The sequence below is a fragment of the Eulemur rufifrons genome, chromosome 18 (genome assembly GCF_041146395.1).
Source record: "Eulemur rufifrons isolate Redbay chromosome 18, OSU_ERuf_1, whole genome shotgun sequence".
NCBI classification, from domain to species: domain Eukaryota; kingdom Metazoa; phylum Chordata; class Mammalia; order Primates; family Lemuridae; genus Eulemur; species Eulemur rufifrons.
The window spans coordinates 46,913,472-46,969,254 of record NC_091000.1 but is presented as its reverse complement, the minus strand read 5'-3'; the positions used below and the strand labels follow the sequence as shown (position 1 = coordinate 46,969,254).

Genomic DNA, 55,783 nt, shown 5'->3' with positions numbered 1-55,783 from the left:
TGGGAGCAAATCCTGAAAATTCATTATAGTCTTTATTTAACTCACTTAAGGTGACTAATCAAACATTTCACTGCAGAAATATTAAGGTATTTTATGTGCTCTAAAACTCTGCTGGAAGTTACATAATATATAGTTGAGGCACATTATCTTTCTAAAATTAACAAAAACACACACACCCTGAATTTGGAAACACACCTGCTCCCAAAGTTTTATATATAATATAATATGTATACAATACATAATGAACACTAATATATTCATCACCTAGATTTTACAATTTTTTCACATTTTTCCATATTTGCTTCCCTGCCTTTCTCTCTCTGCTAAGGTATTTTAAGTAGATTATAGCCATCATAACATACTATCCTTGAATACTTCAGCACCCATCTCTAAAAAATAAGAACATTTTCCTATAGAACTACAATGTCATTATCATGCCCAACAAAATTTTAAATATAAGAAAGAGATTTTTCAATGTATGCCCTATTGCACCTCTTGTGTTTTAAATCTGTGGCTATATAACTTATTCAGTAGATAATAAAATTTAAAATTAAAAATAAACTGGAGGAGATTTTTAATACTTACAATTGCCAGAAAGCTATGGGATCTGTTCAAGGTACCATTGAGGGATAGGAAAGAAGAATCCACAAGAACCAGTTCAAAGTAGGGATTGGAAAAAACAAATCATTTCATTTTAACGCCCAACTAAGTTAGGGCTGGTGTAAGTAGGGCTCTCAGTAAGTTGGACTGACAGAGCATGGTAGGCAGAGAAAGCCAATAAAAATTTAAAAGAGGTATCCATTGCTTTGAAGAAAAATTTTGTTTGTTCCATCATGGAAAGAGTCAAATGTAATCAATTTGCCATCAGGTGGCTGAATGTTCCCACTGTGATATTACACCATATCTGGGGATTAGGATTGGTTGTGGCTCTTGCAAGTTGGATCCTCAACAATGGTGGCAGCAAGATAGTCTTTGCAAAAGAAAGGCTTTTATGTTTTGTTTTTTGAGCCTCCATCATGGCAGCAATGGTCACTGTGTTCAAGAGTTCCTTGAGATAGCAGAAAAAAAGAGTTGCTGACATCCCTAGAACAGATCATCTTGCCCACCTGTTTACTGAAATCCTCTTATACAAAGGGTTAGTGAAAATATTTGTACGCTTGGCACCCATTCTAAGAGATCTATTCCCATACCAGCCAGTTCCCTCAGTATCTTTGTCACCTATCTCCCAAACACTTTTCTTTCTTTCTTTTTTTTTTTTATATTTTCTTCTTATTTTTTCTTTTTTGAGCTTATGGCATAACCCACAACAGTGTCAGTATCCCAATCTGCCTGCTTCTAGATTCAGATAATCCTCAATCTTTTTATTAATAGTTTGTCTTATAGTCAATATTTCTTCTTGTCTCTGGGCTGGTGTGGCATTTTTAATATTTTCAGTAAGGATTCTCAATTCTAAATTTAAAATAATTTCTCTGTCCCAGGACACTTATCAAAGTACTGCTGTAGGGGAATCTTCCCTTAAACAAACAGGTGGAAACCAATCTCTCTCAGAGCTGTTTAACTACAAGTTAACTGCAAGTGCTGTCCACTTGACTGTAGGTTGGAACCTCCCTGAGGCCTACGTCGACCTACTCAACAAGTATATGTGAACTAGTTAGAGAGCCTAACCAACCAGCAGTGAGAAATTTGAGAAGTTTCATACAAATATGAAAACTGTGTTTGTCGCAGATGGGCATCCAAAATGTAAGAGAATAATATATTTAAACAGTCTATTCAAGTCCAAGACAAGTGGAACATTTACTATCTTTTTTTTTTTTTGTTGAGACAGAGTCTCACTTTGTTGCCCAGGCTAGAGTGAGTGCCATGGCGTCAGCTTAGCTCACAGCAACCTCAGACTCCTCGGCTTAAGCGATCCTACTGCCTCAGCCTCCCGAGTAGCTGGGACTACAGGCATGCGCCACTATGCCCGGCTAATTTTTTCTATATAGATTTTTAGTTGTCCATATAATGTCTTTCTATTTTTTCAGTAGAGACGGCGTCTCGCTCAGGCTGGTCTCGAACTCCTGACCTTGAGCAATCCACCCGCCTCGGCCTCCCAGAGTGCTAGGATTACAGGCGTGAGCCACCGCGCCCGGCCAACATTTACTATCATTTCATAGTTTGGAAAGTTTGTAATGAGGCCTTTGCAAGTGAACATGGTATGTTGGAGAAAGTGATAAGGATTTTGAGCAAATTTTCTTCATGCTGGTGCTCTTAATGATTGCATACGTATTTGGAAGAAATTAAGGTAAAGCATGAAGCTTGGATTTATTTAAGGCCCTTGGAAGGCTGGGCTGAGGAAAACAACTATACATACATCATGGAACCTCCATTAACACATAAGATACTTTCTTACTGTTAAAATAAAGATTCTGTTGAAACAAAACAAAACATAGTTTAAGCTATGCAATATGATCATTCTGGTTGGCATAACAAAATTGGTGAATGACTAACAGTACTTACGCTCTTTTGTAATAAAGCTTATTTAATTGGTTTTGGATTGATTTTGTGTTATTGCAAAAAATCGAGACAGCTTTTATAGCAAAAAATAGGAAGGGAGGAGGGAAGACGGAGGGGAGGAAGGAAGGTAGCGAGGAAGACGTCTATATAAAGGATATGTAGGGGCCTGGACAAATAAATTGTGGTACATGTACTTTATAGGCTGTTATGCAGCCACTTAGACTAACATGACCGGTAACAATGTCTAAGATACATGAAACGAAAACGTTAAAATAAGTGGGGGAGATAAAGCTAAACGTAAAATAGCTTAATGCAGTGTGTGTATCTGAGAGAGAGAGAGAGAGAGGGAGAGAGAGAGAGATCTCAGAATGATAAATACGAATTCCAAGCTAACGGTGATAGTGGCTGCTTCAGGGTGTGGAACTAAAGAGAGACAGGTGGGGTTTCACATTTTACTTTATTAATTTTGGCATTGTCTGAGGTTTTCCTTTTTAACCATGAATAATATATTAATTTTAAAAATGTTTTTAAAATCAGCATTTTCAATAGTTAACGGTCCATGCTTTATCAATGTTTTCCGTTTAAAACCTGCGTGTGGCCGACCCCCACCACGTTATTCTGTGATTCGCTGCTTAAAAAGAACCGGATGCCAGGGTATTGGGGGGCGAACCCCAGGTGAGGGGGGCGCAGGACAGGACACCGAGACACGGAATCCTAGACCGGCCCGGAAGTGCCTCTGCGCTGTCCGCCCGCGGAGGGGCTGGCATCTCTCCACCCTGCCATTGTTCCCGCCGCGCGCTCCTTGCACCGTTGGGGCGGTAGCCCCCTCTCCCTCCTCGTCTGTTCCAGGTCTTGTGAGTCGGCCCCTGAGACCCGGGGTGGTGGTGGAGAGGATGAGGTTGAGAAAAGAGTGTGGAAAGTGAACCTTAGGGGCAGGGAGGTGGGAGCAAGGGCAGGGGGTCGTGGTCTGTGCGGGGACATTGCACGGGAGAGGGTTGTGAGAGGACTTCGAGGCTAAAGGGCCATCACGGTAATAACAAGAGTATTAGGACTCTGGGAAGGAAACCCCCGGGAGAGGAAGTTAAGCACAAATAAGAAGAGACTTTGCAGCCTTCGTCATGGAGAGCCCACATACTCTTCTCACCTTTAGATTCTAAAAGCAAATTAAGCGGCATTGAATGGTTTTCAAGTGCAGAATGTGACAGTTCCCGATTCCCTGTCCTTTAGAAAAGGATTCTCAAACTTTACAATGCATACAGATCACTGAGGAGGAGCATGTTCAAGATGCATATTTTGGGCTTCCTATCTGTCCCTTCCCACCCCTCACCCCCGGATTCACATTCCCTGAAGGTCTACCACAGGGCCTGGAATTCAAGCTGGAATTCAGCTGCTGGGCTGTCCTCCCTGACATTTTGGAGACACACAGGCCTCCTGGGTCTCAGGCACTGCCTGAGTCTGTGCAGAAAACATCTCCCTTGGTCTTTTTTGGATTCTTAGGATTGTCCTCACAAAGAATTTGACTCTGGACAAATTAACTTTCCCTTGTCTCCATTTCTTACCGATTGAAGTAATAATGATTGTAATAAAATCTCAGAAGGTAACTGTGAGGATTAAGTATGGTTTTGTATCTGAAAGCATATTGGAGACAGTTGTGCAGTGTTTACTATTACTCTTAGGAAGTAACAGAGCAAAGAGTCCACCTAAGCTTTCCTATCTGCAAATTTAGTGAAAATAATACCAACCTTAAATGGTTTTTTTTTTTTTTTAAGATTAAGAAAACTCAAGTAACGTCTTGCATAAGTGTTGGTTCATTCATTTAGTTGACAGGAACGTATTTCCATTTATTCTTTCTCTAATTTGACCTTTATTCAGTAAGTCCGAATTTTTTAGCCAGACTTCCCGAGTCGTCTTTGTGGTCTTTAATTCATGGGCTGTTTCCTCTATGAGCTCTTAAGGAATTACTGCTATTTCTTCTCACATAGAGAAACTGAGATTGAAAGAAGATAGAAAATTGACACAAGGTCGTACAATTCGTAAATGTTAGAGCCAGAATAAAACGCAGGTCTGGGTTTTATTGAAAACCTATGCTCTTTGCACATGATGAGCATATATTTTTCCATTATTTCCATCCTTTGGTCACTAAGTCACTTTACTTTCAGTGAAGAGCTTTAGAGTATATGATAGTTTCTTACATTATCAGTTTCTGTCATCAGCTATTACCATTTTTCTTTATAAATAATTATTTTTACTGCTTAGGCAGGAGCCTCGAAGTGTGTGTCTTGAAACATAGCTCCAACTAGAGGGTACCTTTAAAGCTATTCAAGATCAAGATGAATACAGACTTAAAGGAGGTTTTATCCCTGGATGTTCATGTTCCCGAAGTATGAGAAGAGTGTCTGACAACGAAAGTGGAGGCGGAAAGTCACCTTCAAAAGCAGGAATACAGACTAAAACGCAATAATCCACTGGCAAGGGAAATCTTCCGAAGGCACTTTCGGCAACTCTGCTACCAGGAGACCCCTGGACCAAGAGAGGCTCTTACCCGACTCCAGGAACTTTGCTACCACTGGTTGAGGCCACATGTGAGCACAAAGGAGCAGATTTTGGATCTGCTGGTACTGGAGCAGTTCCTGTCCATCCTGCCCAAGGAGCTCCAGGGCTGGGTGAGGGAACATTGTCCAGAGAGTGGGGAAGAAGCTGTGATTTTGCTGGAGGATCTGGAGAGAGAGCTCGATGAACCACAACCTGAGGTAGGAAGCAAGATTTGTTAGGGAAAGATGTATATGGGTACACCAAGGACCCTTGTTTACTCTGCTTTGCATCCCCTTGATGTTGTAATAAAATACCCTCCTTGCTTCCTTCTTTCTGGGAATTGTTTCTTCAGACAGTTAATTTTTCAGAAGTCAAATCTTGTCTCTTTGTCCCCAGATGGTAGCTCACAGACACAGACAAGAAGTCCTCTCTAAAGACATAGTGCCACTAGGAGAACAGACATCACTGAGCCTTCAGTCCCAGCCTAAGGAACCCCAGCTCACATGTGACCCTGCTCAGGAAGCCCATCCTACTGGAGAGACAGGTGAGGGACAGGTTTTATATGATGTTGAACATATCTCACCTAGTCAAGCAAAAACAAACAAAAAACCCAGAGCTGGGGCAACAGGGGATCCAAAGACTCCTCACCAGATAGTAGCAATGCTTAGTGCTTTTGAATGCCTGGTGTGCCCCTTTTTGTCCCCTCCCCCTGCATGCGGTATTCCCTCGAATACCATCCCGGAAGCCCTCAGGACTTCTGGCACATGGTACATTGTGAAGGCTTTCAGGAATCACTGTAGAGAGTACAGTTTTAGAGAATGGGCTTCAAGGTTTATAGGTTCAGATCATGGCCTCACCTTGTGGAAGCTGCTTGTATTGGGCAGGTTACTTAACCACTTGACCTCAGTTCCCTCATCTGCAGAATGGGATTGATAATAGTATTGTCTTTGTCTACTTGAGCTATCATAACAGAATACCACAGACGGGGTGGCTTTAAGAACAGAAATTTATTTTCTCACATTTCTGAAGGCTGGAAGTCCAAGATTAAGGTGTCATCAAGTTTGGTTTTTGGTGAGGCCTCTATTCCTGTCTTCCTCTGTCCTCACCTGGCCTTTCCTCTGTGTGTGTACAGAGAGAGAGAGAGAGAGCATTCTAGTGTCTGTTCCTCTTCTTATATAAGGACACTAGTCCTATCAGATTGAGACTTCACCTTATGACCTCATTTAACCTTTGTTACCTCCCTACAGGCCCTATCTCCAAATATTTTCACATTGAGAGTGAAACATATAAACTGTGTTCCCTCAACATATAAATTCTGAGGGAACACAATTTAGTCCATAACAAGTATGTACCTCAAAACTTGTGGGGATCAAATATAATTTATGAAAAAAGCACTTGGCATGCATTTTGATTAATACATGGGAGCTGTTCGTGTCACAAATCATGCCAGTTTGGGTTCATACTTAGAAAGATATGAGATATGCTTAATAGGCAGCAGATTATATGGGAGAATCCAGTGGAATCAGACCTTGCCATTTCCTTGTTTGTAATCTCAGTTGTGGCAGTGACCACCCATGTGGATATAGTACTGGGCACTTCGGGCTGAGTCAACTGACTTCCCATTCTAGCTGTCCCTGCAAGAATTGGCTCCAGCTCCTAATTTCCCACACATAACATCACGGCCTCTTACTGCCTTTTCGTTAACCTTCTGACAATCAGTCTACAGCAGCGTTCTGCTCTGCTGTTTTCAATTTCACATCACGCCCCATATGTGAAGGAAGTGAGAGAGTGAGCTATGTTATTATTTGAGGTCGGAGCTTTCCAGGAAGAGAGAAGTTCTAGAGCAAAGGCCTTGTTGTAGGAACGCCCCTTGGATAGTTGTGGATTTGAAAGTCAGTACAGTAGTCCCCACTTTATCTGCAGTAGATACGTTCTAAGAACGCCAGTGGATGCCTGAAACCTAGGATAATACCAAACCCTATATACTGTGTTTTTTCTTATACATACATACTTGTGATAAAATTCAATTTATAAATTAGGCATAGTAAGAGATTAATAACAATAATAAAGTTGAACAATTATAACAATATGCCAACATCACTGGTCTTGTGCTTTGGGCCATTATTAAGTAAAATAATAGGTACTTCAAGACAAGCACTGTGATACCATGACAGTCAATCTGATAACCGGTATGGCTGCTAAGCAACTAACAGGCAGGCAGCATATACAGTATAGATATGCTGGACAAAAGGGAGGATTCACATTTTGGGTGGGATGGAGCTGGATGGCATGAGATTTTATCACGCTACTCAGAGTGGTGCACAATTTAAAACTGAGGAATTATTTATTTCTGGAATCATCCACTTAATTTTTTTTTCTATTTCAAAATATTAAGGGGGTACAAGTGTTTTTGTTACATGGATGAATTGTATAATGCTGAAGTCAGGGTTTTTAGTGTGCCCATCACCAGAGTAGTGTACATTGTACCTGATAGGTAAGTTTTTAATCTTTCACTCCCTTCTCCCCTCCCCCTTCTTAGTGCAATGTCCTTTACACTGCTATATGACCTTGTATACTCATTGTTTAGCTCCCACTTATTAGTGAGAACATGTAGTGTTTGGCTTTCCATTCCTGAAACACTTCACTTAGAATAGTGTTCTCTAGTTTCATTCAAGTTGCTACAAAAGACATTATTTCATTCCTTTTTAACTTTTTTATCATTTAATATTTTGGATGATGGTTGACTGTGGGTAACTGAAACTGCAGAAAACCACAGATAAGGGGAAACTACTGTATTGCCTGAAGTACCTAAAAGAGAAGCTTAATACTTGTTTCAGAAATGAATGAATGAATAAATATGTGAAGTGACTTTTTGGAAAGGGTTACTTTGAGGCTCCTCACCTCAAAAGAGAGACAGTTCTGAGGGTAAACTCCAGAGAAGGCATCCTGATCTTTTACCCTTTCCTCCCTATGAAGAAGTATAAAAAATTCTCCCAGCCCAAGTCTACATAGGGACAGACTGAGCTATATTTTGTCAAAGGGGGCAAACTTCCCTCATTACTTAGGGAAGGTGTTACCACACTAGCCCTTTTGTTTCTAACCCTCTTTCTATTCTATGATAAATTTTTGTAGACACAGTCACCTTCCCATAGGCCCAGGGAACAAGTGACATTTACCTAGTCTTTTTTTGTTTCAGATGAAATGACCAAGACTGAGCACAGAGAGTTGGTGCTAAGGAAAGACTGTCCTAAGATAGTAGAACCACATGGGAAAATATTTCATGAACAGACCTGGGAGGTATCACACCAGGATCCCCAACATGGAGAAGCTGGTGAATGTAAGGGTCTGATAGAGAGACAGTGGGGAAACCCCTTAGGAGAGGGGCAGCACAGATGTGGTGAATGTGGGAAGATCTTTGCTCAGAGCTCAGGTCTCATTCGACATCAAAGAATTCACACAGGAGAAAGACCCTATGAATGTAATGAGTGTGGGAAAACCTTCAGTCGGAGTTCTGGTCTTTTTAATCACCGAGGAATTCACAACATACAGAAACGGTACCGCTGTAAGGAGTGTGGAAAGGCCTTCAGTCAGAGTGCAGGTCTTATCCAGCATCAGAGAATCCACAAGGGAGAAAAGCCCTATCAATGCAGCCAGTGCAATAAGAGCTATAGTCGGCGTTCATTTCTTACTGAGCATCAGAGAAGCCACACAGGGGAGCGACCTCACCAGTGCATTAAATGTGGGAAAAGCTTTAATCGCCACTGCAACCTCATCCGCCATCAGAAGATTCATACAGTGACTGAGCTAGTCTAGTCTTTGCTATACCAAGTTTTCCAAATCACTGGCCAGGTCATGTTGGGTAGGGTAAAGCTAGAAAATGCCTCTTCCTGTCTCCATTAAACGTGTTTGAAACATTACTGGCTATGGTCCAGGGACTTCCTAAGAGAAAAGTTTGGGTTTTTGAAGCTGCTGCATTCCCTTTTGTTTGTTTACCCCTTTCCTATTCTTACGAGCCCTGTCCCTCATATTTATTCTCTTTGAGATGGCTGCCAAGCCCTCCTAATAATGTAATAAATGGTGCTGCTAGAACCAACATGCCTGAAAGATCTGAGTTTTAATTCCTAAAGATAACATAGAGCTCCACTGATGTCTTATACTAAATGGGTCTTTGGTGTTGCCTGTTAACCAGTGTCTACACTATAAACACCTTTTCTGCCTTATTGCTTCCCTCTGACACCTATGAGACTCTCCCTTTGAATAGCGACCAGCATCGGCTGGGTGCTTCACTGTTTGCTGAGTGTGTCCGTTACTTAACCATGATTGATCCTCCCCACAACTACACAGGGAAATGGTCATTATCATTACCCCATTTTACAAATGAGGAGTCTAAGGCTTAGAAAATCCAAGCATCAGAGCCAAGGCTTAAACTTAGAATTTTATTTTTAGTAATCTTTTTATTTTGGAATAATTTTAGACTTATAAAATACAAGTTGCAAAGACATAGTTCTTGTACACCCTTCACCCAGCTTCCCCTAATGTTAATGTCTAACATTACATCTCTTTAGTTAAACCCTTAGCTTTTGACCCCAAATCCCAATCTTTTTTCTTTCTTTCTTTCTTTTTTTAAGACAGGGTCTTGCTCTGTTGCCCAGCTAGAGTACGGTGGTGTCATAGCTCACTGCAACTTCAAACTCCTGGGCTCAAGCGACCCTCCTGGGACTACAGGCTCTTGCCCTGCTAAGGTTTGCTGAAAAATCACTGACATGAGCAGATTGATTAGAGAAAAAGACATACAAATTTATTTCATTTAATGCATATACATGAGAGCTTCAGGATGAAAACTCCCCAGATTTTTTTTTTTTAATGGAGAAAATTTGGTGCTAAGCAAATACACCTCACAAGAAATACTAAAGGAAGTTCTTTGGGCTAAAGGCAAATGATCCCAGATAGTAATTCAAATCCACATAAAAAAACAAAGAACATGGTAAAGGTAATTATACAATTATAGAAGTATAAATGCACATTTATTCTCCTTTTTTCTTTTAACTAGTTTAAGAAGAAGTTGTATAAAACAATATGTGTATAAATGCATTGTTGGGCCAATAATATTAATTATGTAGAAATGCAATATATTTCCTAGTAACAACACAAAGGAAATGGGTGGGAACAAAGCTGTACTAGGCTAAAGACTTAACACCAGATGGTAACTCAAAGCCACAGAAACAAATGAAGAGAACCAGAAATAGTAAAAAAGAAAAAAAAAGTTTAATATCACAAACATTATAAATATGTATGTTTTCTCTTTTTTTTTTCTTGTGTATACTCAGTATCCACAGGGGATTGGTTCCAGAACTTCCTGTGGAGACCAAAATCTGTAGATGCTCAAGTCCTTTACTTAAAATAGTGTAGTATTTGTAATTAACTTACACGATCTTCCCATACTTCGGTCAACCCTTTATATCTGTGGTTTTCACATCCATGAATTCAACCAATTGCAGATCAATAATATTAAAAAAAAAAAAGATGGATGGTTGCATTTGTGCTGAATATGAATACAGGCTTTTTTCTTGTCATTATTCCCTAAAAAATATGGTATGACAACTACTTCCATGGAATTTACATTGTATTAAGTATTATAAGTAATTTAGAGATGATTTTAAAGTAGAGTCATGCACTGAGTAATGATGTTTCAGTCAACAAAGGACTACAGGCCGGGCGCGGTGGCTCACGCCTGTAATCCTAGCACTCTGGGAGGCCGAGGCGGGTGGATTGCTCAAGGTCAGGAGTTCGAGACCAGCCTGAGCGAGACCCCGTCTCTACTAAAAATAGAAAGACATTATATGGACACCTAAAAATCTATATAGAAAAAATTAGCCGGGCATAGTGGCGCATGCCTGTAGTCCCAGCTACTCGGGAGGCTGAGGCAGTAGGATCGCTTAAGCCCAGGAGTTTGAGGTTGCTGTGAGCTAAGCTGACGCCACGGCACTCACTCTAGCCTGGGCAACAAAGTGAGACTCTGTCTCAACAAAAAAAAAAAAAAAAAAAAAACAAAGGACTACATATACAATAATGGTCACATAAGATTATAATGGAGCTAAAAAAATTCCTATTACACAATTACCATTGTGTTTTCTTACATTGTTCGAGACAGTAACATGATGTATAGGTTGTAGCCTAGGAGCAATAGGCTATACCATCTAGGTTTGTGTAAGTGTATTCTATGATGTTCACACAACTACAAAATTGCCTAACAATACATTTCTCAGTTGTTAAGCAATACAAGACTGTATATGGGAGGATGTGTGTAGATTATATGCAAATACTACATCATCTTATGTAAGGGATTTGAGCATTCATGGATTTTGGCATCTGCAAGGGGTGTTGAAACCAATTCCGTATAGATACTGAGGAATGACTATACTTTAAATCATCTCTAGATTACTTACAATACCTAATATAATGTAAATGCCATGTACATAGTTGTTATACTGTATTTCTAAATCTTGTATTTTTTTATTATTTTTATTGTTTTAAAAATATTTTTGATCTGTGGTTGGTTGAATTTGAGGAGGTGGAACTCCAGAATAAGGAGGGCTCACTATATAATATTTAATAGTACAATCGAGGAGAAGAGGGACTAGAACTAGATAGTAGTAACATTTCTATATCTCAGTAGAATTAAGTTAGTGTAACTCTAAAGTTGATTCTTATAAATTAAGCTACATGTGGTAAGCCCTAGAGTGATTACTAAGAAAATAAGAAACTCAAAAAAATATAATAAAAAAATCACTAAAGGAATTAAAATGTTATACCAGAAAATATTCACTTAATGCCCCAAACAAAACAAACAGCAAGGCTGGGCATGGTGGCTCACACCTGTAATCCTAGCACTCTGGGAGGCCGAGGCGGGAGGATCACTTGAGGTCGGGAGTTTGAGATCAGCCTGATCAAGAGCGAGACTCAGTCTCTACTAAAAATAGAAAAATTAGCCAGGCGTGGTGGCATGCACCTATAGTCCCAGCTACTCAGGAGGCTGAGGCAGGAGAATCACTTGAGCCCAGAAGTTTGAGGTTGCTGTGAGCTAGGCTGATGCCATGGCACTCTAGCCCAGGTGACAGAGTGAGACTCTGTCTCAAAAAAAAAAAAAACCAGGCCAGGCTCGGTGGCTAACGCCTGTAATCCTAACACTCTGGAAGGCCGAGGCGGGAGGATCGTCTGAGCTCAGGAGTTCAAGACCAGCCTGAGCAACAGTGAGACCCCATCTCTACTAAAAATAAAAAGAAATTATCTGGACAACTAAAAATACATAGAAAAAATTAGCTGGGCATGGTGGTGCATGCCTGTAGTCCCAGCCACTTGGGAGGCTAAGGCAGAAGGATTGCTTGAGCCCAGGAATTTGAGGTTGCTGTGAGCTAGGCTGACGCCACGGCACTCTAACCCAGGCAACAGAGTAAGACTCTGTCTCGAAAAAAAAAAAAAATAAATAAAATAAAGGTGGTTTCACAACTATTTATTTAACACCTACTATGTGGTAGGAGATTTTTTAAATGCTTTGGATACTTCAATTAACAAGACACACAAATGCCCCTGCCTTTCTGGAGTTTGCCTTTCTAGCTGGGGTCATCAAACAATGAACCTAATAAATAAGTAAATCATAAAGTATGTTTTGTGCATTTTGTTTTGCCATGTGTATATAATGTATATAATGAACAAATGTGTCCTAATTTTGCAATATCTAATCTCTAGATGTTAAAGAGGTTGCCAGTGTATGATGAAGTACTTAGTAAAATTAGCACATTTTGTACAAAAAAAAATAAAAAAAACTAAAGCTTCCTAGATAATATTTTGATCATGAAAAGTCAGTGGTGACATGCATGCGTGTCCCCATGTGCGTGCACTTCAGGCTGACTCCCAGTATGGAACCGCTGGGAAAGAAGATCTTTAAAGGCGTTTTAGTAGCTGCACTTGTGGGCCTTTTTGGAGCATACTTTTTGTTTAATAAGATAAACGCAAGCCAAGATTTCAGGCAAACAATGAGCAAGAAATTTCCCTTCATCTTGGAAGTTTACCACAGATCCACTGAACAGTCTAGAATATATGGAATCAGAGAGCAAGATCAAGAAAAATGTTGAACAGCAAAAATTAGAACCATTCATCAGGTACAGCGTTCCATCTAAGCTTGTCTGAGACCTTTGGGAGGAGAACAAAGATGAGCCTACTACTACACTGAAGACTCTTGGCAGTCACACAGACCATCCTACTAACAGGAACTTCTGGCCTGCCATGGCCGGCAGTTTCCCACCCATTATGCAATTCCACTGCTTTTTTTGTTGCTTTCCTTCTATATTTATTGTCAAAGACTAATGTTTTACAAATAAATGACTAAGGAAGGAAAAGGAAAAAAAAAAGTCAATGGCTTCCTGGTGCTTACTGAATAAAGTTTAAACTCCTGTTCTGGCACTGAAGGACCCTGCAATGTACCTATCTCATCAAACTTGCCTTATTTGCTAAATCTGACAAAGTTGCTGTGAGTCTTTTCAGCTCTCTTACATAGACATGATACCTTGTCTATGTAGTAGTAACAGCTCACACAGCTGGAAGTTACCTTTTCCTTTTCTGAAATTCTATGGCCCTCAGTTTACCACTTACAAGGCAGTTATTGTACTGCCATATTGGTATGCAAGTCCTATCAACCTTATTATACTAAAGGCCTAAGCCCAAATATATACGTATGTGTACATATGTGTATATATGTACATACATACACACACACACAAAGATAATTAGAGGCTTTATCCCTTTCCCTGTCTAACATAGTAGGCACTCAAAAGTACTTTTCTACAATATTTCCCTCTTTCACAGAGCAGTCTTATAGACTTGGAAGAAGCAGAAGAAGCGAAAGGAGGCACTGTCGTCCTTTGTGAATCTCAGTAAGTTATATTTGTGTAATGATTTCTGGTTTGTAAAAGGTTTCACATGCATCTCCATGTAACATCAGAAACAATTAAATACCAAAGAAAAATGAACAAAGTTGTTTGTAATGAGTTTGAGTGTTTAAGATTAGGGCTATTAGCAAATATTTAGGAAAAGCAAAGATTAAAAGAGAGAAATGGAAATGGCTAGCTTTGTGGAGATAACAAAAATAAGGTTAATTTTAAAGGAAATTTTAAAAAGGCTAGAAGAGATTGAGTGGAGAAAGTCTACAGAACTTTGGAAAGAAGTTTTAAATTGGACTGAAATGAGGGGATAATGAAGGTAATAAAAGATTGTAGGGAATTTATAAAGGGAGAGCCCTACGGTTTTGAAAGTCCCTAGTCAGCCTGTGGTACTTCAGAGCAGGAATCCAGAAAGGGTACTTGAGAACAGACAAGAACATCATATTGGTGATGGAAAACATGGTCAGGGAATTCATCAGAAGCAGAATCCATTCACGACACAGTCTGGCAATGCTGGAAGCTGGTAATATGCATTCAAGCACCTGGGAAGAAGATACCAGTCTTTGAAGAATGCAGGTGATTTGGGTGAAAACAAGACATCAAAATATGATTTCTTGTGATTAACTCACAGCTTTGAATCTTGACTTCAAATGTTGATACTTTCGATACTGTGAAATTCTTTTCATCAGATACTCAGGGTTCCCAATGTGCTTCTGAACAGACACATTTTCTCCTACCCCCACATTTGGGCTGCTATCTTCATTGGCTGCCTCTAACTTGATCTTCATATCCCCAACCAACAGGGCAGTTTTGAAACCGTGAATAATAATTATAAATATTTGGTGTGCATCCTCTGACCTGGAGGAAGTTTAAGTTTAGCCGGCATAAACCTAGATGCACAGTTGACTATAAGTTGGGGAGAGGAATACAGATGGTGTCTTAGCACTTGGTTAGGCCCAAGATAATTAAAAGGTGAGAAGCAAGATGTTAAGCATTACAGAATTTATTAAAAACTTCATAATCATTTTGATCTGAGTTGATAAATTGATTTTTATTTACCTGAATGTGAAAGACTTCCCCCAAAAGAAAGCAAAATTAATGTGAACATAATTAACATTGACTAGAGAATGGAGTTCTATGGATGAAGCAGTCTCATAATATCTTAATGATAAAGAAGCTGTTTAAGGCATTCTTACTATACGTACTATCCTGGTGAAGAAATAAGGAATCCCCCACCCCAACTCTGACAATATTATGTAGTTGGCAACAAATACACTAGATTGACATAGAATCTAGGACCTTAGAGAATTAGACGTAAACACAAATGGCAAAAGTTAGAAATCCCTCAGAAATCTAGAAAACATTAGATTATCAGAGATATGAAGGTGATTTTACTGGTATCTAATAAATGTTTCTTAGAACCTATATGCAAGGCACAGAGGGGACAGGGTAAAAGACCTCATCAATCTGACCAACTCATGAAGGACTCAGTATAGGCAAAATGAATGGTCAGAGCAGCAGCCCCCCAAATCAGAGCCATCCAACCAAGAGACATCACAAAGTGTTGGCTGAGGGCAATTAGCCATTCTGGAAGGCCACTTAAGCCCAATGGGTGAGAACAAACCATTTCAGGTCTTACCTCTTCCAGACAATTTTCCCATGACCTTCTATCAAATAACTTATTTCCTAATCACTTTCTAGAATGTAGAAGATAATTCATCTCAGCCAGACTATATTTTCTAAAACCTGATGATGTGGAGTGGTAAATAAAGCCCCAGCCCACAACTTCTATAGTCAGTAAGGGCTCCAGGGTGGCTTCGGTTCAATGAAGCCTGAGCACCAAATTTGCCAGGTACGGCATGGGTCATTGTGACAGAATTTTTTTCCCTACATGGCTTCTCTGATGTTGAACAAGGTATGAAGTTCGGGTGAAGCCTTTTCCACATGCGTCACACTGATAGGGTTTCTCACCAGTGTGGATTTTTTGATGTTCAATAAGGCTTCTGTTCCGAGTGAAACTTCTCTCACACTCATTACATTTATAGGACACGGGAGCTTCGACATTCTCCCACTGGCTTTCCATCCTACCCTGACTTTCCCAGGCCTCCCCACACTCAGGATTCTCAACACTTTTATTGCCGTGGATCCTCTGATGTCTCAGGAGATGTGAATTCCGCCTAAAGGCTTTGCCGCACATGTTGCACTGGTATGGCTTCTCCCCAGTGTGAATTTTATGATGTTCAAGGAGGCTGCAGCTCTGGCTGAAAGTCTTCCCACAGTCATCACACTCGTAGGGCTTCTCCCCAGTGTGGGTTCTCTGGTGTTTGATAAGGTTTGAGCTGTGACTGAAGACCTTACCACATTCTTCACACTCATATGGCTTCTCACCAGTGTGGACTCTCTGATGAATGACAAGGGCAGAGCTCCCGATGAAGGTCTTCCCACAGTCTTCACATTCGTAGGGTTTCTCTCCAGTGTGAATTCGCAAGTGTTTTGTCAGGCCTGAACTCTGAGCAAAACTCTTTCCACATTCATGGCAATAATGCCGCCTCCCCACTGTGGCATTTTTCTGCTTTCTTTGTAACCTGCCCTCCAGGTCACCAGCTTCTGCACATGTAGGAATCTGGGCAGTGTCTTCACCCAGGTGGCACGGTATCTGCCCAGGCTCTTTTTCTGGAAGCTCCTCAGCTGGAGGCAAGTCCCTGATCTTAGCCTGTATTTCACCACCTGAAACAATAAATGGCCGGCAACTGTCAGTTCTGCCCTGCCACAGGGGGAGAACTCTGTCATGAGGACCGTGGAGGCAAGAATCAGAGTCTACAGATGCCCAGGATGAGGATTTGTACAAGAAGAAGGATGGGAATAAAGGGGGAGAACGGGAGTGGTGGGAGGAGGGAGCCCTGAGACTGGGAATGGGGCCATTGGAAGGGTACAAACTGGGAATGGAGGGAGTGGAAGGAAGATGGTGAGGGCCAAGGACTGTGCTGGGGACCCATGTGGCAGCTCTAAGCTCTAAGAACAGTGAGGCAGGGCCATACACCTGGGATGAGATGCTGAAAGGGCCAAGCAGAAGGCGACAGTAAACAGGGCAAATAGAGGACTTCTGAAGCATTCTGCAAGAGACAGCAAAAGTAGAAACTCAGAAACTGGTCCCTGATCAATGACATGGGGAGTTACCTCTAACTGTGCCCCAGGCAGAGCCAGGGTCCCCAAAGAGAACTGGCTTCAGTGCTGGGGGTTCTGAGCTAGAGCCCCCACTGTGCTGCCAACGAGCTATGTGCCCTCAGACAAGCCAGGCAGTCCTCTGCACCCTCAGCTCTGAGGGCAGGGTCTGTAGTTGACGTCTAAGGTCACTTCTAGCTCCCACATTCTGACTCCATGGCCCATTTCCTGAAGAGGCCCCTCAGCTTTCCTCCTCTGTCAGAGCCAGGAACAGGAGGGGACAGGAGGAAATCAACATTTACTGAGCATCTATTATGACCCAGACCTGTACTAGGGCTGTATCTGCTTCATCGCACTTAACCTGACCAGCACACCGGCAGGGCAGAGAAGCAAGCAAGGCCAGAAGGGGTAAGGAGCCGGTCAGGAACAGGCTTTCAGAAATGGTGATTCTGAATCCAAATATAATGGGGCTCAACAGCTCCTAACATCCCACAAGGTTCTAATACACAAAGAATGCCAAGAAACCTTAAGAGAAATTAGTGCCCGTCAGTCTTACCCAGGGAGGCCAGGCTGCCACAGTTCTCCTGCCTTTCATCTCTGTACAGGTTCAGCTGAGATGAATCCTGCTGTGTCCACCCAGGAGAGAGGGTCAGGGCCACATCTTCCATTTTCAGCAACCCCTATAACAATAAGTAAATCCATTGTCTTACCCCAAATCACCCCCAAATCTGGGTACATGCAAAGAATGTACATCACTTGTAAAGGGGCTCTTTAAAAAAGAGCAAGTGTGGCACACCTACACCTACTCAACCCTATCTCTAATAACATCTTTATATACATAAAAAAACCTGTGAAAGGAGAGAAATATACATTAGGACAAGTACTTTCATATAAATGTCCAAATAGTCCAGAAAATGAAAAGGTTTGGAAAACAGGGGCCCATGCAGCAAAGGGAATGAAACTATATCCAAACTTTTCAAAAGATTTGTGGTGTGCTTTGGCAAAGTTGGATAGGGGCTCATTTACATTAATAATTCTTAAAATACAGTGATATCTAGGACTGAGGTGAGAAAAATAAGAAAAAAGTTGATACTACAGAGCCTCAAACAGAGATCTTCAAGCAGGACATGAAAGACTAAGTAAGAAATTAAAATCTAGGTTAAATAAAGATTGTTCAGATTGCAATACAAATGACTTTAGACTAAAAGGACATTCTTTATCTGTCCCTTCAAGTGTAAGTTCTTTGAAGGTAGGGGGCAGGTCTTTATATCCCACACCAATAGCATGGTTTATTATACTGTTAAAAAAAAAAACAAAACACAACATGAACACAAACCACCATCCCAACAAAACCTTCAGTTTGCATTTCCTGAATTGCCCTTGTTGAAGAAAAACACATTGATGAGCGGGCTGGCCAAAGAGATGGGATACAAAAGATCTGAGAAGCACAGAGAACTCTCCAAGGTGGTAGTGAAACAGGAAAACCCTCTTAAGTGGGCACCAAAATGAAGGCAATGATAAGCAACCTTGGGATAGATGAGCAAACTCAGATCCAAGGTGAATCTAGGATGGCAGTGAAGTAGAACTGGGGAGGGAGGGACCCAGTGGACAGCCCAACAGTAGAGAATGAAGAGTGTGGGGTGTTGGGGGAGGGAGAGGGGATCCAGCTCACCTGGGACTCTGGACTAAGCCTGGAAGCCACCACTGCTTCTTCTCTGTAGCGACCTCTCTGGGCAAGCCCAGAAACCTGGAAAACTAAGAAGGAAAGAAGCTCTGGATGAAATCCACCCTGGCATTCAGCCTCCTTGCCTTGTAGAATCCAAGGTCAAAAACTAGGTTAGTAAATTCTTGCCAGGAAGTTTATATAGAATGTATTCCTTTCCAAAATGCCTGATTCCTAACAGCTACAATCCTAAGGCCTAAAGAAATCTGGTGTGCTCTGTAGATATACAAAAACCATGCACAGAATCCTTGGTAGGAGTAGTGAAATGAAAGCAACATAAAAATAAAACTAAGCTTTCCATTTGAAGATCTTTCAGTCTTGAATTTTTACAGGGCTATGGGGAGTAAAGGGGGTTTTTTTGTTTGTTTAAAATGTCTTTAGTAGATCTTAGGGTGCTTTCCACTCTGGGTTTGAAAAACTAAGGGGAGTCAGGTAAGGCTGGGTCCATAAAGGAGGAAATAGGAGTCTGTTTATATGGAACTTGCTCAGATTCAAGAGAGAGGTAGAGGGGAATCTCAGTTTTCCCTATAAGAAGTCAACTTTTCAAGGGGCAAAAAATAAATTGTTTTGGGCTGTAACTCTTTGGATAACATGTCCAAGTATTGTATGTCTTGGGAATTTGCCCATATGTCCACAGCAAATGAGGAACAACCTGGAATACAAAGTAGTTTCCTATCGAGTAATTTTCACCTTATTCTAGTTATAGGTTTTAGAGGGCTTAGAAGATTTATACTCTTCAATGTGCAGCAGTTCTACTATCTCTGGAATGTCTGGGCTGGCTTTACAAATTCTGCCTTATTTTATTCGTAGCACTTAGCAATATCTAAAATTGTATTATTAATTCATTTGCCATCTTCCCTGTTAGAACAGAAGCTCCATCAGAGCAATAATTCTGTCTTACTGATGGCTCTATCCTCAGTGCCTATACCATTGGTTACCATAGATGAGGCCTCCATAAATACATATTAAATGAATGGAAATCACTGTGTTGTTAAAATATCAATAGTTTCCAGACACCAATTTTAATAAAGTCTGATTTACTATGTTCTAGTTTGGTTAGGAAGTTTTCCACCATTGTTTGAAATTTCCCTTTCAGTCTCAGTTTTAAACTAGAATTGATCAATGATGAGCATATAAAGTAACTATAGATGGATCTTTTAGGTAGTCCTTAAATGAAATTAAATGAAGTCCATAGAATTCAAACAGCCCAGAAGATAATACTCACCTCTGTCTTGTAAGAGCTGAGATCCCAGAGATTCATGCTTTAGCAGAGCCTTTATTGGCTGGAATTGGCTACTTTGAGACCCCTGAGCTGGTGTCAACAGTGCGACTTTGCAACACAGCAGTTCCTGGCCCTGGTCACCACCTGGGATCTAGAAGTCATTCATTTATTTTTATTTATCTACCAAACATTTCTATCATGTTTTCTATGTGTGAGTACTTTCCATTTTCCAGGCATTGTTTCCCCAAGAGATTTAAGAAAATTAACTCAATTAACACAGACAACAACCCTATGAGCTATTAATTTGGATTTTTGTTATGGAGAGACTGAGGCACAAAGTTTAAGCAGCTTGCCCACAACACTCAGTTAATAAGTGGCAATGCTGGGATGACAGCTTGAGGCAGAATGACTCCAGGGCCCATGTTCTTAACCATTACCCTATGTTTCCTCATATATACATTTGTGCTTTTATGATAACCCTTTGGAAAATGGTGCTAAGTGCTCAAAGAACACTAATACCTTTTGTTATCTGAAAAAGGAGGATAATAATTTCTAGTTTATGGGGTTTGGGAGATCAGCAAATAAGATCACAGTATGTGAAATTACCTAACACAAGACCTGGCACATAGTATGTCCTCATTACATGCAGGTTTCCTTCAAGACATTTATAGTGAAATTACAGTTTTTCAAGTTACTTTCTCACGTGAGGCTCAGAATTTCCTACATCCTTTATAAAGAATGAAGCCAAGAGACTTGCAATGACCTTTCACTGTTACATGGCTCAGGTTCAATAGATCCAAGGCAAGAACCTTGGTTGCTGGTTTGAAGGCATTGGCCACACGTCTTCTAAGGGTATGTGGACAACGACACAGGATGATGCAAGAAGGAAACAGTTTCATACAACAGGGAAGAAGATGGAGGTGAAAATCAACCCATTTCCTACCTGAAGTTCATAACCAGTGGTCCATGGACTCGAATAGGAAAAAACTACTCTTATTTTGGCTAGCCTCCAAGAGAAATTTAGCATTTCCTTCAGTTATGAATGAAAGCAACAAACCAATGTGGCATAAGCAGCACCCAGGACTTTGTCACCAATAGAAACTGCAGATGCTCATCACATTACAACCAGGCAAATATAGTCAAAGTCATTCACATTTATCACCACTTTGAAATGGCCAGTTATTAGCCCTGTCCCTAGGTCTTATTATTTAGTGCACTGATAAAAAAAAAAAAAAAAAAAAGCACATATATAACTTTCTCGCAAATTCAATACTTTGCTAATTGTACTCAATAATTGAGTTATTTTGTAATCCTGTGTATTTTTCTTTATGTATTTAAAAATACTATAATGAGAAGGGGTCCAGGGACTTCACCTTGCTACCAAAGAGGTTTACGGTACAAAAAGAGATGGAGAACTCCTGGATCTTAAAAGAATGCCCCTCACTTCGATCTTGAGATTTCAGTAAGAAACAGACCACAGCTCTCAGATACTAAACCTGTTCTTTCTACCTGCGGCGTCCGCTCATCCAGCTGCCTCTCCAAATACTCCAACAGCACCACCACCTCCTCCCCGCTCTCTGGATGCTGCTCCCGCACCCAGCCCTGCAGGTTCCCCGGCAGGATGGTCAGTAACTGCTCCAGCACCAGCAGCTCCAGGATCTGCTCCTTGCTGTGCATCTCAGGCCGCAGCCACTGTCGGCAGAGCTCTCGGAGCCGGCTCAGCGCCTCGCGGGGGCCCGGAGCCTCCAGGTATCGGAAGCCTCGGAAGCGTTGGCGGGAGCGTTCGGGGCCCCGAGCGGGGCTACAGGGTGAGCTCGGCTCAGCCGCCGAGGCGGAGGCTTCTTCCTTCTCCACCTTTACGGTCAGGAGCCCCGTCTGCTCTTCTGCGGACTGGGCATCCAGGGCTGCGTTTTTTCTCAGTTCTCTAGCCATCCTGACCCAAGGCCGTACCCGGGCCTCACTCTAGCTGCGACTTATATATCTCCAAAGGATTCTTGAAAGGTGAGAAATCACTATTAGCCAGAAAAACTGCAAGTGGTCCCCTCCTCTCATGCCCAGGGGTCCAGGATACCCGTGAGGCGCAGCTGTAGAGATCTCTTCCACCGTCCGTGCCTTTGCAGCGAGCGTCCTCCTCTGCACTCACCCTCAGTCCCACAATGAATATCCCCAAAGGACGTCCTCGGAGTGAAAGTGATCACGCTCCAGACACAGGAGAAAAGTTGAGGCTGGAGCACAGGAAGCCTCGGTGGGAACCAAAGTCACTTCCTGGGCTCTCTAGGAATCTTCTCTCGGTGGTTGTCCCCGAATTAACCCATTAGCTACCCTATGCTTACCTCCACTCAAGGGAAGGCAGTTATGGGTAGGAGAAAAAAAGGACCACAGACACTGTCTGGATCCTAAGAAATAGGACTAAATCTTTATATTTTGGAAGGATGCTGCTATGGCCCCCACCTCTTTCTGATGTAAAGCTTGCCTAAGCAGCTGGCATAAAATTGACACTAAAATTCAGCTGGAAAGCAGGGGTTCCCCAGGGCCCTCAGAAGGAGGACCTCTAATCTCTCTGAAACATCAAAGAAGCCAAACACATAACTAGGCACTTGCCTGGAGAGAGTAGTGGTCGTCCTCCCCCCATCTGCCACTTTCTTTTCTCCCCTTCACTGGCCAAACTATTTGAAAGGAAGCCCTCCCCATCTTGACTCTAGTCCTCTCCTCCCACCAATCCTTAACACCTTGTAGACAGTAAACTGCCAGCATAGCCAATGCCATTGATTCCTCCCCGACCCCGTAAGTTACCACTTTCTACTTTCCATGGCCTCTTCTCAGGCAAGCAGGCTTATGCTGCTCTCCATTTCCAGAAACTCTCTAGCTCCTGGTTTCAGGGACCCCATTCTCTACTAATTTCTTCCTTCCTGTTTCTTTGAAGCTCCCATTTCCAGTCTAGCACAGTGGTTAGACACAGAGTAATCCTGGCTTTACCACTAACTAGCTGGGTGATCTTGATAAATTACTTAACCTCCCTGTGCCTAACTTTCCCAATCTATAAATGGGGAAATAGATATGGATGTTGTGGGCATTGGTAGTGATTAGATAATAATTGTGAGCACTATTGTGTAAGGTGCTTGGAACAATGCCTAGCATGTAATAAACTGGGCCTACCCAATAATAGAAGAAAGCTCTGAGATTTCTTTGAGCCAGATGGTACCAGATGTCAGGCCATAGTGACTGCAAGTTACGTAGCTGGACTGAAGTGTCAGTAAGCCCTTTCTACCCAGTGGAATGGAGAAGCTTCAAAATGCAAGTTCTGTAGGTTATTAGAGGGGGAAAAAATACCATGTCAGTACTTTCCAGAGTTTTTATTCTTCACTGCATTCCCTCTACAGTTCAAGGGATGACAAAGAAGGGAGAGAACTTAAGAAAATGAGTGGTCCAAAAGGGTACTGTAAATGAAAACCACTACAAAGTATTTTCACAGGAGGTACAAGACACTGTCCATAAAGTATTGTTAGCAAAATAAGTGAACCTGAATCTAATTAAGTTTCTAGATCCCAATAGTTGCGTAAACGTGAGATACAGAAGCAAGTTAAGTTGGCAGTTTTCAAACCCTCTGTCACATTAGAATCACTGGGGAACTTTTGAAACATCCTGATACCTAGGCTGCAACCAAGATCAATTAAATCACAATGTCACAGGATGTGACTGAGGCATAAATAAATTTTAAAATTTCCTAGATGATTCCAATATGCAGGTAAGTTTGAGAATTAAGGAATTAAACGATATTTTTAAAAAAGCAATCCATCAAATTCACAATGTGCGACACTTTATAGGACAGAAGACCAAGGTTCTTCAACACATAAATGGCATTTAAAAAATGCAGGGGAGAAAGGAAAACTGTCATAGATTAAAAGAGATTGAATAGACATATCAACCAAGGGCAATGGTAAACCTTGTTTGGACCCTGATCAGAACAAAACAACTGTAAAAAGACCTATTTGAAACAACTGGGAAAACTGAAACACAATGATATTAAGGAATTATTGTCAAGTTAGCTGTCCTAATGATACTATGGTTATGTTTTTTAAAAATTTTTATTTGTTAGAAATTCGTAACTGAAGTATTTGTCCTTGTTGGTGAACTGATAAAATGTCTGGGGTTTGCTTTAAAATACTCAGAAAGTAAGAGAGAAAGTAACGAAGAAAATGTCCCAAACATGATAATTGCTGAAGTTGGGTGAGAAGCATATGGGGGTTCACTGTAATATTCTTTCTACACTTACATATGTTTGAAGTTTTCCACAGTAATTTTCATTTTAATTAAACAAAATCCTATCTTCCTTCATTCCCATATTATTCATTAGGCGGGGCCAAAGGAGGTAGGGGAGGAGGTGGCAGTCCAGCCCAGGGTGAGTGTGGAGCCCAAGCAGAGTGACGAGAGTGTCCACAGGGGTGGAGGAGGGTGGAGGGTGGAGGAAGGATCTATGGTAGGAAAATTGACACATACATTACTATCATCTATTTCACTGGCCCCATTCCAATTTCACCAACCACAACATTTGAGGCCAACTAAGAGGAGTGAGAAAGCATGGGGAAATTGATTATATGGAGGAAGGATTGATCAAATAAGCAAATACAGTCATTTCTTGGTATTCTTGGGGGATTGGTTGTAGATCCCTCAAGGATACCAAAATCTGAGGATGCACACATCCCTAATATAATGGCAGAGTATAGTACTAAATATTTGCATATAAACTATACCCCATATACTTTAAATCAGCTCTAGATGTACTTATAATACCTAATACAATGTAAATGTTATATATATATTTGTTATGTTGTACTGTTTTTTGTTTGTAATATTTTTTATTGTTGTATTATTATTTTTTATATTTTTTAAAAATATGTTTGATCCATGGTGGTTGAACCCATGGATATGGCAGGCCCACTGTATACTGAAAATATTAGGAGCCAAGTTTCTCACTGTCAGAGAGCTACAAACACGAGAAAGAAAAAAAGCCAAAATGAATTCTGTAGTATTTACTGGATTGGAATTAAAAGTGTTGGCCAGGCTTATATCTGTAATCCTAGCAGAGGCTGAGGCAGGAGAATGGTTTGAGGCCAGGAGTTCAAGACCAACTGGGCAACAGAGTAATACCCCATCTCTACTAAAAATAAAAAAATTTTCTGGGTACAGTGGCATGGGCCTATAATCCCAGCTACTTGGGAGGCTGAGGCAGGAGGATAGCTTGTGCCCAAGAGTATGAGGCTATGCTGAGCTATGATTGTGCCATTGCACTTCAGTCTGGGCAACAGAGCCAAACCACATCTCAAAAAAAAAAAAAAGTGTTAGAGTGAACTCAAGGTTCCACTATCTATAGTTACTTATAGAAATAAATATAGACATAGGTATGCAAGTGTATAGGTGTGTGTATAAACATACACACAAACAACTCACATGATCCCCACATGAACCATGTGTCTCTTGGAGACAATACTCTGAAAAGCTGACAGATTTCCCGTACTGATCAGGGTCCTTCTCCACTGTTAAAAATCTCTCTAGGCCGGGCGCGGTGGCTCACGCCTGTAATCCTAGCTCTCTGGGAGGCCGAGGTGGGCGGATTGTTTGAGCTCAGGAGTTCGAGACCAGCCTGAGCAAGAGCGAGACCCCATCTCTACTAAAAATAGAAAGAAATTATATGGACAGCTAAAAATATATATATAGAAAAAATTAGCCGGGCATGGTGGTGCATGCCTGTAGTCCCAACTACTCGGGAGGCTGAGACAGGAGGATCCCTTGAGCTCAGGAGTTTGAGGTTGCTGTGAGCTAGGCAGATGCCACGGCACTCACTCTAGCCTGGGCAACAAAGTGAGACTCTGTCTCAAAAAAAAAAAAAAAAAAAAAAAATCTCTCTTGCTCCTCCTAAATCAAAGGAGCCAAGGAAAGGGCATCTCCAATTCTTGCAGCAACTGTGAGTTTGAGCATCACAACAAACAACACAATTTGGGAGATGCTCTTCCTTCTTAAGAATATCTTATCTCCCCACCCCTCCCACTCCGATATAGGAAAATACCATTACAAAGAGAACTGACCAAAGACATTAACATCTAAAGAAATGGTAACAAAACCCAGTCAAGACACTAAAGATAATGTGCCCAGTATAAGACTAAATAATAATAGTAATAATTAATAACAGCAAATCTTTACATCATATTACTATATGGCAGGTACTATTTTAGGCACTTTACATATATTAATTCATTTAATCCTCAAGAACATAATCCTCACAACCTCATCTAGTGAGTTAGGTGATATCATTATCTCCATTTACAAAGGAGTAAAATGCAGCACAGAGAGGTTAGCCATTGGCCGAAAGTCACACAAATAGTAACTGGCAGGACCGGAACCAGACAGGCTGCCTCCAAAATCCGGGCTCTTAACCAGTAACACAACAGTAATTTAAAGAGCTTGATACTGATCTTGTCTCCAAGGGAAGCAAAGATTTAAAGGATCCCATATTTTAAGGCCTACATGATCCAAGAATCCCCAGTCTCCTAACAACTTAAGGCACCAACCTCAAGAAGGGAACCTTGATGACAAGGCGCTGATGGCTCATGCCCATAATCCTAGCACTCAGGGAGGCCAAGGCGGGAGGATGGCTTGAGGTCAGGAGTTCAAGACCAGTATGAGCAAGAGTGAGATCCCATCTCTACTAAAAATAGAAAAATTAGCCAGGTGTGGTGGAGCCTGCCTGTAATCCCAGCTACTCAGTAGGCTGAAGCAAAAGGATCGCTTTCGCCCAGTTGTTTGAGGTTGCTATGAGCTAGGCTAACAACATAGTCCTCTAGCCCAGGTGACAGAGTCAGACTGTCTCAAAAAAAAAAAAAAAAAAGAAGGGAACCTTGATGACAACACTGCCCCAGACAAAGGGATACCTCTCCTGAGTCTTTTGCAGAGACCATGGCCTAAAGGCTTCCTGAGAAGAGAGACTTGAGAAAGCTGGTGAGGGAGCCTCCCTCACAGCCAGAGACCCTAAGAACTGTACAACTGGCTAGAGAAGAACAATTGAAGGAGGCACAACCCCACACCTGGAAGCAAGTGCCTAACTGGCATCTCCCATTTACTACATACTGACAAAATGTCTGAAACTAGCAAACCACCTGCTGAGCGGGGCACAGAGGCCACTTCCAGGCCTCTCTAGTCACCTCCCGGACAGATCTGTCATTTGCTGGCTCCCCACCCACCTCTACCTCCCTCCTGTGTTGCTATTTTTTTTTTTTTTTTTTTTTTTTTTGAGGCAGAGTTTCACTCTGTCACCCCAGGTAGAGAGCAATGGTGTCATCATAGCTCACTGCAACCTCGAACTCCTGGGCTCAAGCTATCCTTCTGCCTCAGTGTCCCAAGTAGCTAGGACTACAGGCGCATGCCACCATGCCTGGCTAATCTTTCTATTTTTAGTAGAGACAGAGTCTCACTCTTGCTCAGGCTGGTCTCGAACTCCTAATGGCTTCATGGTTATGAAGAAAAATGTCCTTTTTTTTAGGCATTCATTATTGAATTATTTAGAGGTGAAGAATCATAATGTCTGCAATTTTCTTTCAATTGAGTACAAAACAAAATCTTAAAAATTAGTACTCTAGGTAAAGGCAATATGGATATTTACTCAACTTTTCTGTAGATTTGAAAGTTTTTAAAATAAAAATTTGGGGAAAAATGGAAAACAATTTTAAAAAATTTTGAGAAAGATAGTAAAACATTACCTATGAAAGCAATTTCCTTTTTAGCATTCAATATCTAGTGCTTTTCTTAATGACTAAAATACATTGTTATTTCAAAAATTTACCTATACTCAAAGTTCTTCAAATATATTTCTGTGTTCTATACTAATGAATATTTGCTCATCTATAAATAAAATTTAGAAAATGAAAGGCCATCCCCCCATAAAAAGGTATGGTTAGGCATTTATTTTTATTCCTATAAGCACATGCTTTGCACCACTGTTTTTCTGCTAAGTCAGGGTTCAGCACACTACTGCCTACAGACCAAAATTGGCTGGCTTCCTGTTTTTGTATGGCCTGAGGGAGGAATGGTTTTTATATTTTTAAATGGCTGGGCAAAAAAAAAAAAAAAATTAAAAGAATAATAAAATTTAGTGATATGAAAATTATATGAAATTCAATTTAGTGTCTATAAATAAAGTTTTATTGGAATACTGCCATATTTGTTCATTTACATATTGCCTATGGCTGCTTTTGCCCTAGAAGGGTAGATCCCCTGTTTAGCAAAATGTTATTTACCCAGAAAAGAATTTCATTCTTCTCATTAGATCTGTATTACAAAATATTGTACTCATTTATTATAATTTGAATAAGATGATTATATTCAATTAAAAAGTATGGAAATCTTTTTTCTTTTGTTATTAGTACATACATAGTATTCTCAATTTTGCCTCTTTGCCCACAAAGCCTGAAATATTTACTATTGGCCTTTTACAGAAAACGTTTGCCAACCCCTGTTCTAAATCATAGCTTTCCTAAAGATCAAAAATATATTCTAAACTTCATTTTCTGTGTACCTCTGAAAAAGGTATTCCATCAATCAATTTGTTAATATTTGAAATCTCCATCAGGTACTTACTGGCTTAATTTTAAGTTATATCAAGTAACACATATCCATTTCATTGACCTATCAAGTAGCTTATAACTCCAAAATAAAATTTACTTACAGAGAATCTATAGTACTTACCTATCTGTTGTGATATTTTCACTATACATGTGACCATTCATGTATAATACTCCTCCCTGTTTGCCAGTTCCTAAATTAGTATGGTTTATGGTATGGCACTGTTAATGGAAAAAAAACCCAAACTCTGTAAAATAATTTACAGGAGTTTATTCAGAGCCAGATGTGTGTGACTGGCCTGGAGCATCTGACCTCAAGAGGTCTTGAGAAAATGTGCTGGCAGTGGCCAATGTTCAAGGCATATATTGGTTTGGCCTGAAAAGGTGGGACATCTCAAGTGGGGGAGAGTGGTTGCAGGTTATAGGTGGATTTAAAGAGTCATTGATTTGTAATTGGTTAAAGAAATAAAGCTTTGTCTAAAAGTTTGGAATGTTTTAACTTAAGATAAGGATGTCTGTTAATCAGAGATAAGTCACAGGGATATTTATCAAAACTCAAGTGGCCTGTTAAATAAACTGATGGCCTGTAGAGGTGTTTTAAGCTTTGTCTTGCATAGCCTTAGGCCTGTTAATTAGTATCTTACTGTTATAGAGACTATCTCCAAAAAAGGATTGGGGAGGTGGGCATGATGAGGGGTGTCTGACCCCCCCCCCTTTCTCATGGCCAGCAACTCAGCTTTAGGGTTTTTGGGGGGTCCTCTTGGCCAAGAGGGTATCACCAAAAGCTCAGCACTTGTCCCCATGGCCACATCAGAAGAATGAGGAAAAGTGGTTTGAAGAGAAGGAAAGAGAAGTTTATTAATTTGCTGGCAAATTAGACTGGCAGACTCCCATCTTAAAATAGCAATGTCCTGTAGAATACAGAGCTTTTAAAGCAGAAGTTTTCACCTCCAGGCTATAGCTGTTCAACTATAGTTGATGGTTCTGATTCATCACATCTTTTGCTAAAATAATCTCCTGACCTCCACCCTGCACCCAGGAAATTCCCTTGAGCCATCTCCTCTGGTAGGAAGAACAGAGGATACTCCCCTGCCGCTCCCAACCACTGGCCTGAGGTAGGGATGCAGGTTTTAATTCCCAAAAGGAGTGGGGGAGGTTTTAGAGAGACAGAAAACATTTTTACCCCTTTTCAGGCCATTCCCCCTGTTACAAGGGGGGGTCCATTCAGTTGGCTAGGAGGGGTTAAGATTTTATTTTAGTTCAGAGCACCAATCCTTCTCTCTTTCATCATATTACTAAAATTCCATTTAGAGCAAATGATACAATTTGGTCTTACTCAATTTAATTTCCCCATTTTATTGGTCAGAGTCCTAACATCAGGAAGGCATCATTCTTAAGTTTTGACTTGGCTGTCCACTAACTGAGCAGGTCAACTTACCTAGAGAGAACCAAGATGATGGTAATGCCAATGTACATATTACGATCAGGGTGAAGTGATCTTCCCAAAATGTTTGCCACTTCAGAGAGTGAGATCTAAAGTGTGTTCAGAAGTTCCCAAACTACAAAGTTTCTTAAGAAATGTCCCTATAGTAGGGAGGCATCAACAAGACTGAGTTGGATACTTCCATGTGTTTCTGGAGTAGAAAAGCCTGTGAATTTAAGAATTAAAATCATGATTCTGTCCTCACTTGGCTCACAGGCTGAGCTCAAACTGATTCCAAAATAAGTTCTGGTTCTTGCTTCCAGCAGGAACAAGCAGGGTTGGGAAGTCATTAATTAAACGTATTTCGGCCATAAAGATGGCAGACAAGTTCCCTTTAAAGGGGTAAAAGGAAGAGCGTTGGTAGTAAGGCTCCTCCACCAAGGTGTAAAGAGGGCGTAAGTGAGAATGGGAGAAAAGACGGGTGAGTAGCAAGGCCGTAAAAGGTGAAAATCTAAGCACGAGAAAGGGAATGTTTCAACAGTAAAGGCAATCGTTGCTGCGAATTCCTCTTTTCATGTTCCGACACGGCTCAAGCTGCGTAATGATAAGTCCTAAAATCAAGCGCGCCCACATCCCTTATCCCCTTCTGACAAGACCTCTCCATGCAGCCTCCGCCGGCGCGGCCGCCTCACAACCCACGCGCGAATTTGTTCTCGCGCTGGCAACCAGCAGGAAGCGGAAGCTGTGCGTTTCCAGTGCGCCTGCGTAAGCGGGAACCGCTGACCTGTTTCGGTGTCTGTGGTAACCGCCCTGCGTTGACGGTTTGAAGCGCCGCTCATGGCTCCAGTATCCCGGCCCCGCTATGCCGAGGACACCCTGGGCTCTCGGAGACGACGACGGAGCTCGTCTGGGAGCCCGCCATCCACTCAGTCCACACGCTCGCCCTGGGGCGGCCGTTCCCGCTCTCACTCCCGCTGCCTTGAGGGCTTCAGGCCTCCGTGGAGTGAGTCGGGCGTGGGCACTTCCTGCCCTGTTAGCCTCTCTGGGTCTCGAGAGCCGCCCCCAGGGCTCCGCAACTATGCCTTCTCGTCCTCTTCCATCTCCTATGGCGAATATCGCTACCATCACCACAGCTGTCCGGGTAACCGGCAGCGGGTAGAAGACTATGAGAAGGAGAAGGAGGAGAGCTACCGCCAGAGGAGGCTGAAGGAGAGAGAGAGGATTGGGGAGTTGGGAGCGCCTGAGGTGTGGGGGTTGTCTCCAAAGTTTCCTGAGCCAGATTCTGATGAACATACCCCAGTTGAGGATGAAGAGGTAAAGAATGAGAAGAGCAGTTCAGATTCTAGCTTTGAAGAAAAAAGGAAAAAGAAGACCAGTCGTTCAAAAAACAAGAAAAAAAGAAAGAATAAGTCATCTAAGAGAAAACATAGGAAGTATTCTGAAAATAGTGACAGTGATTCAGACTCTGACATGAATTCTAACTCTGATGATGATAAAAAGAGAGTAAAAAAAGCCAAGAAGAAAGAGAAGAAAAAGAAACGCAGAGCAAAAAAACTCAAGAAAAAGAATAGGAAGACTAAAAAAGAATCCAGTGACTCAAGCTGTAAATACTCAGAAGAGGAGTTTCCAGAAGATAACTGGATTGAGCAGTCAAAGATTGCAGATACCATGGATTTAATAGGTCCAGAAGCACCTATAATACATACCTCTCAAGATCAGAAACCTTTGAACTATGGTCATGCTCTGCTCCCAGGTGAAGGTGCAGCAATGGCTGAGTATGTAAAGGCTGGAAAACGTATCCCACGAAGAGGTGAAATTGGATTGACAAGTGAAGAGATTGCGTCATTTGAATGCTCAGGTTATGTCATGAGTGGCAGCAGGCATCGGAGAATGGAGGCTGTACGGCTGCGTAAGGAGAACCAGATCTACAGTGCCGATGAGAAGAGAGCCCTTGCATCCTTTAACCAAGAAGAGAGACGAAAGAGAGAAAATAAGATTTTAGCCAGTTTCCGAGAAATGGTGTACAGAAAGACAAAAGGGAAAGATGACAAGTAAGGATTTGTTTGTTACCAGCAGGACTTTTAACAACAAAAGTCTTGTATGACCAAAAGTATCAAAAGGCTTTCCAGTGCTACTATACCTACAATGTTAATAAGTCCCTCAGGAAAAAAGCTGCATTTTGAGATATCTTTAGCAATTTATGTTTTCTTTTAACTTTAAAAAGTAGTATGTGCACATGGTTTAAAAAAATTCAAACATTACAGAAGGAGAGTTAGTAACAAGTGAATCTTTCACCCCATTCCCTGACTCTTCTCCCCAAAGAAATCCCTTTTTTCATGCCTTCTATGTCTGTCCATAAGTTATGAGTGTATACAAGAGTATATGTTGCAGGATAACTTTAGAGCTATTAAAGTTTTTTTCTCTTGCTCTGACATTTTTGTCTCTTGGAGGGCTTCATTGCCTCGTAGAATGGAGCCATTCATTTGCCCCAGGGAGTACCAAAAGAACCCCACAAAGAAGAAAGGATTCAATTGAGTGTATACTTCTGGTTGCAGTTAGCTGACTGGGTTAGAAAATAGAGGAGATAGGCTGGACATGGTGGCTCATGCCTTTAATCCTAGCACTCTGGGAGGCCAAGACGGGAAAATTGCTTGATCTCAGGAGTTTGAGACCAGCCTGAGCAAGAGCAAAACCCTCTGTCTACTAAAAATAGAAAAGTTAGCTTGGCGTCCTAGTGCACACCTGTAGTCCCAGCTACTTGGGAGGCTGAGGCAGGAGGATTGCTTGAACCCAGGAGTTTGAGGTTGCAGTGAGCTATGGTGACGCCACTGTACTCTACCTGGGACAACGGAGCAAGACTCTGTCCCCCCAGCCCCCGAAAAAGGAGAAAGAAAATAGAGGAAATATACTAGCTCTTATAACTGAAAAGTCTAGAAGGAGGATGAGTTTTCTGCATGGCTTTAATTGGACTTTGGCTTCTTTCTCCACCTTCCTTTTGCATGGATCATTTTCCTCAGGCTGGTTCCCTTATATAACAAAAGGGCTGCTAAAACTCCTAAGTTTGGTTACGTTTTTCCTGGTCCAAATCAGAAAGAACATTTCTGATTTGGCATTCTAAATGAGAATCAAGATTCACCTCAACTGGATAAGTTTAGATCACCTACTCATTCAAAACAAGTGCTGTTGCCTGGGAAATAGAATGGCCTATTCCTGGAGCTGTAGGTATGGTCAGTTTATGGGCTATATGGGGAAGGAATGGATATGTGAATGAAAATCAGGGTAATGTTGAGCAGGGGGGATAGACAACCAGCAAATGCCAGCTGGGCAAGGTGGCTCTTGCTTGTAATCCCAGCTACTTGGGAAGCTTGAGTCCAGGAGTTGAAGACAGCCAACATACACACTACAGTTTGCAATGATTTTTGTATTTTTTAAGCTACAGCTCCTAGAATGAAAGTTTGAATGATTTTTTTTTTAAATGGAATAGAGAGTACCTGTGCTGAAAGTAAAATTTTTTTTGAAGAAAAGTTTGGCTTTGACTTACTAGAAGCCAAATCCTGATTGAAGAGAACATAGAGTTTATTCATAAAAAGAGATAAAAAAGAAAAGATGAAGATCCAGGATGCATGAGTGGATTAGGGCCACCTGCACAGGAGAGTTAGCATTGAGAAACTGGCTAGCACCAGTCTTGGGGAGTGTCATTGGTGTTGAACTAAGGTTAACCCTCTTTTCAAAATTCAAAACACTGGTAAGTCCCACAGCGCTGAAGGTGAGAGGGTGGGGTTCTAGAATCTGGCAGGGCAGTGGGATGTGGAAGGGCACTGTTACCCCCCAGTATGTGGCATGGTTGACACTGGACCACACCAGCTTGGTATTTTCTCCAAAGGGGTTTGGGGAAGATTGGTGATAGCCATGCTGTTACATATGCATATTTCCATTTTTAGAAACCATGCCATACTGTACACATGAATCGACACCTTGCTTTTTTCACTTGACAGAAATGTTTTATATCAACACATATAAATTTACCTCATTCTTTGTTGTAATCTCTATAGTATTCTATTATATGGAAGGACCATATTTTGTTGAATGTTTAAGATGTTTTCCCATATTTTGCTATCATCAACACAGTACCGTAGTTTAAATCTTTGTGGATTTGTGACAGTATATCCGTAGCATATACATCTAAAATTAGCATTATTGGGTCAAAAAGAATCCTTGGAGTCATCTAGAAATGCTAACCTCTAAGTAAAATTATTGTATCAAAGGGAAAATATTTATTAGGTGCTTTCTATGTGCTAGGTACTATGGCAGTTAATGTGGATAAACAAGAAACAAGTTAGGCTTGATCCCTGCCATTATAGAATTTTACATTTTATTGGAGGAGACAGACTTACAAAAGTTAACAGATAAATAGTTACAAACTGCAGTATGATATGAAGAAAATGAGCAACTAGAGATAGTAATGAGGGGACTTTTTTGATAGGGTGGTCAAGGAAAGTCTAAGAATGTCACATTTAAGCTCTATGTACTTTTAAGTTTTAATAGATATTGCAACACTGCCTTCTATGTTTACATACTCACTGACATCATCATCAATATTGTACTTTCAAACTTTTGGTCTTTGCCAATCTAATAGGTGAAAAATGGCATTTCATTTTTCGATTTTATTTTCATATATTTAATTAAGAGTAAAACAGAGCATCTGGGCCAGCCTTAGTGGATCACGCCTATAGTCCTAGCTACTCAGGAGGCTGAGGTGGGAGGATTGCCTGAGCCCAGGAGTTCAGGGTTACATTGAACTATGATGGTGCCACCACATTCCAGCCTGGGTGACACAGCAAGACCTTGTCTCTTAAAAATAAATAAAAATAAATTTTAAAAATGTCTTTAAAAGCATCTTTTAATGTATGTATTTATGAGTCTTTTGTAATTCTTTTGTTTGGGTGTGAACTATCCACATTATAACCTTTGTCCATTCCCCTATAGAGTTATTGGTCTTTTTCTTACTGATAATAAAAACTCTTTAAATAATAAATAAATTAGGTTTCTATCTCATATTTTGCAAATATTTCTCCCTGTTATTTGCCTTTTGATTGTTTTTCTTTTGGGGAGACACTTGATCATATCACCCTTAAGGCCTAAAAAGATTCCCTAACTCTAGCCAAACAAATATCTTTGTCTTTCTCACTTGGGAAAAAAAAGCAGCTGAGAAACTATGACTTCTAAGTAAGCCAAGGCAAGACTGGTGAACTTCTTTTCCAAAAATATCAAGTACAATACAACAAATATGCCTCTAATGCCTATAGCAGAATACTTGTGACAGCTCTTTTGCTGTAGTTATGCTTAACTTGCCATTTAATGTTGCTTCTAGAGACAGACCTGGCTGGTAAATCTGCCTTAAAAGAGATTTTTTTTTTTTTGAGACAGAGTGTCGCTTTGTTGCCTGCATTAGAGTGAGTGCCATGGCATCAGCCTAGCTCACAACAACCTCAAACTCCTGGGCTTAAGCGATCCTCCTGTCTCAGCCTCCCGAGTAGCTGGGACTACAGGCATGCACCACCATGCCTGGCTAATTTTTTCTGTATATATTTTAGTTGGCCAGATGATTTCTTTCTATTTTTTTAGTAGAGACAGAGTCTCGCTCTTGCTCAGGTTGGTCTTGAACTTCTGACCTCGAGCGATCCACCTGCCTCGGCCTCCCAGAGTGCTAAGATTACAGGCGTGAGCCACCGTGACCGGCCTTAAAAGAGATTTTGAGGGTTGGAATTTGATTGCAGATTACTTTTGTCTCAGGGGAGATAATAAAAAAAGAACAACTTTTCCTTTGAAATAGTTTTACCCAGACTATGTGGTTATGGGTTGTGGAATAGAAGAAAAACATCACAACAAAAATTTTGTGTTATATTTAGGTTTCAAGAAACCATTAGGGAGATGGATTTGAGGCACCTTCTCCTGTTCTCCCAAGAAGATAATTTTCATATTAAAAATTCCTTTCCTCCTTGGCAAAAAAGAAAAAAGTAACCATTAGAATCACTTTATTATTTAACTCTGCTCAAACAGGAAGTTGAGCAGATCAAATAACTTGTCTTAACCATCAGAGTTACATTGAGTTTTATTCAGTGCTGACAAAAAGCCCAAGAAAGCAAACTAGTGAAGGTACTGCTGATTAATTTACAGTTGATAAATTTTATGGAACACCATAAATTTTCTCATGGGCTATTATATTAAAGACTTTAAAGAATTATCTAAAATACTTGGAAGGCTGAAGCAGAAGGATTGCTTGAGCCCAGGAGTTTGAGGTTGCTGTGAGCTAGGCTGACACCACGGCACTCTAGCCCAGGAAATAGATTGAGACTCTGTCTCAAAAAAAAAAAAAAAAAAAATTATCTAAAATAGTGCTTCATGAGGCAAGAGAGTCACTTGAGGCCAGGTGTTCAAGCCTGGACAACATAGTGAGATGAGACCCTCTCTTTAAAAAACAAAAATTAGCCAGGAGTGCTGGCATATGGCTGTAGTCCCAGCTACTTGGGAGGCTGAGGCAGGAGGATCACTCGTGCTCAGGAGTTGGTGGCTGTAGTGAGCTATAATCATGCCACTACACTCCAGCCTAGGTGACAGAGTGAGACCTCAAGTCTAAATAAAAATAAAAATAAAATATAAAATAATTAAATAAAATTGAAAGTAATGCTTCACAAAATGTAAAAATTCCCTACTGGCAGAAGGGGTCTTAATGGGTATTTCATTATATATATGTGTGTGTGTGTATATATACATATATATTTTTAAGTTCTGTAGCACAAGGGAAGGTATTTCTTATTCTTAACTATATCAGTAATTTAGGGAGTAAGAAATCAATAGGTTTAGCAAAATTGCTGTCTTTTTATTCTTAGTCTAACAAATTCAGCTAGATTTTTGTGGGAGGTACTTCTGAGATTTCACCATCAAATATAAGGGAAGCATTCAGTGTATTTGAGATATATTTATTTTTGCCTTATAAAGAAAGTATCCATCTATTTCTTTTTTTGTTAGGAGTTTCCCCTTTTAATCAGAAATGCATCTTGAGTTTTATTAAATGACTTTGTAGCATTTGTGAAGATCATATGGTTCCTCTTTACTAGCCTATTAATACGATGACTTAAAAGTTATAGGTTTCCCAGTATTAAGCTATACGTTAAGTTTATTAGATTCATTTGTAGGTTTTGATTGTTTAGAATGATTACTGGGCCGGGCGCGGTGGCTCACGCCTGTAATCCTAGCACTCTGGGAGGCCGAGGTGGGCGGATCGTTTGAGCTCAGGAGTTCGAGACCAGCCTGAGCAAGAGCGAGACCCCATCTCTACTAAAAATAGAAAGAAATTATATGGACAGCTAAAAATATATAGAGAAAAAATTAGCCGGGCATGGTGGCGCATGCCTGTAGTCCCAGCTACTTGGGAGGCTGAGACAGGAGGATCGCTTGAGCTCAGGAGTTTGAGGTTGCTGTGAGCTAGGCTGACGCCACGGCACTCACTCTAGCCTGGGCAACAGAGTGAGACTCTGTCTCAAAAAAAAAAATAAAAATAAAAAAAATAAAAATAAAATAGAATGATTACTGGTCACATAATATTCTATTTAAAAATTCAGAGTAGAGAATGAGACCGTGCTGTGTGAGTGGAAGCAGAAAGAAGAGCAGGAAGCATGATAACAAAAAGATAAGAACTGTAAATCTATGCTACAACCTAGTGCATAGTGGCATGACTTCCAGTGCAATAGTGCCTCTGCTGATGATATATATGGAAAAGACAGTTTTTATCTTGAATATCCTATGACTGGACCTGATGAAAACATAATCACTGTAGTTTACAAAGATAAGTATAATCCTGTGAAATGAAAACCTCAGGTTTGAAAATTGATTTGTATTAGCAATATGTAGTCTGTCCTGGTAAAAATGGTTATTTTCAGTTATTCTCACCTTATCTACCCCTGCCCTTCTCAAAAGATACAGACTATTTAAATTAAAAACACACACCTTGAAGTTTTAAAAAATTCTTTGTTTTAGCTACTTTAAGGGTTTTGATTTTCATGGAATATCCAATGCAATGTCAACAATCTCAGCCTTGATAATAGGAGTGATGAATTTAAGAAGCTAGCCATGGTAGGAAGTTTTAGAGGGGGGTATATCAATTAGGGTATGATATTTACTTCCTTTTTAAATTAAATTCTATTTATGTTTATCCCTTATATAATTTTGAAAAATAAGCCCTTCCTTAGAGATAAAAAAGTTAAATCAGATGTACAAGTTTTCCCTTCAAGAAAGAATACTAATTTCTAATTAGTGAAATATTTATGTCGACTGGATTTGTTAGCCTAATGGAAAGTTTTAAATATATTTAACTTTTACTTTGAAAAGATATTTTCTGACATCCAAGGAGAAAAGATAACTTGTGATAATGACACTGGTTGTTTTTTCTTTTCTGTTATTTTTTTTTTTTTTCTTTTGAGACAGAGTCTCACTCTGTTGCCCAGGCTGGAGTGAGTGCCGTGGCATCAGCCTAGCTCACAGCAACCTCAAACTGCTGAGCTCAAGCGATCCTCCTGTCTCAGCCTCCCGAGGAGCTGGGACTACAGGCATGCGCCACCATGCCCGGCTAATTTTTTTCTATATATATTTTTAGCTGTCCATATAATTTCTTTCTATTTTTAGTAGAGATTGGGTCTCACTCTTGCTCAGGCTGGTCTCCAACTCCTGAGCTCAAACGATCCGCCCACCTCGGCCTCCCAGAGTGCTAGGATTACAGGCGTGAGCCACCGCGCCCGGCCTCTTTTCTGTTATGATAGTTTCAATGCTTGAAGTACTAAATAGTACATTGTCATAGTACAATGGTTTGTATATTTAATATTTCAAAACTTTTATCAACTGATCGATTAAACAGAAAAGTTTGTTCAGATTTTTAAAAGGGTTTATTTTATTCAAAGACTGTAGAAACAGTTTGTGATAAGGTGGGCAAGAGAGAGAGTACTTCGGTTCTCTGCTGTAAAGTGCTTTGATAGTTGCCCTCCTTCCCCCAAAACATACATTCATTGATTATTTTCTCCCACGGTAATAGACAGATTTAATTTCTTATTACCATAAACCAAATATATATCCATTGTTCAATTTAATCTTCAAAATACTTTGACACTTATTTTTGCCATTGTGTTTGATATTTTTTAAATTGGGAAGAAATGGTGAAGTATGTGTCTGTTTTATGTCAGTGAGGAAAGTGGAAATGTTGGCTGTTTGTGATAACACTCAACTGAGCTGGCCTGTTTCTACATGAATAAAACAAATTTCTCCTTTAAAATGAGAAAAAAAAAAAAAAACCTAAGCTCAAAAAGGCAAGACCATGCCAGCCAACCGACCACAGCGGGACCACAGCAGGACCACAGCAGGACCACAGCAGGACCACAGCAGGCACAGGCCCTGTCTTATCCCCCTTCCGCCAGGCGTAGCAGGACACCATCGAGCCCTGGTCCTCCAACGTTCCTAGAGCGTAGACAGACGTGCTCCGGAGAGTGGGAGCTGACCCTCGGCAAGGAGCTCTCAGGCGCTGCTTGAGAGCGCTGGCTCCTCTTGTGGGGCCTAGGACGAGTGAGCTGGCCCTAGGACTGGGCACTGAGCTGGGGCGGAACTGCGGCCTAGGAGACGAGGAAGCAGCTGGTTCCTGGCAGGTGCAGAGAAGGCTCCCTGGACGGAGGCGCAGTGCGTACTAGGGATGGGGTTCGGGGCGGGAAGTGTCAGTTCTGGGGCCTACGAGAAGGATGAAGCTATGGATCAAGTTAACCGGGCACAACCTTCTGGTGCATATTTTACATCCATTGAACACAATTTTAAATAGATATTAAAGATGGGCCTCACTGAGAAGGTAATATTTGAGCAGATATCTGAAGGAGGTGAAAAGATCTGTGTGGCTTTTGGAGGCAGGAACTTTCTAGGTAGAGGGAACTGCGGTGCCAAACCCCTGAAGTGAGTTTGTCATGTTTGAGGGATAACAGGGAGACCAGAGTGGTTGGAGGGCAATGAACATGGGCAAAGCTTGTAAGAGATTGGGATGTTGGGGAAGGCGTGTAGAATAAATGAGCACTGTATTGTATAAGGAATTTTGTCATTTCTTGGTGTGAGTCTTTAGGGGATTTTGAGCAGAGAAAAAACGTGATCTGACTTATGTTTTAAAGCATCTTTACCTGGGAACTCCTGATAAGAATAGATTGTATGGGGGTCAAGAACGGGATAAGGAAAACTTAAAAGTTAAGAGTAATTCCAAAAAGTTGCTAGTAATTCAGATGGGAGATAAGGATATCATGGGCCAGTGGTCAGATTATTGATCTGCTTTGAAAGTAGGGCCAACACTATTTGCTCCTGGATCAGATGTAGGATGTGAAATTAAGAGAAAAGATAAAGATAAATCCAAGGCTTTTGACCTGTGGATATAAGAGATATTGGAGGAAAGATCTGAGGTTCAATTTTGGGACCTTGTGTAAGTTCTTCAAATCTCCATGTCTAAGTTTCCTTTTTTGTACAACGAGGTTAGTGATAGTATATTCTTTATAGGATTGTGTGAGGATTAAATAAATTAATACATAGAAAGCACATAGAACAATTGTGCTGGCTTATTGTTATGCTGAGACATGAAGTGTGAATGGACATTAACAAGAAGAAAATTGGAGGGTTGAAGACTGTTCCAGGCAGAAGGAGTAAACTGTGGAAGGACCAAGGAGCAAGAAAGAGTATTGCAAGTTTAAATAGTTCATTAGATCACAAGTAAATTTTAAACCATATTAAATGTTTTGAACTTGATCATAAGGGTAATGATGAGCTATTGTAATGGAAGAGGCACAGTAGAGACATATAATAGTATTTCATTTCCTCCTTAGAATGATCACCATTTGCACTGCGGGAAATAGATTGGTGTGTCAGACCAGTCACAGTAGTTTGGGTAGAAAATGGTGGCAAAGGGGATGAGGAGAAGTGGATGAATTTAAGAGATATTTAAGTAATAGAATCAATAGAACTTGATTGATTCTATTTATAACAAGTTATGAAAGAAGGAAGGAATGATCAGTTTTTTGATTCAAAAGCTGGATATGGAGCTCCCCTAAAAATAGTTTATCAAATTTTTTATTCTATATTGCTTTTGATATATATTTAATTACATCATAGAAATGAGCCACCATTATTTAAACATCATATTTTGTATACCTGTATTAGGGTTCTCTAGAAAAACAAAATTTTTGTGGAGAAATTATCCTATAAATAGGATATCTATATCAATAAAGATAGATAGATATCTAGAAAGAGATTTATGATAAGGAAATGGCTCACATGATTATGGAGGCTGGCAAGTCTTAACATCTTCAGAGTGACTTTGTAAGCTGCAGACCCAGGAGAGCAAATGGTTTAGTTCTAGTCCAAGTCCAGAGGCCTGAGAACCAGGAGAGTTGATGGTGTAGTTCCAGTCTGAAGGCCAGCAGACCCAGAAAGAGCTGGTTCAGTTCAAGTCTGAAGGTAAGAAAAAAGCTGATGTTTCAGTTTGGAGGCTGTTAGGAAGAATTCTCTTCCTCAGGGAAGGATCAGCCTTTTTGTTCTTTTTTATTTATCTATCTATTTATTTATTTATGAGATGGGGTCTTACTCTTGCTCAGGCTGGTCTGGAACTCCTGAGCTCAAGCAGTCGTCCTGCCTCAGCCTCCCAGAGTGCTAGGATTACAGGCATGAGCCACCACACCTGGCCATGCCTTTTTGTTCTAGTCAGACCATTAACCCTATTGGATGAAGACCACTCACATTATGGAGGGTAATCTATTTTACTCATTCTACAGTCTACAGATTTAAATGTTACTGTCATCCAAAAGCACCCTCACGGAAACATTCAGGATGATGTTTGACCAAATATCTGGGCACCCCGTGGCCCAGTTAAGTTAACTAACCATCGCAATACCAAACTTTTATTTTCTGGCTAATAGTCATCACTTTCTTGGGCTTTTTCACTTCCATTAAAAATACCAGGATTTGGCTTTTAAAATTTTAAGTCCGTTTTTGACAAAGGAAAAATACCTATCAGTTGGTGAGTATTACTGTATACACATTCAGGTATATATAACAGCAAGAAGTATTTGGAGCCTAGCCAAGCACAGCCACTAATTGAGTGAGCCAACCCTCCCCACCTGCACTCCCTACATGCACATCCATTCAAACGCATGTATCAGCAGTTGGCAGATACTATTTCACTAATCTATAGAGTCAAGAGTAGTCAAAATGAAGAATGCTAAGGGCCTGCTCCAAGGGATGATGGTGGAATTTTCCAAATTCATTTTTGACATATTGAATTTGAGAGGCTTCTATAAGGTATGCAGGTACCAGGTAGGCAGAGGGAAATTCAAGTCTGACACTCAAGATACCTGGCCTGAAAAATAAGGAAATCATCAGCATAAAGATAGTAACTTAAGTCACAAACATACTGTATGTTATCCCTTCCTAGTTTCTGCCCTATTTCTCGCTTCCATTCAATGTCTTACTTTTTGAAAGAAGAATTTTTGCTCACTGTCTCCATTTTCCTATGGCAGGCTGTCTATTCTCCCCATTTCACTACCAAAATTGTCTTCACAGAGGTGACCAATGGCATCTGTGTTTTGAATCAAGTGAGTATGTCAGGTCTTAGATTAATCCACCTTCTTATGGCATTTCACACTCTTAAGCACTGCCTCCTCTTAATTTCACTTACAAATCAATGAATTCCTCCTATTCTTTATGATTATTATCTCACTTACCTCAAAATCTCTGTGAATTAGATGTTATCTTCATTTTACAAATGGGTAAACTAAGTCTCCAAGAGGATGAATAACTTGACCCAGGTCAGACAGCTTGTAAGTGATAAGGCTGGATTGGAATTCAGGCCTGTCTGAGGCCCAGGCACTTTCTACCCCTACACACTTACAGAGATAGACCTCCTTGGCCTTCTTTGTACTGCTGTTTTTGTTCTTCTCCTACCTCTCTGGTTATTGCTACTCACTTTTCTTCCTTATGTGTAGGTGTTTCCCAGGATTTCAGCCCCACGTAATCTTTTCCCAGCTATAACTAACTACCACACTGAACCTACTACACTGAATATCAAACAGCTCTTACACTTTTCTCTCTGTATGAAAAACCTTTTTCCTATTTTCTTGTCTGACTAACTCTCACTTGTCTTTTAACACTCAGGAGGACTCAACCTCCAGGAATCCTTTTCTGACCTGCTTCTGGGAATGATTTGCTTTATCATTCACAGGTGCTCTGCTAGCATCCTGTGCATACCTTCATTGTGGCACTGAAGTGCAGTTGCTTATTCACTCAAGATTTCTTGAGAAGCGGAGATCTGTAGAGACCAGGGAGTTGTCTTTTATTTCTGTATTTCCAGCAACTAAGAGAGTTTGGCGCATAGTAGACAATCAGTAAATGAGATGAGTTATGAATATCCTTACATTCTTTTAGTTAATTCTGATATTGAGTTTAAAGGATATATAAATGGTTATATTTATTTTGTATCTTTTTTCCCTTCAACAATTTGAGAATTTTTAAATCTTACAGAAAAGTTAAAAGAATAGTACAAGTAATACCTATATACCCATCATGTAGCAGCAGTTGTCAACTTCCTGCTACATTTGTGTACTCTCTCTCTTCACGTGCACATTTTTTTCCCTGAAACGTTTGAAAGTAGTTTAGCATGCATCTCTTGAGAATAAGTATATTCTCTTTCATGACCACGAACTGTTATACCATCTGAGAAAATTCTCTATCAAGGGTTAGCAACCTTTTTCTGTAAAAGGCCAGATAGTAGCTATGTTCGGCTTTACAGGTGATATGATCTCTGTGGCAGCTACTGAACTCTGCCACTGTAGTGCAAAAGCAGATGTAAACAACATCTAAACAAATGGGTGTGGCTGTATTCCAATAAAGGAACAGAAAAACAGGCTTCAGGCTCTATTTGGTCTGCAGGGCTATAGTTTACTTGCTCCATTCTGATATATCTTTCATGTTCAGATTTCTGAATTCTTCAAAAAATATTGGTAGCTGTTTTTTTCTTTAAATGCAAGAGTCAAATTTCATACATTGCATTTAGTTGTGTCTCCTTAATAACAATAACCTTCCCATACCCTCTTTTTATTCTTATAAACTTGATTATTTGGAAGAGTCTATGCCTATAGTAGATGAGCTACATTCTGGATTTACCTGAAAGTTTCCTCATTATTAGAGTCATGTTAAACATTTTTTAGTAAAAATGCTACACGGATGATAAAGCACATGATGTCAGTTGTCTTACTGTTAGTGTTGCTAAGTTTGGTCATTTGGTTAAGTTTCGACTGCCAGAAATCTCCATTTTTTCCCTTTGTAATTAATAAGCAATCAGTATGGTGATTCTTTGAGACTAGGAGAATGTCCTCTTCCTCCACTCCTTTCACCCAGTGGTTTTAGCAACCATTTACAATTCTTGACTGAATCAGTCATTTTGAGGGCTGCAAAGTGGTGATTTTTCAATTCTATTATTCCAACTACATTAGCTGCCAATCTTCTGTAAAACAGGTTTTTTTTTTTTTTTCATTTTGTATGTGTGTTTAGGAATGGTTGTTTTGAAGAGAAAAATAAATGGATAGCAAGAAATGTATAAACCCAAGAAGGGGTTATTGCTATTGTTACTACTACTATTACTGTTTCTGTGATTCTTGTTATTATATTTTTAGGAGTATCCCTGAGGATACAGTAAAAAGAAAGTTCTCCGAAACAGAGAGAGCAGTCTGAAGCTGGGGATGACAACAGCATTGGTGAGTGCCCATTCCCTGGCTCCCCTGAATCTGAAGAAGGAGGGGCTTCGGGTAGTGAGGGAACAGGGATTCAAGCTGCAAGGAAACAGCAAAGGCCTTGGACAGGAGCCCTTGTGCAAACAATTCAGGCAGTTGCGCTATCTAGAGACCACAGGACCTCCAGAAGCACTGAGCTGGCTGCGGGAGCTCTACCAACAGTGGCTGCAACCTGAGACCCACACTAAGGAGCAAATCCTAGAGCTACTGGTGCTGGAGCAATTTCTGACCATTCTGCCTAAGGAGCTTCAGGCCGGGTTATTGGAGCATCACCCAGAGAGCGGAGAGGACATGGTTGTTCTGGAGGATTTGCAGCTGGAGCTTGGAGAAACAGGACAACAGGTGGTAAGGGTCAGATGTGCTCTTTTGCAGGAAAGCAAGAATTGAGATCTCTTGCCAGACAGGTGAATGTGAACTCACTGGTAGGAGGGAAATTGCTAAGCTTTGGTTCAGTTTCTTTCCAGTCTGGCTGTTCATTTCTGTAGGTCTTACCTCAACCTTGCCTGTCCTCTCCCGGGAGGAAACCGATTGTGCTCCAGATTCCTCAACCCCTTTTCTCTGCCCCTCTGGGGTTTCTCTTTGTTCTTTTTTCTAACATTTATTTTTCTGAACAGCAGTTTCCTAAACCCGTATGTTCCTAATTGTCCCTACATGTACCTAATTGTCCCTAGGACCTAGACCAGGCAAAGAAACAAAAACTACTTGTGGAGGAGACAGCCCCTCTGAAAGCAGTGCAGGAGCAGCAGGTTCAGCCTGAGTGTGAAGTTTCAAAGCCTGAGAAAAAGAAGGGTAAGAACTGGATTGCATATTCTTGTGTGTGAGATGAGTTGGGCTGTGTGGTTCCCTCTGAGGCCTGCTAAGCATCCTTGTGTTTTGTTTTTGTTTTGAGTCAGGTTTCTTGAAGTAGAATTTACATACGGTAAAATTCACTCTTTTTTAATTGTACATATCAATGCGTTTTCACAAATGTGAACTAATTATGGTTGGTCTTCAAGATATAAAAGATTTCTATCACCTCAAACATTTTAGTTGGACAAAACACCAAAGAAAGAGTACAAAAGGAATCAGGACCTTCACCCTGCCCTTTTCTCCTTACTGTAGGAGTAAATAAAAAAAGTAGTGCTAGTTTCTCACCCAAGGCAAAGAATCCCAGCCACATGCTTCATTATTCATTTTTTCTTATCTCCTTCAAACTATTGTAAATGGCTACTGTCTTTTATTTCTAATTGTCACCTGGATTTGTTTTTTTGTTCTATATTTTCTTTGCCACTGAAATTCCTCTTTCTAATATCTGTTCTTTACATTTGTTTTCCTCTTTCTAGTCTGATACAATCCCTACTTCTCTCTCTCTCTCTTTTTTTTTTTGCATTAGTGTTACCTTGGTACTTCCATTTAAGTTACCTCCTGTTCAGTCTCTGTCATTTAAATGCACATTCATTAATGTTTCTCCCTTCCTTAAAAACCCTTCAGGTGAATTATTATTCTTTTTACTTTTTTTGACATTTGAAAAATTCCATAATAAAAAGTAAAAAATAAAAGTAAGAAAAAAATCACCACCTTCGCTGACTCCCGGTAGCCTTTAGCACAGGCTCACAGGGCATGTTCTGGAATGGGTTTATAGCTCAGCCTCATGTTTTCTTGAGAAAACATGTCTTCTCAATCCTAGTTTTCTTGAGACTTTTAGCACGGACAGTTCCATGTCCTGGAAATTTCCTCAGTCCTCCCAGACAAATTAGGACAGGTAGTCACACTATGTTCCACCTGCTCACACTGTATTCCCATGATGCCAAGATACATTCCATTTGCTCCTTGCTGTTTCTCTCTTCTGGGTCTCTTCTGCCCTGTTTCTTCTATCTGGAATGTGTTTTTCTTACTCTCCTTGACTAATTGCTACTCATCCTTCAGGACTTACCTTAGATATCATTTTCTCTACCCTTCCCTAAGTCTCCCAAGTCTGAGTTAGTTTCCCCATCTATGCTCCTAGAGCTCCAAGATTTCTTCTATTGTAGAACTAATCACATTATACTATATTACTAGTTTAGTTCTTTGTATTGTTTCCTGAGTCTGCTTTAGTCCCTGGCGCAGAGTAGATATTCAATAAATGTTTATTTGATGAATGGCTGATTTTATATCTAAAGCCATACTTTACTTTCTGCCTACTTCCAAGTTCAATTTCTGAGTCTACTTCAAAGGTCCCCTTCTTCTGGAAGCCTGCTGAATAAAGTAGCTGAAAGAAAGGGGGCCTACCTTTTCTGAATAACCTTGTAGAAATGAACTTAAGCCATGTAATCAATGACAGGTATGTATTTTAAATGTAAAAAGTGAATGTGATGACAGTAGATTCTTGAAAATGTTCTTTACCCCCTGGATTTGTTGAAAGTGTTATTTTATATTTAAAGTTAAGGTTGTTTTTTAATTTCAACCCTTCTCCTTCCTTTTAGATATATGTGCCATTACGTTTTACTGGAAACGAATCTTTCCTATTCTGTTCTCTTAATCTCTCACTTCCTGCCCTCATTGTAGGCTACTTCATTCTGTTGCAGAGGGCCTTTATACGCAGTTTATTATTTGCATTATTTAATCTCGACATTCCCCACATGTGACTTTACTTTTTCTGATATCTCTTTACTAATGTCTTCACTTTCACTTTCACTTTTGGCTCTCATCCACTCTCTCCTTTTTAATTATCTGCTGACTTTAACTTGCTCACACTGATTAACCCTCATTTGTTTGTTAATGGTGCTACTTAGAGTGTCTCTCATCTATTTTCTTTCTCCAGCTTCCCGATTACTCTCTCATTCTGACTTTGCGTCTCCATTCATGCCCTAGCCTTTAAAGACTTATCCAATCTGCCCATCCTTCTCACCCTTCTGCTTGTGTGTCTGAGCTTAGGTTTTTCTTTATCATCTTTTAATTTCACCCTTAAGACACAGGCCACTTATTTAGCAAACATTTGTTTAGTTTCTGTTATGTACTAGTCACTGTGCTAAAGAAAACAAAGTCTGCTCTGCAGGTGCTCATAGTCTCTTGGAACATTGGAGGTTGAAGGGGGAGAAATGGACTTATGAACAAATTATTACAGCATTGAGATAGAAAAGATGTGTTACTGCTGTCCAAGGAGATTGGGAAAGGCCAAGGTATTTTTGTGAACTTCATATTACTCTGAAGGTCTTATGATCCAGTATTTTTAATTTATTGATGAGGACACTGAGCCCAGAGGATTTAAATTACCTTTCTAAGATTACACAGTGAGTGATAAAATTGGCACCACATCTATATTTCTTCATTTTTAGTTAAAATGCTATCCCTTTCTTATTGGCCCAGGGTCTTCAATTAACCTAGCTTTTTATTTTCCATGTGACAGATTATTTTCAAGAATATACAGTCATGCCCTTTAAGACAGTTGGTTTACTTGCTTATTACCTTCTCTGTGTGTGGTGTGTATCACTTGATAAAGTTTAAGTCATTAAAAATAAGTTACCTCCCTCCACAATCCCCCATCCTTCCCCAAAGGCAATCACAGTTAACAATTTCTTTTGTATCACTTCATATATATTTTATGCAAACATAAGCATCCACAACATTTTTAGTTTACACATATGGCTTGATTTAAATTTTTCCTCTTAGTAGATTCCTTTCCCTAAGCATCAGAAAACAAGTAATTGGTGTTATATATTTAATGTTTCAGGTAAGGAGACAAGGATTTAGAATGGGAAGCTTGTTGTAGTGACAGACTACTATGGGAGACTTGAATCATCTGGGAAAATCTCTGAACCCATGGAGGCTCATTATAAGGAGTCTAACTTGGAAAGGCAGCCAGTCAAGCCCAAGGAGACTGACTACAAATGCTCAGAATGTGGAGAGGGATTTATCCAGCACTTGGACCTGATTGAACATGAGAGTGTACACACGAGAGAGAAGCTCTGTGAATCTGAAGCTTGTCAGAGTTCTGGCCTTACTGGACATCAGAAAATCCTCTCTAGAGAGAAAGGTCATCAGTGTCATGAGTGTGGGAAAGCTTTTCAGAGGAGTTCACACCTTGTCAGACATCAGAAAATCCATCTGGGTGAGAAGCCTTATCAGTGCAAGGAGTGTGGAAAAGTCTTTAGCCAAAATGCAGGCCTTTTGGAACATCTTAGAATCCATACCGGAGAGAAACCTTATCTATGTATTCATTGTGGAAAGAACTTTAGGCGCAGCTCTCATCTTAATCGACACCAGAGAATTCACAGTCAGGAGGAGCCCTGTGAGTGCAAGGAGTGTGGAAAAACCTTTAGTCAGGCTCTACTCCTCACCCATCATCAGAGAATCCATAGTCATTCCAAAAACCATCAATGTAATGAGTGTGGGAAAGCCTTCAGTTTGACCTCAGACCTTATCCGACACCACAGGATTCACACTGGAGAAAAACCTTTCAAGTGTAACATTTGCCAGAAAGCTTTCCGACTAAATTCACACCTCACTCAGCATGTAAGAATCCACAATGAAGAAAAACCCTATGAGTGTAATAAATGTGGAGAAGCCTTCAGGCAGAGATCAGGTCTTTTTCAACATCAGAGATACCACCATAAAGACAAACTGGCTTGATGAGGTGTTTTCTCCTTGTAGAACCTTGGAGAAGGCACACTGACAAGCAAACACTTTAAGAAAAGTCACTCTAGCCAATGTTGGCATCAGAGCATTCTTGGAGGCCAAATTGGAAGCTGTCTGCCTCCATTCCCCCCCCCCCTTTATTTTCCTTGAAGTCAATTTTGGAAAATAGTAATTTCACCCTAGGTAGTACTATGGGATCAAAGTTAACCAGCATTCTTCAGTGCAGGACTTCAGAGCCTTTAACATAATAAATGCATAATTATGGATCTCTAAGCAGTAAAGAGCCTTACGACTGAGTGGAGGCGTTAAGTCAGTAGTGAATCAAGGGTCCACAGATTTACAGGCTTAAGCAGAAGAAGGGCAGATTGATATGTTTGCATATGATATGGTAACAGACTCCTATAATATAAGACTAATGATGTTTGGAAATAGACAACTCTCAAAGGTGGCTTAAAGTACAGGTTAATGAGAGCATTCCCCCCCCCCCCCCCCGCCCCGGCTTCACACCATTCCTCCCACTGACCTTACCCTGATGCTTCCTCGCCCAGTATCAGTGGAAACATTTTACAAAGCAAAGATAATCTTTTGCTGGTTAACTATAGAACTTGCCTTCTTGGTTAGCTTCATGTAGTTTTACCATTTCCTACTCCCATCCCCAGCACAATATCTCATGATTCAAGTTATAAATGAAAGTTTACTTAGACTATGGGAGAGATTTCATGAGTCATTTGAATAAACTGTGCTGAATTAATCTAAGTAGCAACTGTCTTACTTGATAACTCCAGTGCCAGGATAGTGACTGCTGCATGGTCACTATTCAATAAATGTCCAGTGAAAGAAATTGGACTTTTTTCCTTTAATGTTGATACAATTTTAAAATATTGCTTGTTCTGGAATTCTTTGAAAATTAAAACAATAAAGTCAGCTTGGAGAGGAGATCATGATCTTTATATCATGAATACCAGAATGTCATAGTAATGATGAGGAATATTAAGAGAGTCCACTCCAAAACACATCACCAGGATGATAACCATTACTTACTGATTGGTAGCAGCTGCATAGGGTACTGCTGTTTGGAGAAGACTTCTTAGTCTGCCTGTGTGGGAAGATTGGTGAACCCTCATGTAGTGATTAGGACTAGGTTCAGCACATATAGTTTAAAAACAACAACAACAAAATAGGAGCGACTTCATAAAAGTTTATTTTTCTTTGCAATAGAAAAGGCAGAGATAATCAGTCTGTCCTTGATGACTGCTGAAGCTTCAGCCATCACATGCAAAATGTGGACAAAAGGCAGGATAAAAAGAGCTTCCTCCCAATACAGTCAGCTACCTTTGAACAGCCTCTCCAAGAATGTCTTAGCACATATGTCATCAGCCAAAACTTAGGAAAGGAAGGCTAGAAAGTGAGCCTTATTCTGGGTTGTAGAGTACCCAGCTGAAAATTAGGCTTCTGTCACTAAGGATAAAGGGGAGAATGAATGTTGGATTAGGCAGTTAACAGTTAAAAGATTTCATGTAAATTCAGTCATAGTCTGTTGCTTAGGAAGCCATAAAACTATGTATGTTTTATTCTGCCTTTATGACTAAAATTAAATTGATGGCAGGAATTTTTCCCCCAAGTATTTTGAGGGCTACGCTGAGGTCAGTACCTAAACATTTAGTTCTGTCATAGTTTAAAACTGTTTGACTCTGTTCAGTTTAAGAAGGAAAGTACATAGAACATCTTTATTATTATTATGAAAAAGCAATGAAAATGAAAAGATTCCTAATATGAAGAACTATATACCCTTAGTTATCTGGAAAATTTATCTTGGCTTTCTCCATGATGATTATATAGAACAAGTATAAACATTATATATTCTTTGACACGAGGGACAACCTAATTATTACAGCTCCAAAGGAAATGGTGTTCTCATCATTCCATTTGGGGCAGACCCATATTCACCTGGGCATAAATGTCAGAGCTATATTTAAATAATAATGTTTTCCTTCTCAAAAATCATAGAAACATTGAATAAAGGGCAAGTATCATAACAAATCTCAATTAAGGTTTCACTTGCAGTGTAAGACACCCTAGTCACCCTAAAAGGTAAATTAAAAATCTATTCAGAGGACAGGAACCCAGGAGGAATGTATTGCAGCAATATCTTCTGATCAGACATTTCTGTTTGGGTAGCATCCTGTAATATCCAAATGTAAAGTGGAATAGAAAGCCTCTGTGTCTCCATTTCCCTCTCTCCTGTTTAAAAACTGATAAAGTTATTATATAGCTTGCAATTATAAAAGTATTATAGTATGGAAAAATAAGGGGAAAAATCACTGATGTCCATGTTATAATATCTTCATACATTCTTATTAAATTTTGTCTATGATAGAAACTCGTTGTAAAGAAAACTTGAAAACTATAAAAATAAATCACCCCGTTTCATGGTCCAGATATACCTTCTTATATATTTTGAGATCCTATTCTTTTTTTTGCACATAGAAACACTTTGCTTTTCTCACTGAGCTTCAATTATATCATGAACAGTTTTCATTTGTAGCAGACAGGACAGTCAATTTGCCTATCTGCACAACCCTTTCTAGTCCAGTCCTGCCATGACCCTGCGTGGACAGCCTGCCATGTGACCCTTCCCTGACCACTGATGCTTGGGTACAGAGGGAACCCCCTAAGCAAGGTTTAGCCATTTAGATACCCATAGGAAGTTGACACTGGATCACAGACTGTGGTTGGTCTTTATTAGGCATTTTAACCAGAAAGTAATACAGAGCTGGAACAATTTTTGTGGCCACATAACCAAATAGAGACAAATGGAGAAGCAAAAGAATGAAGCCAACTCCTGAAGCAGAGATCCCACAAGGGCCCAGAGACACTCGGGTGTAGCAACCTCAGGCCTCAGCTTCTGAGATCCATCTACATCCTGGTCTTGGGAGTCCCTGGAATACTCCTGTTCTCTTCCATTAAAGGTTTCTTTTTAAGTTAGACTGGGTTTCTGAACCTCGGAACAAACAAATAAATAAATCCCTGATTGAGACACCCAGATCTTTAACAATCTTCATGGAAGATAATTTTCTAGATAAGCTGCACAATATTCTATAGTACATGTCCCTATTTTTAGTCATTTAAGTCATTTACAGTTTTGAAATGTTCCAAAATCTGAAACTTTTTGAGCACTGACATGGTGCCACAAGTGGGAAATTTCATACCTAACCTCATGTCACACTCAAAATGCAGTCAAAACTTTGTTTCACGCACAAAATTATTTAAAATATTGTGTAAAATTATCTTCAGGCTATGTGTATATATGATGGTATATACAAAACATAAGTGAATTGCATGTTTAGATTTGGGTTCCATGGCCAAACTATTTCATTATATATATGAAAATAATCCAAAATAAAAAAAAAAATGTGAAATCCAAAACACTTCTGGTCCCAAGCATTTTGAATAAGGGATCCTCAACCTATACTTGGAATCATACAGTATGTAGCCTTTTCAGATAGGCTTCTTTCCACTTAGTAATATGCATTTAAGTTTCCTTCATGTCTTTTCATGGCTTGATAGCTCATTTCTTTTTAGCACTGAGTAATATTTCATTGTCTCGATATACCACAGCAAAATATGTGTCTATTAAAGAAATATCCAAAATACAGAAAGAACTCAAAACTCAACAACAAGAAAACATTTAAAAAGGAAGCAAGCCAAAGACCTTAACAGACTTCATTAAAGAGGTATATACATGGCAAATAAGCATATGAAAAGATGCATCACATCCTATGTCATCAGGGAAATGCAAATTAAAACAACAATGATACCTCTACACATCTACTAGAATGACCCAAATTCAGAACACTAACCATCCCAAATGCTGGTGAGGATGTGGAGTAACAGGAACTCTCGTTCATTGCCGGTGGGAATGCAATTATGGTACAGTCACTTGGGACGACAGTTTGGCAGTTTCTTACAAAACTAAACATAATCTTACCATATAATCCAGCAATCTCCCTCTTTGGTATTTACCCAAAGGAGCTGAAAACTTATGTCCACACAAAAACGTGAACATGCATGTTTATAGAAGCTTTATTCATAATTGCCAAGACTCAGAAGAAAACAAGATGTGCTTCAGTAGGTGAATGGATAAATACTGGGTCTGATTTTAAAAGGACGTTTTATATTTTTACTATCAAATTGAACATCTTTTCCCATGTTAATTGGTCATTTAAGATCTTGATTTTGTGAATAACCATGTTCACTTCCTTTACTGATTTTTTTCCAGTAGAGTCTCCTTTTATTTTGGACAGAAGTGCCTTAAAAATTAATAAGGAACTGCACATCAAAATTTTGAATGCCTATGTCCTTTGACTGATCAGTTCTAATAATGTATGGCATTTGTCCTAGAAATATACTCATAAAAGAATTTAAAGGTATTGAATGGTGTTTCCTACAGCATTGCTTTTAAAGAAGAAATATAGCCTAAGCATACATTGATAGGGATAGTTAAGTAAATTATGGTACACTCGTACAATAGAATACTATTTAGCTGTTAAAGGATAAGTTAATATGGAGATATTTCCAAGCTATCTTAACTGAAAAGAGCTAAGGTGCAAAATTTTATTGTGACCTCATAAGTGTTTTAAAATATACAAACTTAATTCTCTAAACAAAATGTTTATTGAGTGCCACTATGTAGCAGGTAATGTCGTAGGAAGAGATACACCAAATATTAACAATGGTTAACTCTTAATTGTCTAAGGGACACTTCGTTTTATAGTCTTTATGCAGCTTGAGTTTTTATTGTGCATATATAACCTGTATGCTTAAAGAAAATAATTGGTACTGCTTGCTGTATTGTGATTATTTATTGATCTGTCTCTCTCACCAGCCTGTGATGACCCCAGACAGAGATTCGGCTTTGTCTTCACCATTCTGTGGTTTGTAATTGAAATGATTTACATAAATGTGGGGCGTGTTTGGGCCATCCGGATGGGCCTGGGGTTGGGCAGGCGGCGGAGACACGCCTGGGCCGGGCGGGAGGTGGCAGAAGGGGTCCTCCCGGCACACCAGAGAGACGAGCGGCCACGCTCCTAGAGAGGCACGGAACTGGCCGGACACCGCTGCTCGGCTGCCAGCGCTGTGACAGGCGAAGCCTTCGGCCCCCGGCCGCCTACAGGAAGAGCTGGCGAGACCCGCGCGCCCACTTTGGGGTTCTGGGGAGGCAGCCGGCTCCCCCGACTGTGGAGCCCCAGGCCTCCGCGCTCCCACGGGAGCCTTTCACGAGGTCGGCCACGTCTTTATTGTGCACTGTCTCTGAACTTTTCGTCTATTAAACAACAGTTAGACACGCACTCATTGAGTGCCCACTGTATGCCAAGCGCTGTGCCAGGTTCTGGGATGTGATCTGAATCAGATCCGTTCTGGGCCCGCCAGACTGTCCTGGCTACTGGCATCTCAGGTACGTCTGCGTGCATTCATCAAGAAATCCATCAATATTTGTTGAATACCAGGTACGTACCGGGCTTGTAGAGTCTATGCTGAGATAAACCCTCGTCCTCAAGAAGCGGGGGTTGGGGGGGGGGGATCTGTAATACAATATTGGGTGGTCATGCAGTTTTCCATGGCAACACCCCATTTCCACCTGTGTGGCTTACAGAACAGAACAGTTTTCCCTGGCTCTGCATTAGTTTTGGGGTTGGCCAGGGAAGGTTTTACATCAGTCATTTGCACTGGGTCTTGGGCATTTACAGTTAGAAGAGCTGTCCTGGCTGTAAAGTATAACGTGAATAGAAAAATTTGAGTACTCAGCATGGTAGTGACGGGAGGAATTTAGGAAGACCATGGCTTTCTGGAAAGTAGGAACTGTGTCTTTTATTCTAGAGTTAGCTTTATGCCTGGAAAATAATGAGGTGCTCCATAAATGTTTCTTGAGTGACAAACAAACCAGTAAAATCCAGTAAAGATCAGTTCCTGGGGAGTTTGAATTTAGTTCAATGAGGATTAATTAAAACTCATTTTTTGGAGGTTTGTTGAATGTAGTCAGAATTGTGCTTTAGGAAATATTAATCGAATGACTATGGATGGTGGTGGCGAGGGGGGGGTAGGGGGGGAGTTGGACGGGAATACTCCACAGAAAATTATTGTAATAGTGAATGAAAATGGTAATAAAGGAATAAAAAGGAAGGTGTGGCTGCAAGAGACATTTTGAAGAATTTACTGAACTCAGAGTTGATTGTAT

At 40.3% G+C, this 55,783-nt stretch overlaps 4 protein-coding genes across 4 annotated transcripts; 3 read left to right on the top strand and 1 right to left on the bottom strand.

Annotated features, from left to right (window-relative positions):
- Positions 1-4,826: 4,826 nt before the first annotated feature.
- On the top strand, positions 4,827-8,841 carry ZSCAN9 (zinc finger and SCAN domain containing 9). Its single transcript, XM_069493457.1, is given in 3 exon segments — positions 4,827-5,246; positions 5,425-5,572; positions 8,225-8,841. Coding segments are annotated over 3 exon segments (1,185 nt in total).
- A 6,987-nt stretch (positions 8,842-15,828) lies between these two features.
- LOC138398845 (zinc finger protein with KRAB and SCAN domains 4) lies at positions 15,829-22,020 on the bottom strand. The gene is made up of 5 exons (XM_069493297.1): positions 21,581-22,020; positions 20,075-20,222; positions 18,799-18,881; positions 17,683-17,806; positions 15,829-16,691 (listed from the first exon to the last, which is right to left on the bottom strand). Exons 1-5 carry the CDS (start codon positions 22,001-22,003, stop codon positions 15,829-15,831), a joined length of 1,641 nt encoding a protein of 546 aa, XP_069349398.1. The 5' UTR covers positions 22,004-22,020.
- An 8,923-nt stretch (positions 22,021-30,943) lies between these two features.
- Positions 30,944-32,161, top strand: NKAPL (NFKB activating protein like). Its single transcript, XM_069493462.1, has one exon. The coding sequence runs from the start codon at positions 30,944-30,946 to the stop codon at positions 32,159-32,161; it is 1,218 nt and encodes a 405-aa protein (XP_069349563.1).
- Positions 32,162-44,900: 12,739 nt separating this feature from the next.
- On the top strand, positions 44,901-49,562 carry ZSCAN26 (zinc finger and SCAN domain containing 26). Its single transcript, XM_069493384.1, is given in 3 exon segments — positions 44,901-45,300; positions 45,627-45,744; positions 48,644-49,562. Coding segments are annotated over 3 exon segments (1,413 nt in total). The 5' UTR covers positions 44,901-44,904; the 3' UTR covers positions 49,543-49,562.
- Positions 49,563-55,783: the final 6,221 nt, after the last annotated feature.

Bases quoted from the DNA above. Each gene is read 5' to 3' on its own strand.
- LOC138398845 (XM_069493297.1), bottom strand. From the start codon at position 22,003: ATGGCTAGAGAACTGAGAAAAAACGCAGCCCTGGATGCCCAGTCCGCA. The intron at 20,223-21,580 runs GTAGAAAGAACA...AATGACTTCTAG, and splicing joins TGGATGAGCGGACGCCGCAG to ATCCCAGGTGGTGACCAGGG. The intron at 17,807-18,798 runs GTGAGCTGGATC...TTATTGTTATAG, and splicing joins GGCTTAGTCCAGAGTCCCAG to GGGTTGCTGAAAATGGAAGA.
- NKAPL (XM_069493462.1), top strand. From the start codon at position 30,944: ATGGCTCCAGTATCCCGGCCCCGCTATGCCGAGGACACCCTGGGCTCT.